At 34.5% G+C, this 63999-nt stretch overlaps 1 pseudogene; it reads left to right on the top strand.

Moving 5' to 3' along the window:
- The first annotated feature begins 15203 nt into the window (after window positions 1-15203).
- LOC103658777 lies at window positions 15204-42000 on the top strand (annotated as a pseudogene).
- The last annotated feature ends 21999 nt before the right edge of the window (window positions 42001-63999 follow it).

The raw sequence follows: 63999 nt of genomic DNA, 5'->3' as shown, positions 1-63999 counted from the left end.
AAGAAAACTATGGAACTTCAATTTAACAGAACTTTTCCCTTAGGATGACACATATCAAGGGTCACAAAAATAAAATCACAAGTGCAGAGCACTAAGAAATGCAGTGTATTATCATGGATTTGTAAGGGAAGCTTCTTTTAGTGCCACTAGATGGCATATGTGAGCTCTGAAACTCACTTGAACAAAATTTAAGGAAATTTATAATGACTTGTTTTCCTACAGTATCCAATACACTCCCAAGTATCTTCTCTTTCATCTTTAGCGATTTTGTGTTGTTATTTAAACTAAGATACTTTTACATACTTTTTTCAAAAATGTTAGAGTCAGGTGCAATCATTTAATAATTGAAACATGGCATGATTATTTCTATATCAAGTTACAATAAAGAGGGATTTTTATATAGATATTTTAAAAATATAAATTACGTAAGGAAAAGAGTTTTCTTTTTGGTCCTTTCTTAGAAAAAAAATCATCAAGTGTTTTCAATATGAAGCTTTAGCCGCATAAGCTAATTTGGATGAAGTCTTGAAAAATAAGACAGAAATCTTATCAGATACTACTAGAAATGAAGGAAGGGCTTTACTTTTTTGAGATAATAAGGTTAAAATATTATCATCTGGGTAATAATTGGCAAGGAGTCTTTTTGGTGATTATTACTTTGAATGAAGTAATTGTCTTTAAGAGATAAAAGCTATAAAAATAATCTGGAAGGGGCTTCCCTTGATAATCAATATTAACACATATGCAAGCATCAATTGAGATCATTCTCACCCTATTCTGAGAGAAGAAGACAAAGGGAAGGAAATATTACACCCAGAGCATGGTAGTACATTAGAGAAGAGGGGGCACCAGTTGAGGCCTCTCTCATCTGTCATCTTCAACAGCCAGAAGTCAGAAAAAGCCAGACTCAAGCCTGGGATTTATTTATCAGGATAGTGGAGCTCCGATAAAAATTTAATTCTCAACCTGGGCAGGTCTGATCTACAGGTAAGGACTTTAATTGGAAAAAAAAAAAAAAAGGAAAATTTGGAATCAAGACATCTGGGATGATACAGCTGATGAACTTGCAACTAGGTCCCCTCTGAATCTCTGGGCCATTCCTCCCATTTAAAGATGAATGTTCCCCATTAGTTTGAAGACAACATCTTACAATTTAACTTGCAGATCATTTAGGATCAATCTTCACCTCCTCTCCTGGCCACCAGACCAGTAATGAGAGTCAAGTCAAAACAACTCAACTGGAGAAATGCTGATACTGCCAGAGAAGGAAAATGACTATGCACCAGAGAAGCTGCAGAACCTAGTACCTTAGTACAGTCAGGATGCTATAACAAAATGTCGATGAATTTTAGGGGGACATGAACATTCAGAACACAGCACCTAGGTAGCATGTCCAGAGAAGCTGCAAGAGTATATATGACACTAAATCCAGAGGGTGCAGGGGTTGATGGATCAGAATACTGTAACATAAAATTGATAAGAGAGAATTTATCAATATGACAGTGATGGTTAATGTCCTGGCAAGGACCACTAGAAACACTGTTAACATGCTCCTGGAGGCTTGGAAAAATAAAGAACGACATTAAATTAAGTAAAAATGGCAGAATTTTCACAGCAGATGGTTCAGGGAGGGATCAAATTACATTCTAGGGAAGATATGCTATGTAAGAGCAAGAAACACAACTCCCAGCTATTCTCCACAGGAGGTCCTGGAGAACACCACATTTATTAAATCAGTAAGGAATCTGCTGGTGAGAGTGGCATTCCATCGAGAACCTCAATGGTAGTTGTTTTCCGTAGTCCAGAGTTGATAGTAGGAGTTTTTGTTACAGAATTGAGCATCCTGATTGCAATGGGGATGAAAAGGAACTGAAATGAGGGAATCTAATATAATTAAGAGTCAGAAACAAGAAACTTCATAATGAGCAACATGGTCAGAGTAGAAGCTTGAAGTTCCTGGCCCAGAGAAAGTTATAGAGATGATTACTAGGACACATTATTCCATGTACAAGATAGATGGGCAGTTGATTAGGGTATTCCACAATTTATACAATTGAAATAATTCAAAGATTTGTTTATGATCTAGAGATTTAGGGTAGCCATCTCAATAAGAAGTCATGATCGCATGCTCAGTACCCAGAACTGAGATATCTTGAAGACTCGGAACACATTAACTGAAAGGATAGGTTAGTCCTCATAAGGAAGACAAAAATTAATACTATAGGATATGTATATGGCAGTGATTCCCCTCGTAGCCCTTTCTCTAAGGGAAACTTAGGCCATTTTCCTTCTGTAACTGATTAGTGTAAAATAGAGAATACCAGACATTTTGACAAAGTTAGGATACAGGGTTCAAGTTGAAATTGATTCCTAGAATCTAAAGCATCACCATAGCCTCAGATTTAGGGCTCATGGAGACTGGATAAAATAAATGGGGTTCCAGTCCAAGTTCCCCTCACTACTCAGTTCTACTTAGATCTTAGTCTACTCAGCTTTTGCCCCATCTGGTGAATATTTCCATGGTTCCCAGATATATAATGTGAATGGACATACTTGAGAGTATATGGCTGGCATTAACCACACCATTAGTTCCTTGGGCTGTTGCAAAGACAAAATGCTAGTCTCTGAATCTGCCCCCTCCTGGCAAAGGCAGTAAATCCAAAGTGGTATCACAATCTATGAGTAGGTTGAACATGATAGGGATTAGTGCTACCCTTAAAGACATAAAGGACAGTGGTGGTCTCCATATAAGCCCCACTTAATTCACAAGTCTTTCCTCTATGAAAATTAGATGCCTTCTTGTGGTTGAGAGGAATCTATTAAAAATTTAATCAAGTAGATTCATTTTCAACTGCTGGGCTGGATATGGTAATTCTATAGTAAATCAACACAGCCTCAGGTAAATAGTCACGTTGATTTGGTGAATATATTATTTTGATCCATATGAGAAGTGAGCTTACATTCATGGAATGAACAATAGTATATATTTACAATTTACATCCTTATTCAGATTGGGTTAATTTTTATATTCTGTTGTAATATACTCCGGAGGGTCCAGGATTGTCTGGACATGGTATCACATTGTTCCATGGTATCTGTGCCATCATATTAATTGTACAGATGAGCAAAGGAAAGTTGAAAGAAAGTTGGGGGCCTTGATAAGATACATGCACATCGGAGAATGGGCGATGAATCCTACAAAGGTTCAGGTGTCTTAGGGCAATCTTGGTAATTTTTTTAGACTTCCCATAGTTTGGAATAGCTGGAACATTACCTCTAAAATAAAGGGAAATTGTTTCACTTTGTACATCCCACCCACTAAGATGGAGACCCAATACCTGTTAATAGCACACTGGTCTATTTACTAGGTTACATTAAAAACTAACACATTTGATTGGGGCCCAAAGCAAGGAAGGGCTCTGTAGCAGATCTAGGTTATAGAGTAAGCAGCCCTGCCACCTGGGCCATATAACCTACCAGAAATCTGTGGTGAGAAAGGCATCATGTGGAATTTCTGGAAAAACCCATAAAAGAATAAAAGAATGACAGTATAAACACAGAGTGTTTAATGACAAGTCCATGCCATCTGCAGGAGAGAGCCCCACACCATTCAAAAAAACAGCTACTGGTATGCTAGAAATAACCTATCTGATCAGGGAATACTAAGTGACCATGTGGCTACAGCTGCCCATCATGAACTGAGTTCTATCAGACCAACCAAGGTAAAAGCAGGGTGACACCAACAATTGAGAGTAAAAACAGAAGTACATCTAGGATTGGGCCTGCCCGGCATTAGCTGCGTGATCTGGTGGCCCAGACCTTCCTCTTGTCCACTACTTTTACACTGACACGGATCCCTCAGCTCACATCTAAGGCAACATGGTATTGAAGGAGAAAAAAGACTGAGTTTGCTTCACTGGTGAGCTAGTTCAGTATACAGATGCAGGCAGAAAAGGACTTTGCTGCATTAGCTGGTCTGAAAACCATAGCTGCTATTTCCAATCTCCCTTCCATCTGCCTATGTTAGAGTCCTTTCATTCTAGGCTAGAACCTCTAATGAGTCTTCTATTGAACTGTATCACAGTTCTACTTCTTCTCTCACTGCCTTAAAGCACTCCTACAGTAAACCTCCTGCAAGCAATCTATACCTGACAACTTTTTTTTTTTTTCCCCAGGGAACCTAACCTAAGACACTAACTGACTTAGGATGTAGGCTTAGAGAAGAGGGAAAAAAAACATAAACAAGTGAAAACTTGTTCTTTTTTTTTTTCTTTCAGTATCCCTACTCTCATAAAATAATGCTAATTTTGCAGAACTCTAAAGTTTTTAAATTAGGTCAGGATATTGGAATTAAGTAAAGATATGGGTTAGTTGCAACTTATCATATAAGTTCATCATTAAAAAGTGTGAAATTGTTTACCACTTAGATATTTGATTTTTGCCCGTTGCAAAAGAGAATCAAATTCAGTTTCTAAGTAGTCTAATAAAGAATCCAGTCTTATTTAGTGATATTTTTTTTAATTTACAAATTATTTCATATGAATGATTTCTATTTTTAAGTGTCTTAATTTAATGCTAGTTATAAAATACAATTAAAATCTGAACACAATTGGAATCCTCAAATTATTTTCTATTGATGATTAATCTATCAGTGTAATTTTAAAACTAAAAACAAACATATCTCTGCACAAAAAGACACTTTGGCATAATTGCAGCAGTAAAAATCAGACCTATGAAAATATGTGACAGGTTACACAAAAGTATCTAGCTGTGTTGAAAAAAATATACTGTTTTATTGTAAAAAGCTGTATTTTTAAAAGACCTTTTCAACTGTAGAAAGTGGCATGAATATATGGTGACCTTTATGCTAGTTAAAGTCAAACGTCTTCCATTGGAATCACTTTCTTTTCTTAATTGTTCAACATCTTGACTTCACCTGTGTGACTGTTGAGTAGATGCTGCATTCCTGTCACTGAAGAAGGAGAAAAAATACTTTGTCAAATATTTGTAAAAACTTGAATGACTGTTAAACATTGAAAGTATGAATTTGAACAATAAAATATATTATAAACATACATATTTTATAATGCTAATATTTTGAGGAAATAACTTTTATAATTAATCACTGGTTCAACAGCATCAACATGGCATCAGATTCAGCAATAATTAACAATATCGCAAAGTCCTTATTAACACATGAGCAAGGAGAGGTGGTAGCAGTATGGATTAATAAGTTCATCTCCCTTAAAAATATCATAGTAAATGTATGTTGCATATTGCTTATCACTATACCCCACTAATGATTTTTTTTACTTTCTTCTAATAAACCTAACAGAGTCACTGTATGCTCTTGAATGCTTAGCTTATCTTTTTGAGGCATTCTTCTCCTAACTGCCATCAACATCTGTTGACTCCATCTCCCAAGACCCTGAAGAAATTTCTCACTGAAATATTAAGAAAGAGGTGAAATTTTCAAGGTGGTATGTTAGTGAAGGTATTGATGTAATCACAATATAACACGGCTTGTGATTTATTAACTTTCAGAATCAAATTATCAGAATCAAATTGTGGTTACTTCTGAAGACTGAGACTGAGGAGAGTGATGGGGTGCCATGTGTTGAGGTAGAAGACAGTTGCTTTTCATTGTAGGCTTTAAACATACTTTAGTCTTAATCAAGAAGAACTTCTGTGAGTAGGACACAGGCATTAGCATTTTTCAAATAAGAATTTAATACCTCTTTTTTTTTTAATTTTAGTTAACATACAGTGCAATATCTGTTTCAAGAGTAGAATTCAGTGATTCATCACTTACATACAACACCGAGTTTTCATCACAAGTACCCTCCTTAATACTCACCACCAATCTAGCTCATCCTCTCCCCACCTCCCTCCATCAACCCTCAGTTTGTTCTCTGTCTTCAAGAGTCTCTTATGGTTTCTTACCCTCTCTCCTTTCTTTTATTTTCCCCATTGCTATATTTTATTTGCTTTCTATCTTAAATTCCGCAGATGAGTTAGATCATATGTTATTTGTCTTTCTCTGACTGACATATTTCACTTAGCTAATTTTTCTAGTTCTATTCACATTGTTGCAAATGGCAAAATTGTATTCTTTTGATGATTGAGTTATATTTCATCGTATATATATACCACAGCTTCTTTATCCATTCATCTGTCAATGGATATTTGGGTCTCTCCGTAGTTTGGCTATTGTTGATAATGCTGCTGTAAACATCGGGGTGCATGTGCCCCTTTGAATCTATATTTTTGTATCCTTTGGGTAAATACCTAGTAGTGCAATTGCTGGGTTGTAGGGTAGTTCTGTTTTAAACTTTTTGAGAAAACCCCATACCGTTTTCCAGAGTGGCTGCACCAGTTTTCATTCCCACCAACAGTGAAGAGGGTTTCACTTTCTCCACATCCTTGCCAACACCTATTGTTTCTTCTGTTGTTTATTTTAGCCATTCTGACAGGTGTGAAGTGGTATCTCATTGTGGTATTGATTTGTATTTCCCTGATGATGAGTGATGTTGAGCATCTTTTCATGTGTCTGTTAGCCATCTGGATGTCTTCTTTGGAAAAGTGTCTATTCATGTCTTCTTCTGTCCCATTTCTTAGCTGGATTATTTGTTTTGGCAGGTATAAATATTTATAAATTTTGGATACTAAACCTTTATCAGATATATCATTTGCAAATATCTTCTTCAATTCCATAGACTGCCTTTTAGTTTTGTTGATCGTTTCCTTCTTTATGGAAGCTTTTTATCTTGATGAAGTCCCAGTAGTTCATTTTTGCTTTTGTTTCCCTTGCGTACAGTGACACATCTAGTAAGAAGTTACTATGACTGAGATCATAGTGGTTGCTGCCTGTGTTCTCCTCTAGGATTTTGATGGATTCCTATCTCACATTTAGGACTTTCATCCATTGTAAATTTATTTTTGTGTTTGGTGTAAGAAAGTAGTCCAGTTTCATTCTGCATGTTGCCGTCCAGGTTTCCCGAGACCATTTGTTGAAGAAACTGTCTTTTTTTTTTTTATTGGATATTCTTTCCTGCTTTGTCGAAGATAAATTGACCATATAATCGTAGTTCCGTTTCTGGGTTGCTATTCCGTTCCATTGATCTATGTGTCTGTTTTTGTGTTAGTATCATACTGTCTTGATGACTACAGCTTTGTAATATAACTTGAAATCCAGAATCACAATGCCTCCAGTTTTGTTTTTCTTTATTCAGGATTGCTTTGGCTATTTGGGGTCTTTTAGGGTCCCATACAAATTTTAGGATTATTTGTTCTAGCTTTGTGAAAAATGCTGTTGGTATTTTAATAGGGATTGCATTAAATGTGTAGATTGCTTTGAGCAGTACAGATATTTTAACAATATTTTTTCTTCCAATCCATGGATATGGAATGCTTTTCCATTTCTTTGTGTCTTCTTCAGTTTCTTTCATAAATGTTCTATAGTTTTCAGAGTAAAGATCTTTTAGTTAAGTTTACTGTTAGGTATCTTGTTTTTTGTTGCAATTGCAAATGTGATCAATTCCTTGATTTCTTTTTTTCTGCTGCTTCGTTATTGGCATATAGAAATGCAAGAGATTTCTGCACATTGATTTTATATCTGGCAACTTTCCTGAATTCATGTATTAGTTTTAGCAATTTTTTGGGAAGTCTTTCAGGTTTTCTACATAGAGTATCATGTCATCTGCAAATAGTGAAAGTTTAACTTCTTTGCCAATTTGGATGCTTTATATTTCCTTTTGTTGTCTGATTGCTGAGGCTAAGACTTCCAGTACTATGTTATATAGTAATGGCGTGAATGGACACCCTTGTCTTGTTCATGACCATAGGGGAAAGGCTCTCAGTTTTCCCCATTGAGGATGGTATTAGCTGTGGGTCTTTCATATATGACTTTCATGATGTTGCGGTATGTTCCCTCTAGCCTTACTTTGTGGAAGGTTTTTATTAAGAATGGCCGCTGTAGGGGCACCTGGGTGGCTCAGTCAGTTAAACATCTGCCTTTGGCTTAGGTCATGATCCCAGGGTCCTGGGATCAAGCCCTGTATTGGGCTCTCTGCTCAACGGGGAGCCTCCCTCTGCCTGCTTCTCTACCTACTTGTGCTCTCTCTCTCTCTCTGTGAAATAAATAAATAAAATATTTTAAAAAGAAGAATGGATGCTGTATTTTATCAAATGCTTTTCTGCATGTCTTGACAGAATCATATGGTTCTTATCCTTTCTTTCATTAATGTGGTGTATCACATTGTTTAATTTGTGGATATTGAACCACTGCTTCAGCCCAGGAATAAATCCCACTTGATCATAGTGAATAATTCCTTTAATGTAATGTTGAATTCGATTTGCTAGTATTTTATTGAGAATTTTTGCATCCATGTTCATCAGGGATATTGGCCTGTAATTCCTCTTTAGTGGGGTCTTTGGCTGGGTTTGGAATCAAAATAATCCTGGCTTTATAGAATGAGTTTGGAAGTTTTCCTTCCATTTCTGTTTTTTGGAACAGTTTGAGAGAGTAGTTATTAACTCTTTCTTACGTGTCTGGCAGGATTCCCCTGCAAAACCCTTTGGCCCTGGACTTTTGTTTGATGGGAGAATTTTGATTACTCATTCAATTTCTTTGCTAGTTATGGGTCTGCTCAAATTTTCTATTTCTTCCTCTTTCAGTTTCAGTAGTTTGTAAGTTTCTAGGAATTTGTCCATTTTTTCCCAGATTGCCCAGTTTGTTGGCATATAATTTTTCATAGTATTCTCTTAATATTGTTTGTATTTCTGTGGTGTTGGTTGCAATCTCTCCTCTTTCACTTGTGACTTTATCTGTTTGGGTCCTTTTTCTTTTCTTTTTGACAAGTCTGGCTAGGGGTTTATCAATTTTATTAGCTCTTTCAAAGAACCAGCTCTTAGTTTTATTAATCTGTTCTACTGTTTGTTTGTTTCTGTATCATTTATCTGCTCTAATATTTATTATTTATCTTCTTCTGCTGGTCAGAGGCTTTATTTGCTGTTCCTTTTCTAGCTCCTTTTAGGTATAATTTAGATCGTGTAGTTGAGACTTTTCTTGCTTTTTGAGGTAGGCCTGTATTGAAATATATTTCCCTCTTAGGACTGTCTTTGCTGCAACCCAACGGTTTTGGACCATAGTGTTTTAATTTTCACTTGCTTCCATGTATTTTTTTTTTTTTAATTCCTAGTTAACCCATTCATTTTCTAGTAGGACGTTCTTTAACCTCCATGTATTTGACGTCTTTCCAAATTTTGTCTTGTCGTTGACTTCAAGTTTCATAATGTTATGGTCTGAAAATATGCATGGTATGATCTTGATCTTTTTGCACTTGTAGAGGGCTGCTTTGTTACCTAGTATGTGATCTATTCTGGAGGATGTTCCATGTGCACTTGAAAAGTATGTGTATTCTGCTGCTTTAGGATGAATTGTTCTGAATATATCTGTTAACTCCATCTGCTTCAGTGTGTAATGCAAAGCCATTGTTTCCTTGTTTATCTTCTGCTTAGATGATCTGTTCATTGCTATAAATGGGGTATTAAGTTCCCCTAGTATTATTGCATTATTATCAATGAGTTTTTTTATGCTTATTATTAATTGACATATATTTGGATGCTCCCAAGTTGGGTGCATAAATATTTACAATTGTTAAATCTTCTTGATGGATAGACCCCTTAATTATGACACAATGCCCTTCTTCATATCTTGTTACAGTCTTTGCTTTAAAACCTAGTTTATCTAATATAAGTATGGCTACTCCAGCTTTCTCTTGATGTCCATTAGCATGATAGATGGTTCTCCATCCCCTCACTTTCAATCGGCAGGTATCTTTAGGTCTAAAATGAGTCTCTTTTAGGCAGTATATAGATGAATCTTGTTTTTTTTGTTTTTGTTTTTTTGTTTTTTTTTTTTTTTATCCATTCTGATACCCTATGTCTTTTGATTGGAGTATTTAATACATTTACAACCAGAGTGACTATTGAAAGATACAATTTAGTTCCATTGTTTACCTGTAGATGTTCTCTGGTCCTTTCTAGTCTTTGTTGCTTTTGGTTTTTTTTTTTTCCTCCACTCAGGAGGCCCCCCTAATTTTCTTGCAGGGCTGGTGTAGTGGTCACAAACTCCTTTAGTTTTTGTTTGTCTGGGAAACTCTTTATCTGTCCTTTTATTCTCAATGACAGCCATGCTGGATAAAGAATCCTTGGCTTCATTTTTTTCCCATTCAGCATGTTGAATATATCTCGCCACTCTGTTCTGGACTGTTAAGTTTCTTTGGACAGATCTGCTGTGAACCTGATCTGTCTTCCCTTGTAGGCTAAGGACTTTTTTCCATTGCTGCTTTCAGGATTCTTCCCTGTGTATTTTGTGAACTTGACTGTGATATGCCTTGGCAATAGTTGGCTTTTGTTGATTTAATGGGAGTTCTCTGTGCTTCTTGGATTTTGATGTCTGTGTCCTTCCCCAGATTAAGGAAGTTTTCAGCTATAATTTGCTTGAATATACCTTCTGCCCTTTTTTTCTGTCTACATCTTCTAGGACTCCTGTGATACAAATGTTATTACATTTTAATAAGTTGCTTAGTTCCCTAAGTCTACTTTCATGATCCATTACTTTCTTTCCCTCTTCTTTTCAGCTTCATTATTTCCTATAATTTTTTCCTCTATATTACTGATTTTCTTCTCTGCTTTGTTTATCCTTGTTTTTATGGCATCCATTTGGGTTTACATCTTGGTTATAACATTTTTAAGTTTGGCTTGACGAGATTTTAGTTCTTTTATCTCTGCAGTAAGGGATTCCCTAGTGTCTTCTCTGCTTTTTTCAAGCCCAACTAGTATCCTTATAATCACTTTTTTTAAATTCTGGTTGGGACATCTCACTTTTATATCTGTATTGATTAAATCCCTGCCATTAGTTCTACTTCCTGTTCTTTCTTTTGGGGTGAATTTCTCCATCTCATCATTTTTTCCAAAGAAAGAAGAAAGGAAAAACACTAAAAGGGGAGAAAAAAGAAAAGAAAGAAAGAAAAGAGAAAAAGAAAAGGAAAAAACAAACAAAAAAACTAGATTCTGGGTGTATTTTGATCTGCTTGTTAAAAGAATCTAGATCCAAAAATAAATAAAATAAAATAAAATAAAATAAAATAGAAAAATAAAATAAAAATATATATAAAGTAAAAATCTTAAAAAGAATTGAAAAGAATGATGAATGAAAAAATAATAATTAAAAAGAAACAAAATAAGAATAGAACGGAAGCTAGATCCTATTTCTCTGAGAGCTGAAGCTTTGCAGCCCTGCATGATCAGTAAACTTGGTGCAAGTTAGTTATTTGTGCTCGTCTTCTGAGGGAAGTACCTGCTGCACTGATTCTCTGGTGGACTTGCCCTAGTGGAAATGTGCCTCCAGAGCAGAGGAAGGTGGGGCTTGGTGTAAGCGGTTCTGGCCTCCACTAGGTGGTGCTGTTTTTTCTCCTTCACGTCTTTCAGCACTGATAAGTGGAGTGAATACGGTGGGGAACCTAGCCCTGGAGCTGAACGTTCGCTCCTGACACCGTTCAGTGAGCCCTCACAGAAGAGCGATCACTCTTCTTGTGTTCCCAGTTTCTATCAGAACCCTGTATTCACCCTGCCTGTGTCTGAGCTTTTTTATCTCAGGCGCATGACTGAGTTTCAAAACTCCAAATTTTAGGGACTCCTGCAGAACAGACTGGCACTGTTCCTTTGGGGGAGGGTCTCACCACAGTTTTGCTGTTTACTGGCTGTCCCAGGAAAGTGGTTGCAGAACCATGCAGTGGTTCACGGTTTATGGCAAAACAGAGCAGAGAGCCAGCACCAAGACCTGCTATTCTCAGCTAGCTTCCTGCTTCTATGCCTGGGAACAGTGCAGCACATTGGCACCACCCATTCTTCTTGCAACCCAGGGGATCCTCAGACCATACTGTCACTCCTGCGATTCTGCCCCGCTTTGCCACCTGAGCACCTTTAAACCAGTCACGTCCCCCACAGTAATGGACATCTAAAAGTTCTGATTTTAGACTCCATTGCTTATAATACTTTGCAGTAGACTCGGCAAGCAGGGCTCCCTCCCTGCCACTGTACCCACAGCTATATCTCCCCCAAGACAAATCTCTCTGCCTCCTACCTTCCAAAAGGTGGTCACTTTTCTACTTGTAGACTTGTAATTTGTGTTCTCTCAGATCTCCTATTGATTTCTTGGTGCTCAGAATGACTTGATAACTATCTTCCTGTGTTTGAGAGACATCTTAACCTTCTCCATCTTAAGTTCTGCCTCAGAATAATACCTTTTTTAAAAAGATTTATTTATTTATTTATTTATTTATTTATTTATTTATTTATTCATTTAAAAGAGAGAGAATGCGAATGGGAGAGGGGCAGAAGGAGAGAGTGAATCCTCAAGCAGACTCCCCACAGAGTGAGGACCCTGAGATCATGACATAGGCCAAAGTTAAGAGTCAGTCACTTGACCAACTGAGCCACCCAGGTGCCCCAGAATGATTCCTCTTATTTACGGATGAGGAAACTAAGCTTCAAACAGGCCATATAATCTTGCTTTCCCCAAGATTATATGGAAATTAAATAAAGCTATGACTCCAGTTTATCCCTTATTTCCCCATCTAGGGTCTTCCTTCCATGTCTTTAATACATGAACCAAACATTATCTATTGTTTATTCCATGTATGATTTCAATAAAATCCCCCCTTTAGTTTTTCATTATATATACACACAACATACATATACACACATATGAGAGAAATAAAGATAATACAGAACTCTACCCATTCTAGAACAAAAATATTTTATAAATATCACTTGAAGTTATTTATTTTGTCTACTTTTCCATGCTTCTCTTTTCTTGTGCTAGAAAAATCTCTGGAAAGAACAGTTTATATTTGATTACTCATTTCCATTAAGTCATTAATCCCTTGAAACAGGATTTCTACCTTTTGAAAGGTTACCAGCCCCAAATTTCCTTTTCAGCAAACATTATTTGAGTGCTTAATATTGGTTGGCACTGGGGGTAAACATTCTATTAATATTTGCAACTGTCTTCATAATGTTTACAATAAGAAAGACAAAGAGGCCAATAATATTCTATATGCTGGTAAATGTTTTAGGAGTGGAAGGATTCATTCAAAGGACGTTATCCAGGGAATGTGGTATCTGAGTTGTCTTGCTTTATAAGTAGAAATTAGTTGTTGAAAAAGGGTGAAGAGGTTCAGAAAGGCATAAAATGGAAAAGTAATATAAACAGTATATATGCAATGAAGTCCTATTCAAAAAAAAATAAAGGCTTGACACATTGTTATAGGCTTAGTGAGCTCTAAGTGGTGCTATATTCCCAGAATTAATGGCATATCTCTGGGACTGTATATGTCTAGAGATAGAAAAGAACATGATTTTTTTTTTATTAACTAATAATGTGGAATTTTTGGAATGTGAAGTTGGCCCCCAAGTCTATTTTCTTACAGGTTTAAGTTAGAATAGTAATATTACCCTCTCCTTCATGGTTTCATGAGGATTACATATTAGGGTGCTTTTTGTCAACCAGGTCTGGCACTTAGTACACACTTACAAGATGCTGTCTATGAATATTCTCTTGTTATTACATTGTAGCAGTGGAGGCAGTGTTTGAAGTTATGAGGCCAATTAGGAGCCTACTGCCCTAGCAGGCAAAAAATGATTAGTTAAGGCTATTCAGGTAGTAACGGAAGATAAGAGGATAGCAGAAAGCATTTGAATCAACTTGAGATAGGGTTTGTGAATTTTCAGAATATAGGTTTCAAGAAAATGTATCTCAGAAGTTTATGAATCATTGTGATTAAGAAAAATTAAACAATGAATTTTTGAATAGGAGAATAGTTTATTATTATAATGTACTGGACCTTTAAGTAAAAATAAGCATTTATAATTCCCTTAACTTAAGCATAGTTTGCATAGTTGAAACTTGACAGCACATTAATTAATCATTCCATAATGCTTCTCCTCAGTACTGTGAAATTTTCCCCATGCTTTTGGAACACTTTTTGAGCATAGGAACATTGATACTATATTCTGCTTCTTACCAGAACCAATTGCACATCCATCATAAACTATCAGTGGCTAGAAGAAAATAATTTATAATTACTATTCTAGTCTAAATTTTTATCCTTTTACGTAGATGTAGACAACTGATTAAAATAATGTCTTGCTTACTCCTATTATTCATGTACTAAATCAATACTTATAACATATTGAAGGCTTCCTTAGAGTTCCATAGCAATTTACTTGAGTTTTTAAGTGTAATTATGTGTCTTGTTTATGAAATGCAACAAGATTGTGGTTCAGAGTGAGGAGAGACAGAAATTTTAGAAATTTGAGAAAGTAGGAAAGCTCTGTAATTGTCATCACTGACACTCGCAGTGTGAATTTATTAGGGACATAGACAGGTGTGGCTGTATTGAGCGACCGTTTGAAATCACGGTTATAAATCTGAAGTGAGTCCAGAATGCATAATTGTGTTATTTTCCAACAGGAATATACTATTGCTTAGGTGCTGTCAAAAGAGAAGATGATAGTTTAATTTAATCAGGATTGAGGTTTTTTTTTCCCCTAAATTTAAATTCAAAGGAGGCTGGTGGACAAGAGTTGAGTGTTTGCAAATAGAACAATAATGCTAGACAATGGATTCAAGCCAGGTAAAGGGTGACCCATGTAGATAAAGAGAAGGTAGACTGTCAGCATGAAGGATTTGAGATAGAGAAATACCTAAATATTTTGAATTAGGTTGGGTAATGACCAGAGTGGGATATTTGTTATCTAAATTTTCTGAGGTGTTGCAATTATTTATAATGACAAAGTCCTGAGGGTGACCCTGGGAGTGGGTATCTGGAATAGAGTGAAGGACAAAAGAAGGGCAGAGGAGTTAAAAAACTGATGAGCCCTTCTGTAACTGGAAGCCATGATATTGGTGGATAATTTTTGTGGAGGCTTATTTACTTATTTTTTTTTAAGATTTTTAAATCTTTTAAAAGAGAGAGAGAGCACGAGCAGGGGGAGGGGCAGAGGGAGAAGACGAATCCCCGCTGAGCAGGGGGCCTGATGGGGGACTCAATCCCAGGACCCTGGGATCATGACTGGAGCCAAAGGCCCTTAACCGACTGAGCCACCCAGGCACCCATGTGGAGGTTTAATATGCCATGAAATATGCCAAGAAAAATGGTGGAAATAAATCCCAAGAGCCAGAAATTAAAGTTGTTGATGAATTTGAGGGTAACGATTATAGTTAATGTCTGCTAAAATTTGGTTATATATACCTCAAAGGTATATTTCAATATTTGAAATATTTCAATATTTGAAGGAGGAAAGGAGTGCTTGGGTGGTGCAGTTGGTTGAGCACCTGACTCTTGGCTTCGCTCAGGGTTGGGAGATCAGGTCCTTCATCAGGGTCTGTACTCAGCGTGGAGCCTGCTTAAGACTCTCGCTCCCTCTGCCCCTCCCCACCATGTGTGTACTCTCTCTCTCAAATAAATAAATAAGTCTTTAAAAAAATTTTGAAGGAGGAAAGAGACATATTGGAAGAGGAGAAATGGGGAATAAGTCATTTATTCCATCTCCAGGCTCTGAGATATTGGGATATGTTGCAAATATTACCTCCACAGCAGTGTTCTTCAAAGTTAAAAAAAAAAAAAATCCATTAGTGCAAGTTGTGAAAGGAATAGCTTGATGGAAGACACTGACACACATGTATATTTTTATACAGTGTCATACATGCTACAGTGAAGTTATATGTAGATTTCTATAGATGCATCTAACATTGACTACATGGTGGCACTGGAGAGGGTGGCAGTGAGGATATCTGAGTCTAGTTCCATAGTATGAGAAAGGCAAATGAGAAGAGAAAGCTGGGCCATCCAGGTGGAGAGAAAGCTGTAAAAGATTTTGAGTTTGTACATCATCCTTGAACTCATCACTGTGCAAACTCTCCTACAGTTCTCTAGCTATATGTTCTAAATGTTCTGTAACAAGACATATATTCTTCATGTGAACCCAAGTGGTAATTCTTCTACAGAAGTTTCCTCTGACTGGTCTAGCAGTGTTTTCTGAATACCTATGGAGCTTATTACGTGTGCTGAGCATGTTGGCAGGAATTATAAACCACTGTGCATTATTCTCTACTATATTTTAGTTACATCTTTTCCCAGCTGGAATTTGGGTTCTTGATGAGTGAAGACCATGTTTGACACGTCTTTGAATTCTTTCAAGTAATTTGCATAGTGAACTCTACAGTTAAGTATTGCATAAAAACCTGTTGAATGAATTATATTTATTAAACTAGTTTAAGTGCTAATTACTTTGGCATTGACTGGAAAACGTCTTACCTATCTAAAGACATTGAACCAGATATAGTTTTGCATAAAAATTAGTTCTTTAATTCAGTAAAATATTGCGCTTCGGTTTCAACATTTTAACTCCAATTTGAAATAAAATATATGCTAAATAATATTGTAATCGAAGAACCATTATAAGACAATTTGTCATGTGTATACATTTGTTGAATACCTGAGTATTATAAGGATAAGTGGGCATCATAGGCATCCTTAGTCACAGCTTGACTATATTGTCTATGCAATCTAATTTCACCAATTTTGGGAGTTGGAGCAGATGTCAAAAGGGAAAAAAGGAAAGAGCAATGAAAATTTGAATGCCACCTCACCAATACACACCATCAATTTATACCTCTAGAGATATGTCAACCTTAGAATATGATTTCCCTTATAACTGATATCGCCAGTGTCAATCATTTAAAATTGAATGTTAGCTCTTTTATCCTTCAATTTCCATTTCCACTTTCAACTGATAGGCTTAAATTCTTTCGTTTCTCTTTATGAGTTACCATTCACTATAATTTACTTATAAGTGCTTTTTATTGTCTGGATGTTATGAAAAATGATCTGTTGATGTTTATGACAGTAGGGAAAGAATCTTGAGCAGGCAGGAGCGCTATGGATAAAGGAACAAAAAACAGAGAAGGAAAGTTTTAAGAAAGAAACTGAACACCTATTTTTTAATCAAAGTTGTCAAAATTATTAAAATCAGTTATCTGCTTTGATATTAAACAAATATCATTGAGTTCCCCGGTAAACAGTCCTTGAACAAAAAAATAAAACTTAATCTAAACAAAACGCTAATTAAAAAGTATTTCTTTTGTATATGAAAATGAAAAAATATCCTTAAATCATTTTCATAAAATCTCCTTAAGAAAATATTAGCTGCTAAGGGCGGCTGGGTGGCTCAGTTGGTTAAGCATCTGCCTTGGGCTCAAGCTCTCTGCTCAGCAGGGAGCCTGCTTCTCCCTCCACCTCTGTTCCTCCTTCTTCCCCTGTACCTGCTCCTTCCCTCTCTCTCTCTGTCTTGCTCACTCTCTATCAAATAAATAAATAAAATGTTTGAAAAAAAAAGTCAGAAATTCTATTACTGTTATTTAAAAAAAGAAGAAGAAAATATCAGCTGCTAAAGATATTTCAGATCACTCTGCCATTTCTGCAATGAGGAAAAGAAAAGGAAAAAAAAGAACAACACACGACTATGTTAGATAGCATTTGAATACTTGGGAAGAAGTTTCTAGTTTACCAGATGCTATGTTGCAGCAGGACAGTTGGTCATGATCCTCCTGGCAATAGCACATTCGTACAGCCCCTTCCATGATATGATTTCAGATGGAAAATGTATTAAAAGAAGAGTAGGAAATAGGTGCAACATAGATTTTTAAACACAGTTATTTCACTTTCCTAGTTTACTGTATTTTTCAGACAAATGTTTTTTAGAGTGAATTATCTGACTAATGGTTTAGAGAAAAAAGCATTAGTTTTAGAACCAGAAGATCTTGGTTAACATCCTGTATCCAAATAAAAAGCAGTGATGCTGTTACCTGACTCTCAACTTCACGGTGATAACAACAAGGATAACACATGTAAAGCATAAAAGTAATAGGTGCTCAGCACATTTTGCCCCCCAATTTCTTGTTTCCACATCCACTGTGGCCTTTTTAAGCCATTCTTGATAGACTTTATGAGCAATGAACAAATTCAAATAGAAGCAGCAATTCAATTCTTACTCTTCAAAGAGACACCACACAACAGCATAGAGACACACCACCAAAGAACTCCCATTAGAGTTAGCACTGCAGGAATCCAGTTATCAGGGTTCCAATAATATGAAATCTTTATTAAGACAGAAGTAGTAATCTGAGAAATATAAAAAATATTTAGTAAGAACTGGTAGCAGTAGAGTTGAAAAAATGAAGAACAACATATGCTGAGTAGAGTGCTTTTTGCATGTTTCACTCTTTCTTCTTTTTATATTATTAAAATAAGATCATCACCTGAGACTCATTTGAAAAATACAACACATAAACAGCAAATTACAAAGCATAATAAACCAACATCTCTTTGTGCCACCAAAAACAAATGTCTTTGTTTGGAAACAAAAGTATTTGTTCATAAAATTGACTCTGGCTAGAATCCTCTCTCCTGTCATGGTGAACTTTTGGTAAATGCTTGTTCACTTACCAGGGTTATCCTCCATCATTGCTTTTTCAGGCCTGACTTCCGGGCACCACATCTCCTTGTGCACATTTCTACTGTAGTATTTGGAATTAATTTGCCATATTTATATTTTTTAATTGTGCCTCTTCTTTTGGGAAATAAACTCCCATTTAAAAGGGGTCATTACTTAATCATCTTAGAGCTACGGATTCTGTAGAATTCTTGGCACAGAGAAGATAGCAATGAAATTTGGTGAGATTGAATGAATCAGAGAGTTGCTTACAGGGCAAAGTATTATTTAAAAAAAAAGTTGCTGCCTTTCTCATTCTCTATCTTAAAAACACACAAAAAAGTGTTTTTCAGATGAATCCTCATCTAAAGTGTTACTGTTTAAAAAACAGCTAATAATACAAAATTTAATATAGACTTTAATTTCCATGACTAAGCAACATGATATTCCCAGTAGATGGCAGCATAGGATAGGATAAATTTGTGAACACAGTCATTAGGCATGCTGTTTCCTAAGAAATTTAAATCCTGGGTCTGGTTTCACAGAAATGAGAAAGGGAGAAAACATACTTTTGCAAACAAGAATCCATCAGCAACAGTAGTAGCAAAAATAGCACTACTTATATAAGTCAGTGAGAAGAATCCTGATTACTTTGTTGAATTTTGGTAGTTGTTGAGATTAGGTATTATATGACTAAACATTCTATTTTATACTACAACAATCAGGGCATGTCTGGACAAAGCAAGATTGAGTAATCAGACCAGGTTCCAGCAGTGTCAGTTGAAATACTGTGACCTTGTTTTCCTAAATAATATACTGTATTTCCAATGATAAATAAACTAAACGGATGACAATTTGATTATGTCTTAATCACCTAGCTATTTTCAGCTTGTTAAGATAAAATATTCCTACCAAACATATTTGGGAAGAATGCCACTACTATAAAAAATATTTTAAAAAAGACACCCCAGACCTAAGCCTGTGAAGTTTGTGTCCTTCCTTCCTTCCTTCCTTCTTTTCCTTCCTTCCTTCCATCCTTCCTACTTTCCTTCCTTCCTTCCTTCCTTCCTTCCTTCCTTCCTTCCTTCTTCCAACAAATATTTATTGAACACTTACTATAGCCCAAGAAATATGCATCAGAATCACCATATAAAGGAAAAATAAAACCTTAAAAAAAAAACCTTAAACTGAAACGGATAAGAGTAGCGTTTATTTTATGGCCACCATGTGCCATGATTGATGCTAAGCCTTTTAGCTGTATTGTTTCAGTTTCCCCTAATTCTAATCCTAAAAGAAAGGTGTTCACTGCTTCCAATTTATAATTGCAGCCTGATGCCCAGGGAGGTTCTGTATATTATCTAAAGTTGTACAGTTACTAAATGGTAGAACTTGTGTTTACATACAGCTTAGTGTGTCCCTAAAGATCACATTCTTTCTACTAGACAATACCTACCTCCCAAGAAAATGAGGATATTGTGAGAGTTTTGAGAAAAATGAATTTCTATATCATATAAAGATATATGTAGTGTTTTTTGTTGTTGTTTTGGTTTTTGGTTTCTGTTTTTGGTTTTGGTTTTTGGTGGTTTTTTTTTTGTTTTTTTTTTTTTTTTTTTGGTTGTTGTTGTTGTTGCTGTTGTTTTGGTCATGGTAATTGAATTGTATAGATCCAATTAAAGGTATTTGAAAATTGCTTAAAGGTTAGATGAAAGAATCATCCTTACTCCTTGTACTTGGTTTACTTGACAGATATGGGTAGATTTCCCAGTTTCTTTATTCTGTTTTTTCATCTCTCTCTTTCAGGTATACGCACTAAAAATATCTAATTCCTTTATTTAAAAAAAGCCACACCATTTAAAAAAATATGTTAAAGTCTAAGACAGATCAGGTTATTACTTTTTTTTTCTGGGAATTGTATAAAAAAGCAAAATGTTTCTGTGGGAACTAAATATTATATTAATGACTCGTATGTTCATAATATATTTATTACAAACCTTTATGTCTCTCTTTGTTTTATTTGATCTTTGTACAATACATATACCTATTCTAATCCCTTAGGTAATCCATGTACATAGTAAATATTTAAATATGTATTATATGCAGGCTTGGCTCTCTCAATTAAATGCTCTTTCAACTGATGATTAAAAACAATTTTTAAAAACTGAATTTGAGGGTTAGCATTTGACGCTCTGAGTGCTTCCATAGTTTTTTATACTATCACCTTATGTTTTAACTGATTTTTAACTTTTTGGAGTCCCCCAGTCATGAGGACAAGGACATTTACTCTTGCCTTACTTCTTGCAATAGTGACCTAACTGGCCTTGTTGCCCTGTCTTCCCCTCTAACGCTTCTAGTCTCTACTCTGCTAATATAGTTTTAATCCTGCAACTATTCATTTACACTTCCCAGCAATCTAAATTGGCTTTGTATTGTCTACAAAACAAAGTCTAAAATCCATATCATTGACTCTAGACCTGTATCAATCTACCTTCCTGGGCTTACCTCTCCTGGCCAACCCTCCTCACATGCTTAATTTTTCTCCTTTCAAGAAAAGATCATGTATTCTTACACCTTTATTCCTTAATTTACACCATTTCTAAATATCTTTGCTTCTTATTCTACCCATCAAAGGCCTACATAAATTTCAAAAATCTCTTTCCAGAGCTTCCCATATTCAGAATTTATGATGTTGTCTGTATAACAACAATTGTTTATTCTTTCTTTACAGTACTTGTCATAATGACTTATAACTTCATTTACTGGAAATATATCTACATGTCTGCTTATAAGTATTTGCATGATATGAGTCCTGCCAATCTCTTCACTTTATTTCACAATTTTCTCTAACTCATCACACCAGAAGATTGTTCAGACCTCTACCATTTCACTATCTTTTTGCCAGTCTTCTTGGTTCTACCACTTATTAAGTCTGACTTTGGGCAAGTTATTTAAACTCCTGGAATATCAGGAGTATATGTGTATGTATGTAAAGTATAGTATAGTATATCTGTATATGGATAAATTCATAAACAAACATTTCATGGCTAGGTATAAAGTTTTGTTAATATATTAATGGAATTATTTTCTTGTAAGAAAAATCATTAAAATTTGACTTAATCATTTCATCTGAGAGTTTCCGGAACTTATTGTAGGTCATGTATATATTACTATGCAAAGTATCCTCTTTTTATAGTTACACTTTAAATATAGGCTGCAACTTTTTTTTTTAACCTGCTTTTGAACTTGCTTAAGCAGAAACCATGAAGATACTCTTATAGTTGATCAAGCAGTTACTCCTTTTTCTCACGAACATGAAGAGTGATGAAATAAATGGCTAAGGATTGACAGGACACTGGACTACGTATGTCATCAGACATTTATCTCACCATTAGGTAAATCACCAATGAAAACAAAAGAATTTCTCATCTGTTATTTGATCATGTACCAAGCTTCTTACATCTGTGTGCAGTTAATTTGGTTTGATTCATAACCTTAATTACTTAACTTGTTATATTTTACAGAAAAGACAATAATAATATTCTCCCTGTCATGAAATCTTTCATCAGTGGGTATTAGAGTCACAGCAGATGTGCAAGGCTGTAACCTAGCAGAGTACAATTTATGTATTTCTGCTGACTTTCAAATTATTTCATTTAACTCTCATCGAAGATAGTTTTTAAAAATCTGCCAATAAGAAACTCAAGTTTATAAAATAGTTGCTTCTCATGCAGTGTCTCAAAGATTTAAAATCAAATATAAACCAGATTTATATAGAAAATAAGTTATGTTTAGTGTTAAAACACTGATAATTTAATCAGAAATACTAATTTTTCTCATTTGCCAAATTTTTAATAAAAATTAATAAGTATTAGAAATATTTTTAAAAGATTTGTATTCTAAAGTAAACATGAAAACTTTTTTTTTCCTTAGAGGGAACTGCAAATGAGAAGTAGAGTGTAGTGAAGGAAAAATCATTTTTATTCTCCCCTCCTAGTATCTTGGCCGAGAACCCCCCGTAATAAAAGGCAGATTAACAAAAAAACAAACTGAAGTTTAATAATATGTATTCCTTCTGTATACATGAGAGATATCCAGAAAAAATGGGTAATTCTCCAAAATGGTCCTAGCCACCACCTTAAATACCATCTCCAGTTAAAGACACAAGTTGATGTGGTTAGGGTGGGGTGTAAAGAGAAGCCAGTTATGAGACATCACCAGGAAAAGCAGTAAACACAAGGGTAAGGTTGGTATGCAGATTTAAGTCAGTTGCATCCCACTGATAAAGAATTTAGAGAAATTCAGTGATCTTCCTCTTGGTATAGAGAGCAATAAATACCCTTATAAACTGAGATTCTCCTTATAAATGTCTCTTGCAAAACGTTGATTTCTACTCTGTTTTCAGAGCTTTCTCTGTGTCAGCTAATTCTTAAAAATAATCAGTCTAAAATAAAATAATTTATGCCAAAGAGGTGTGTTTTGGGGTGGTAAATTCTGTTGTCTTTCAAGAGGTTTGAGCATCATTTCAGCCATCACTTAATGCCAGATGTTTTCAAACAATCTGTTTCCATGTTTTCATCAATTAATAAGCATTTATAAAATAACTAATATAATGTATACTTATTAGTCATCTCCTGTGTACTGAGCACTGGACTAGGAGAGACTTCTGAAGTAACTTTTAAAATCCCCATTGGCAGATTAGAAATTAAGGCTCAGAGGTGGTAAATAATTCAGCCCCAGTTCATAGCTGTTAAAAAACAAAATTCAACTGATAAATTTAAAGATCAAATTGGCTTTATTCAATGATTCATGAATCTGGCAGCATCCCATCCCCATCTAGCAATAGAAAGGGGTTCCAAGGAGCTGTACAAAATGGAACTTTTATAGGCAGATAGGGTCAGGGACAAGAATATATCCAATTACCTAATCTTTCTTTGGGAGGTGGAAGGGGTCTGTCAGGCAGATTACTTCACTAGTGCTGACCAGAAAATTCCAGACTGACCAGTTATGATTACATAGCTGGGTAGGAAACTGCATTTAGGTTGGATGTTAAGTCTTGATTTGCTGACGGGGAGCTTAGCACAAATTACTCCATTTTGGGCCCATTGTTTCTTTTTTTAACACAATTATTGAGCGGAAGACCTGGAATTCAAACCAAGATCTGTCTTATTCCCAACACTACATTCTTTCTATTCCACAACTGGGGCCATAAGACTGTTTGCTATCTATATAAAAATTCTGACAGAATTTATATGAAATTATATTATTATTTATTTCATTTCAAATTTATTTCCTTTTGATTAGAAGACCTGGTCATACTAAGAATGAATGAGTGTAGTGAGAATTTAGTAATATTGTTAATGTGTTTTCTTAACATGAAGTTATTATAAAAATTAATTCCTTTTTTTTAACTATGATATTACTCTTAGAACTTCTTACTCATTCTCATATGTGAGGTGCTAACAAAATTTAGAACAAAGGCAGAAAACAAGAAAAAAACGTGAAAAGATTATTTAAAAATATAACGACAGAAGTTTAAAGTAATTAACAGCACAACTTTATTTTCCTAAAATGAGACACAGGGCCACTAGCTAAAAAACATTATTTAAGAAAGGAAAACAAAATGAAAACATTTCTTAAGTCTCTTTAATTAGTGATTTGTCTCACTTTGATTCCCTACATTATTTCTCTTGAAGGTCATGTGACTTTCTTTATATTTTGTGAAATATTACTTACTATTTTAATATTAAAATTTAAAATGTTTAAATTATTAAATTTTAATATGCTTAATAATGTATTTACAGTATTGATTCCTAGTTTGTAAATAACTTTTTAAAATAAATCAACTACACTAATAACAACTATTTTCCTTAAAAATAAACCCTTGGTCTTCTGGTAAGTAGCTCAGGGATTTAGTCATGTACTTTTAGGCAATAGAATAGTCACATAGAATCAGAATAGAAAATTTTATACCAATTGTCCAGGAAGTAATTTGCTTATGAAGTGATAGGCAAAGTTATGCCATACTGGTTTTCCATATCCCTGCCTACACCTTTTTAAATAAGCCCTTCTGTAAGTCTTCTGTTACTTTGTGTCGATTTCCTACTGGGACTTGACTGAACAAAAAGACCAAGAAATCAATGAATGTAAAATGTGATTTTCACTATTCACGGAGCTGATTTTCTTATAGGGTATATAAATGTCACACTTAAGACACATGGAAATAAATGCCCAAACACTTGCATAACTATGTCACTTGTCAGCAGAGAAGAAAAAGTGCAGTGTTTTGAGGGTCACCAAGAGACTTTACTCCCAAGCCACATCTGAAGAGAGAAGAGTGACTTAGCCACCTAGTTCCTTGTCTGCTGCTTAAAGAAGAAAAATTACAATGGTTTGTAGTTAAAGGTTGAATAGCAGGATGACTTGAGATATGAAACAAACATTTTCATTTTCCCTGTAGGTTCAAGGGAACTTACATTGTTGTTCCCCACAGAGGTATACATATATCATATCTCATAATATATCTTCCTGCATGTTCTATGAGAGCAGATAAAAATAGGCATGCTTTCCTGTTATGTGTTTCTTCACACTCTCTCCACTTCTGGCCTACAATAAAGGTATTTTATTATATTCATCATTGTCAACCCATTACCTCAATGCTTTTTTTACCGATTTATTTTTAAGAATAATTTAAAATAGGACAAATGAATTTGTTATAATTCTTTTACTACATTTAAAAAGTTATAATTTAATATATTTTTTTCTATTCTTCTTACAAAAATAATGTAAAGCAATGCTGAATATCTGAGAGTGTTTTTTTCTTTCTTTTTTCCTTGTAGGGGGTACATGGATTAATCAAGTTTAAGAAATACAGGAATACTGGGACAGTAGAACAATTGTAGCATCTGAGAGCAGATCTGAGCTGAAATTATGACTGTTAGTTAAATTGGGGAATTTAATTCCTGTTTGGAACAGTGCTGCCTAGTTAGTAAAGTTGCTACAAGGAGTAAAAATACTTCCATAAGTTTATAACATTCAGTAGGCAATCAGTTAGTGACCACTATTACCAATACTGCTGTGTCATTATTTCTGCATATTAAAAAAGTCAAAGAACAAGATAAATTTAGTTCGGGGTAGGAGATGTTGGGTGATTATAGAAATACCAATGATGGGCTGTATTTTCTAGGCATACAAGGAAGAGTGGGTGTTAAACCATAGCTCACAGCAAGTAATATATTTTCCGAGTTTCTTCTGTAATATTGAACAGATGCAAGAAGTGAAGCCTAGACTCAGGTCAGTAGAACATGCCAGTGGCTTCTGCTGATACTCTGACCTATAAAAATATGGCTAGAGTGCTTTTCAAAATGAAGGGTAAGAAAGTAAAATAAATGCTCTTTCATTTTTTGGTGGCTAAACGTTTGCTTATCATACATAAGTATTTGCTAATCTTACTTAAATCTTCTTTCTACCGACTTTAATTTTCTTCTGCCTTGGGAAATTTACTAAAGAATAAGATGGACAAATCCAGTAGTGTGGTGGTAAACTACCTCTTAAAAAGAAGAAAAAAAAATTCTGGTATATATTATTTACCAAATTCCATAGTGCTGATATTCCCATCATGACTGATTTCAAGCTACAAAAGGCTAAACAACCAGCTTATAAAACTTTTGAATACTTACTAGTACTCTTTCATTACCTTGAATGAGCAGCACCCCATTGTTCCAAATTATCAGCTGAAAACAAAGTTCTAGACATATTTGATTGATTGAAAACTATCTTGTGAGGTATAATGCTAGTAAAGGATTGGTCTTCAATGAATCAAAATCAGCCTTGGGATAATAATATGCCTCTGCAGTGAGCATGATAGTGTAGAAAACATGTAAGGTTGTAAAGACATAATCCCTCATCTCTAAGCAGCCATGTCTTTAGGATTAGTTTTCAAAATTCAGATTAAGTCTAAAGCATCTAACGCCTTTTCCAAGTTCTTCATTGGTGGGTTAAAAACCTTTTTTATTATTCTGCTACACATCATGAAACATGGATGGGTAACTAGAATGAATTGATGAAAAGATTGGACAGAGTTATTTATAGAGATTTTCTCCCTTCTGTTCTTTTACCCATGCATTGTTTATGTTGAAATCAGAGTAAAAATATAGTTATAAATTAATGTGATTTATGGATATTAATTCTGGGCTTTTTACTATGGAACTCAATTTGCTGCATGTGATAGTTTGAGGAATTTTGATTCATAATCCTTTGGGGATTATATTTGCAGGAAATGGTGTCTAGCCAGTTACCTCATTGTCTTTTTAGCCAATCCGGACTTAAATTGGACAAGTTTAATTCAGTTCATGAAACACAAGTTAGTTTGTTCTCTACCTGCCCTGAGATGGACCTCTGAGTAGGCACGTATGGGTTCAAAGATGAAGGTTAATCAGGAGATAATTTACAGTAGTTCTGTTTATTTTACTTAGTATGGAGATGGGTTTACTTCTTAGCTGCTTTGACTAAGTCTTTCTACATTTAAGATAAAAGTATTTCTTACTTTCCTTTCTAAGCTTCAAGGCATGGCGAGTGTTAACATATATAAGAAATATATTGTGTAAAGTTTTCTCTGTACTTATTTTAGTGGCTTATATTGCTTTGTTTACTTTATAATAATAGAAATATGTTTTGCCCATGGAAACTTTTTTTTTTTATTTAACAAATTCAGAAGCAGGAATAAACTCTTATTTTTAGTCTGGGTTTCTTAATCTGGGTTCTATGGATGGGTAGTACAAGCCTGTAAAGTTGAATATAAAAGTGCATGCACATATACATGTGCACATTTTGTTCTGGAGAGAGAGATGATTGCTTTCATCAGATTCTGCAACAGTTCATGAATCCTCCCTGCCCCCAATTAAGAATGATCATATTTCTTTTTATAACGGATGACATTGATCCTTTAACTTACCAACTACCTTACTTGGCATTGTAAAAGATGCAGAGGTCTTTATTGAATGCCTTCACTAGATTACAACTTATAAGATGCCCTAGTTTTTTTTTTTTTTTCAAGAGTTTTGAATAATTTTTTTGTTAAAATATCTGAATTTATAGTGAATTTCATGCTGGAGATGCCTCCTATAATATTTATAATATGATTGGATTTATTTTTAATTACTTTGCATCTTTTATCCTCAGACCTTAGTTTCTTTATAACTCATAGATGCACATTACTAGCATTCTGGCTTCAAGAATGTTCTATTTTTGTAATGGATTTTATAGTTATATAGTTATATTTTAGAAGCAGATAAAATTCTGGCAGTGTATTCTAACCACTTAGAAATGTTTTTAAGTTTTCATATATCATTCAACATTCAAAGTTGAAAGATCTGCCTTGTTAAAAAAAATGTAGTGTAATAATAATGGCTAAATCCTAAGAGAAATTCTCTTTCCCACAATATATTGTAATACACAAATTCCAATCACAATAAATGGTGAATATTATTGTTTATGTATATTTCAGATCTAGCACTTCAACTCCACATCAAGTGTCACTGCCTTTTGAAGACCTAACTCTTTTATCTGGATTAATAAAATAGGATCCTAACTGGTTTCATGGGCACTGCTGGCTTTATTTTCCAATCTTTCCCTCATGTATTCTAAATTAGTTACACTTGTTGGACATATCTGATCATCCTATCACCCTTTTCTTTCTTTTTTTTTTTTTTTCCTTAAGATTTTATTTATCTGACACAGAGAGAGAGAACAAGCACAAGCAGGGGGAGCAGCAGGCAGAGGGAGAAGCAGGGATTCAGGGACTTGATCCCAGGACCCTGAGATTATGACCTGAGCTGAAGGCAGATGCTTCAACCAACTGAGCCACCCAGGTGCCCCCCATCACCCATTTCTTGTAACACCTTTTTTGGACATTTCTGATTGGAAGATGAAGTCCATATTCTTTAGGTTGATATTAGACATCTTCAAATTTTTTGTCCTAATAGTCTTCTACTTTCTTGAACCCGACTTTTTATTGTTAAGCCACTTCAAGCTGGATATTCTATTATTTATAACAAGAAGATTTTCCCTGACTTATTTATCTTTGTACTCCAACCAGCACAAGGCTTGTCCATGCAGTTGATAAATAGATAATCTAAAGACATAGGTGATCTTTATGGGTAATTTTATAACATGGTCAAATACAAATAATAGCTAGTCAATAATATAATAAATAAGCCTGTAGAAATATTATCTTTTTAAAAAACCTGTCTTAAAATATGCAGGTGTTTTTGTCTGCTCACTCTCAAGAACATGGAAGTTATGACTTGTTTGGATATCATTTCTCCTTCCTGCACAATGGGTGGACTGAACTATAGAATTTCTAAGGTTACTTCGGTTTTGGTAATACTTTTTGCAAAGAGAATCATATATATCTCCCTGTAGAGATGCGTGTATTATGTAAGTACACATGGAAGCATAAAAGCTGATATGGCTTATGGAAAATAGCTTAGACCATTTGCCACAATCTTTGGGAGTAAATTCTTAAGTGACACGTTTGTAATCATTTCTAGGCAGCATTAATTGATTTGCCTCTTTTAGCAAGTCTAATGTAGTTTGTCAAGAGTTATATGGATTATATAGTACCACTCAACTACAAGTCTGAAACTCCTTTCGCAACTTGCTACAGAATTTGTTTATTCTGTTATGCTTTATTTCAAGCATTCTGCTTTGCTAGATTTTGCTTTATTAATCAGAAATCTGGACGATAAAAATCAATGAGTTGGTATAAATTAGATTTTTTCTTTCCACCATGGTACTGGCTAAAATGATGTGTCCCAAAGAAGCAAGATCCAGTAGAGAAATTGACTCAGAATATGTAGATGATGTCCATGTTGAGTCAGAAATGAAAAGCAATACATTCTACTGGTTAGAATGCTGCTATAACATCTTATGATATTACTATGTTATAGATCAGTCTTGGGTAATATTTACTTTACTTACAAAATAATTTGAAAGTATATTTGTGGAATGTGAAAGAGAGTTCCATGGTCACATACTCTGGGGTAGTGGTAGGGGCTAATAATTAATTTACTGAATGACCAGCAGAATATTTATGCTTAAAATAATTGCCAGGTTTGACTATATAAAATACGATTAAAAGCTCCGAAGCAGATAGTTTTAATGAAGCTCCAAAAAAAGTGAGAAAATTTAAGTTGTGAAGGGCATTTGGAGAAAAATTTGCAGCATTAAATAAGAATAGCTTAAAAAAGTGCATAGGAATCTCAGATTAATTCCCTTTCAATTATCTTACTACTACTATTTTGTGATACTTAACATATATACAGAAGTTTAAAAAAGTAGTACAATAACTCACCAGATACCCATAACACAATCTCAGTAATTGTCAACCTATTCCCAGTATTTTTAAACTTACACATGGTCTTCTCCACTAACTTATTTCAGAGCAAAAGTCACATTGTAAAATATCCTACCAATAACAAGTACTTAATTCTGAAGTACTCAATTTCCAAAAAATTTCCTTATGTCTAGTTTTTTTTTGGTCTTACTTAAGAAATCTTTCCATACCCCAAAATTATTAAGATAGTGTCTTATATTCTTTCTACAGTTTAGTAATTTTGTTTATTTTTATTTTTTTTAAAGATTTTATTAAGTAATCTCTACATCCAACATGGGGCTGGAATTTACAACCCCAAGATCAAGAGTAGCATGCTCTTCCGGGGTGCCTGGGTGGCTTAGTCCTTAAGCGTCTGCCTTTGGCTCAGGGCGTGATCCTGGAGTTCTTGGATCGAGCCCCATGTCGGGCTCTTCCACCAGGAGCCTGCTTCTTCCTCTCCCACTCCCCCTGCTTGTGTTCCCTCTCTCGTTGGCTGTCTCTCTCTCTCTCTCTCAAATAAATAAACTAAAAAAAAAAAAAAAAAAAAGGAGTAACATGCTCTACCGACTGACCCAGAAAGGTGCCCCTTATTTTTTTTTTATTTTTGCCATTAAAGTCTACAAATTCTCCTGGGCTTATTTGAATTGGGGATCATTCTTATTTTGTCTATATGCATGACTTTTGCCCAGTATTGTTTATTGAACCTATCATCCTTTTACCACTGCTCTGTAGTGTCATTTTTGATATAGATGGTGTCTATTTGTTGTAGATTATTAGCTAGACTTTTTATTCTATTCTCTTGTCTAGTTGTTTCCCATGCACCCATACCACACTATCTTAATTATTGCATTTTATATTAAGCCTTTATTTGAGGTAAGCAAAGCCTTCCCACCTTGATTTTTCTTCATCAAACATAATGACAAGGTTGTTTATGATACTCTCTTAGGATCTTTTTTTTTTTTTTAAGAGTTGCCGTATTCAGTGGTATTCCCTTTTCCTTCTGACATTAGTAAAATGTGACTTCACTCTTCACCTTCAGCCTCTTCAAAGTAATATATAGATTTTATTATTATTTTCAAATAACCAACTTTTTGCTTTATTTTGTATGTTTGCTTTCTATTTAATTAATTTCATTTGTTATTTAAAAAGTCTCTGAGTTTATTTTTTCATTTAAAAAAGTCTATTTGTGTTTATTTTTTACTCTTTTTCTAACTTCAGATGAAATGTAGTTTTAAATAACATGCAGGGAAAATAAGTTTTAAGGAAGTAGATAATATTTTTAAATGAATGTTAACAAAAATACTACATATTAAAGTTAGTTAAAATGGTACTCAGAGGAAAATATATCTTTCAATTCTGTTTTAACTTCATCCATCTCACAGTTTTATTATGTAGTATTTTCATTCATTCATTTATTTAAAAATAGTCTTTATTCTTTTAACTTCTAAATGCCAGTTTGTTTTGATCTCCAGTATAATTTCTTAAAGTCACATATAATACTTAGCATGATTTCAATCCCCTGAAATCTGTTCAGATCTGCTTTATAGACTAATGTATGATCAGTTTTTTAATGCATACATGTGTGCTAAAAAAATGTATATTCAGGGGTGACTGGGTGGCTCAGTCGGTTAAGCGTCTGCCTTCGGCTAAGGTGATAATCCCAGGGTCCTGCGATGGAGCCCCACGTCAGGCTCTCTGCGCAGCAGGAGCCTGCTTCTCCCTCTCCCTGCCACTCCCCCTGCTTGTACTCTCTCTCTCTGTCAAATAAATAAATAAAATCTGTAAAAAATGTATATTCAGTAATTGTTCATTGTAGTGTTTATATATGCTATATATCAATATGGTCAGGATTTAATTTCAGCTATTGTATTTTAAATTTCTAGATGTATTTGATATGTTTTCAGATATTCTGTGTTACTTATATAGTCTCTAATACCCTGAACAAATTTCAAACTTGGACTTTATATCTCTTGAACTTAATAAGAATAATTATTTTGTTTCTGTTTATGCTTTTTGTGGTTTTGTTGCTTCTTGGTTATGACATCTTATTTTCTCATGTGCCTAGCTATATTTAATCATGTGGTGTTCCCTAGATTGAAAAAATTGTTAGAAATAATTGGAGGCTTAGTATACTGTTATCTTCTCACAGAGAGAATTTAAATTTCTTTCTGCTGGGCTCTGGGGAGCATTACCAGTCCCACACCACTTTAATCCCATGTTTTGTTTTCTTTGGATCAGGAGAATCTAAATTGTATTATAATGATTTTGTACAGCTAATGCAAAACTTCTTGACTGTGATATCAAGCAAGGGAGATATTTTCTATAACTTTTCCAACAAATGGCTATTTTAATTCAATCATATCTTATTGTGTTAGCTCAGTTATATGGGGAGCATCATAATAATGTGAGTGAAGGCATGGATATGAATTCCTACTTGGATGTTCAAAGTCCACCTGTTTGAAATCAAACAGCATATTCCAAAGCCATCCTACACATCATTGATTTTCTCTTTATTTCCACATTAACAAAGTGTATGAGGCATTGTGAGTCGGTCTTCTGCTGTGAAAGTTAATAACTTTCTGTTTTCAGTAATTATCTAGACTTCTAATCTCTGCATTCTGGATGTCCCATGCTCAAATATTTTACATTATCTACCATGAGCTTCATTTTCTTGACATAAATCTAGCTTCCAGCTTCACTACCTTCCCAGCATTTCCCAGAATAGATTACACTCTTCCTAGGTAATTCTATACCTTCTCCCTGCAAAGCTTTTCTTCTTCTCTTTACATAAAAAATTTTTTTAATTAATTAATTAATTAATTAATTTAAAAAAATAAATCTGGGTGCAATTGTAAATGGGATTGACTCCTTAATTTCTCTTTCTTCTGTCTTGTTATTGGTGTATAGAAATGCAACTGATTTCTGTGCATTAGTTTTATATCCTGCCACTTTATAGAATTCCTGTATTAGTTCTAGCAGTTTTGGGGTGGAATCTTTTGGGTTTTCCACATAAAGTGTCATATCACCTGCGAAGAGTGAGCGTTTGACTTCTTCTTTGCTGATTAGGATGCCTTTTATTTCTTTTCATTGTCTGATTGCTGAGGCTAGGACTTCTAAGACTGTGTTGAATAGCAGTGTCACGTGATAGTGGACATCCCTGCCATGTTCCTGATCTTAGGCAAAAAACTCTCAGTTTTTCCCCATTGAGAATGATATTCGCTGTGTGTTTTTCATAGATGGCTTTTATGATATTGAGGTATGTACCGTCTATCCCTACACCGTGAAGAGTTTTAATCAAGAAAGTGTACTGTACTTTGTCAGATGTTTTTTCTGCATCTATTTAGAGTATCATATGGTTCTTGTTCTTTCTTTTATTAATGTAATGTATCACATTGATTGATTTGCATATGTTGAACCAACCTTGAAGCCCAGGAGTACATCCCACTTGGTCTTGCTGAATAATCCTTTTAGTGTACTGTTGGATCCTATTGGCTAGTATTTTGGTGAGAAGTTTTGCATCCATGTTCATCAGGAATATTGGTCTGTAATTCTCCTTTTTGATGGGCTCTTTGTCTACTTTTGGGATCAAGGTAATGCTGTCCTCATAAAATGAGTTTGGAAGTTTTCCTTCCATTTCTATTTTTTGGAACGGTTTCAGAAGAATAGGTATTAATTCTTTTTAAATGTTTGGTAGAATTCCCCTGGGAAGCCATCTGGCCCTGGGCTCTTGTTTGTTGGGAGAATTTTGATGACTGCTTCAATTTCCTTGCTGAATATGGATCTGTTCAGGTTTTCTACTTCTTTCTGGTTCAGTTTTGGTAGTTTATATATCTCTAGGAATGCATCCATTTCTTCCAGATTGTCTAATTTTTTGGCATATAGTTGCTCATAATATGTTCTTATAATTGTTTGTATTTCTTTGGCGTTGGTTGTGATCTCTCCTCTTTCATTCATGATTTTATTTATTTGGGTGCTTTCTCTTTTCTTTTTGATAAGTCTGGCGAGGGGTTTATCAATCTTATTAATTCTTTCAAAGAACCAGCTCCTAGTTTTGTTGATCTGTTCTACTATTCTTTTGGTTTCTATTTCATTGATTTCTGCTCTAATCTTTATTATTTCTCTTCTCCTGCTGGGTTTAGGCTTTATTTGCTGTTCTTTCTCCAGCTCTTTTAGGTGTAGGGTTATGCTGTGTATTTGAGACTTTTCATGTTTCTTGAGAAAAGCTTATATTGCTATATATTTTCCTCTTAGGACCACCTTTGGTGCATCCCAAAGATCTGAACAGTTGTGTTTTCATTTTTATTTGTTTCCATGAATTTAATTCTTCTTTAATTTCCCATTTACAATTGGACCCAAACCATGAGATACCTAGGAATAAATCTAACCAAAGGGGCAAAGAATCCATACTCAGAAAACCATAGAGTACTCATGAAAGAAATTGAGGAAGACACAAAGAAATGGAAACAAGTTCCATGCTCATGGGTTGAAAGAAAAAATATTGTGAAAATGTCTATGCTACTTAGAGCAATCTACACATTTAATGCAATCCCTATCAAAATACCATCAACTTTTTTCACAGAAATGGAACAAATAATCCTAAAATTTATACGGAACCAGAAAAGACCCTAAATAGCCAGAGGAATGTTGAAAAAGTAAACCAAAGCTAGTGGCATCACAATTCTGGACTTCAAGCTCTATTACAAAGTTGTAATTATCAAGACAGTATGGTGCTGGCACAAAAACAGACACATAGATCAGTGGAACAGAATAGAGTGCCCAGAAATGGACCCTCAACTCTATGGTCAACTAATCTTTGACAAAGCAGGAAAGAATGTCCAATGGAAAAAAGACAGTCTCGTCAACAAATAGTATTGGGAAAATTGGACAACCACATGCAGAGGAATGAAACTGGACCATTTCCTTATACCACACACAAAAATAGACTCAAAAGAAATGAAAGACCTAAATGTGAGACAGAAATCCATCAAAATCCTTGCAGAGAACGCAGGCAGCAACTCTTTGACCTCAGTCACAGCAACTTCTTCTAGACACATCGCTAAAGTCAAGGGAAGCAAGGGCAAAAATGAACTATTGGGACTTCATCAAGATAAAAAGCTTTTGCAAAGCAAAGGAAACAATCAACAAAACCAAAGACAACCAACAGAATTGGAGAAGATATTTGCAAATGACATATCAGATAAAGGGCTAATATCCAAAATCTACCAAGAACTTATCAAACTCAACACCCAAAGAACAAGTACTCCAATCAAGAAATGGGCAGAAGACATGAACAGACATTTCTGCAAAGAAGACATCCAAATGGCCAACAGACACATGAAAAAGTACTCCACATCACTCGGCATCAGGGAAATACAAATCAAAACCACAATGTGATACCACCTCACACCAGTCAAAATGGCTAAAATTAACAAGTCAGGAGATGACAGATGTTGGTGAGGATGCGGAGGAAGGGCAACCCTCCTACGCTGTTGGTGGGAATGTAAGCTGGTGCAGCCACACTGGAAAACAGTATGGAGTTTCCTCAAAAAGTTGAAAATAGAGCTACCCTATGACCTGGCAACTGCACTACTGGGTATTTACCCCCAAAGATATAAATGTAGTGATCCAAAGGGGCACGTGCACCCCAATGTTTATAGCAGCAACGTTCACGATAACCTAACTATGGGAAGAGCTCAGATGTCCATCAACAGTTGAATGGATAAAGAAGATGTGGTATATATATACAATGAAATATTCTCCAGCCATCAAAAAAATGAAATCTTGCCATTTGCAATGACCTGGGTGGAACTAGAAGGTATTATGCTAAGCAAAATAAGTCAATCAGAGAAAGACAATTTTCACATGATCTCACTGATACATGAACTTTGAGAAACAAGGCAGAGGATCATAGAGGAAGAGAGGAAAAAATGAAACAAAAGAGATGGAGACAAACCATAAGAGACTTTTAATCTCAGGAAACAAACTGAGGGTTGTTGGAGTGGAGGGGTGTGGGAGGGATGGTGTGGCTGGGTGATGGACATTGGGGAGGGTATGTGCTATGGTGAGTGCTGTGAATTGTATAAGACAGATGAATCACAGACCTGTACCCCTGAAACAACTAATACATTTAATGTTAATAATTAAAACAAATTCTTATTTTGATATTGAAAATTCTTTTTTTTTACTGTGAATTCTGTGATTTTTATTTACATTTGATTTTCAATTAAATACTGTTCTAAATTTTTAAAAAAATCTATTCTTAAAGAACTATATTATTGTTTTTCTTCTCTATTCATAGAGAACTTACCGTGTATCTCAGCCCAAATAAATTTACCTTATTTTCAAACTCAAAGTTAAATAATAATTGTGCTATCATTTGACATTATCTAGTATTTATTTAAATTGTTCTAAGTGTATATCTTGTCTTCCGGTGAGACTGTGCTTTTCAAGGACACAAACTTTTATTTTTGTAAATCTTATAGAGTGCTATGTACATAAGAAAACCTCATAAGTATTCATTTAAATGGAGAAAAAGCATGCTATCATAAGAACAGAATTACTAAAAAAATCCAAACTAAAGAATTTCAAAAAGGCCTATAAAAATGAATATTTACTTTTACTCAAAATTACTGCCTAACAGCTCTAACAAATTTTCCTTACTCTGATGATGGAAATTCTAATGTATTAAAGTAACTATTTCATTAATGTCTTTTATTACCAAAATATAAGAATAACTCCTGTAAGAGTTCCCAAATACTTTCTGTGTTTATGATTAATTCAGACTACTTTAGAATTATATTTCATCACTAAGTACTTACTGTAGTTGTAGTTGTTTTTGTGGAAAAAGTTGGCTCCACTGTGGTCCAAGGAAACACATGAATTATGACTGTTGTAGTGGCTGACAGCTGACTAGCTTTCTTCCCACCTAATTCATCAGTAACTTCAATAAGTAGCTGGAAAGTCATAGGTTCCCGAATCTCTTGAAATGCATCATACTGGAAATTCTGAGTTGTGGCCAGAGAAGGAGGATCAACACCTAGTCTCCAAAGTATGAATTGATTATTTGTATTCTCTGAGAGTGATGAGGTAATAAAACAGAAATAAAGTACACTATGTATTATGTTATTTCTATTGTCTTGTTCAAGTTCTTACTTTAAAATATGTTGGATGATAATGTGTTTCTAGCAGTTACAAAATATCTTATGTGGGTATCTTGTAAAATAGCATAGAAGTGACTTAAAATCCTATGTCTTACCTCCTGTAATTAAATATCTCAGCTGTTCCTGTAGAGAATCTGGACAGTTGAGCTGAATAAAAGGTGTCCTAATAGTGGAATAAATCTGCATTTCCAAATGTAGTGGATTTCATACGAGAGGTTCGTCACGTATATTCTACAATATAAGAATATTACCTGTTTTAGCTTATGTTTAAAAAAATTACCATATCTAGTCAATTACTTGTTTCTTTTTATTACTCATTATTTTCACCTTTATAATATTATTCAAGCATGTTTTAGAGTTCATCTTAATTATTTTACATTTGAAGATTATATTTTAGTTTTTCATCACAGAAACGTTGTTTGGGGCTTTCCGGAAGTGTATTCCATGTTCCATTTTTAATTTTATGAATGAGGAATTAATTTTTTTTCAAGTAGGCTCTACTCCCAACATATGGCTTGAACTCATGACTTTCAGATCAAGAATCACATGCTCTGTGATTGAGCCAACCAGATGCCTCATGAATGAGGAATTAATTTTTAATAGTGTCTATTTCCTACGTAATTCTGCTAGGACAGGTACTCATGATATTCATGAGATTGTTGAATTTTAAAATTATGTCAGAAACTAAATGTTATGTATTCTAAGTATTTCCCTTTATCCAGAAGATATATGTCATCAAGTCTCCTCTTAAACAATTACTCAAAAAGGGTACTCATTACTTAAAAGAAAGCATATGTCACTATTGGAGTGAAATACTTGTTAGAAATACTCATTTTTATTGACTGAATTAATTTTTGCCTAAAAATTCAACCTGTCCTTCCTAGTTTTTGTTCCGAAGAAACTCAAAATCTAATAAGGCATGTGACTTACATTTCAAACATGTGAGATTCCAGCAATTATATTGAAAGGGGAACTATATTATCTCTGAGAATGTTTGAATTCTAAGGTTCTTTGACTGTATAATCTAGCCCCTGGATAAACTACTTGCCACTAACACACCTCTTCTCACCTGTAACAGACATTGTTATAGACTATCCCCTCTCCTTTTTTTTTTTTTTTAAGATTTTATTTATTTATTTGACAGAGAGAGACACAGCGAGAGAGGGAACACAGGCGGGGGAGTGGGAGAGGAAGAAGCAGGCTCTCAGCAGAGGAGCCTGATGTGGGGTTCGATCCCAGAATGCCAGGATCACACCCTGAGCCGAAGGCAGACGCTTAATGACTGAGCCACCCAGGCACCCCCGACTATCCCCTCTCCTGAAGAATATAACCATAGTCTCAGAGACATCTTCAAAGTAGCAATCAATGAAGACACTAGCAATTTGTGGGAATGGGATGTGAAATGAAACCAATATATGTCCTCAGTTTAAGAAAATGAAGTGCCTAATTCCATTTATGCTTTTTTGCCGTTCCTTAGTAGTATTTCTTAAACATTCTTGGGTTCCTTTAGTTTGAACAGTTTCCTTAGAAGTCACATGTTTTGTTTTTTGGTTTTTTTTTTTCTCTCCAACACAGTGCAGATTGCTTTGTTGGATTGCCTAGTAGAGACCATAAAGGGGTACTTGCTAATATTTAAGCACTATTTCACTAAGTACTGATTTCTTTAAAATTAAAGCCTTGATAACTATATTTCCCTGAAAATGAATCATCCTTAGTTTCCCTTTCTCCTTCCAAATACAATCCAAAATAGGGAAAGATAGTACCTGTTCTTTCACAATTTCTCATAGTTGCTTTAGTAATAGTAAATATTTATTGAATACATAATATATGCTAGACTCTAACATACCTACATAAATATGTATTTAACAACCCCATGAAAAACATAGTATTATTATCCAAAAACAGAAAGTGAAAAGAGATAAAATAGCTCAGATAGCTATAAAGTGTATAGGAACCAGAATTCAAAAATCTCTCCAGAGCCCAAGCTTTTAACCTGAGAATACTACTTTCTACGTAATCATAATCAGTGTTTACACTATTACAACACTAGTCTATTGTGTTATGTGTTCTCATAAAAAGTCCCTTCCACTCTCTAAAAGATATTCTGAATGATAGTAACTCAGTGAAAGAGGATTTTTCTTCATCTTCTAAATTATGGTTCAATTACAATTTATATGCACTCTTAAAGCATTTCCAGTTCTTTTTTTTTTTTTTAAAGATTTTATTTATTTATTTGACAGAGATAGAGACAGCCAGCGAGAGAGGGAACACAAGCAGGGGGAGTGGGAGAGGGAGAAGCAGGCTTATAGCAGAGGAGCCTGACGTGGGGCTCGATCCCACAACGCCGGGATCACGCCCTGACCTGAAGGCAGGCGCTTAACCGCTGTGCCACCCAGGCGCCCCAAAGCATTTCCAGTTCTAAGAAACTATGGTTTGTGTGTTTTATAACTTCTTCATATTTGAGCTGAAATTTTAACAAAATCTCAAATAGGTTTCCCTTGTTAATCGGAATTTTTTAAAACTAGCCAAATGTATTTTAAGTATTATAAACTGAAATGTTGGTTATAAAAAAATGCATTTTAAATACAAATATAGGTGTCTGTGTTCCTCTATGAAGGAAAAAATCGTTGTCCAGTACTCAACCTAAATTTTCATTTTTTTCTATTTTTTTTCCATTATTGTGGACAAGAAAAATATAGAGAGATATATTTGGAGAAAATGCCTGTATAAAACTGGATATAGAAAAGATATTGAAGGCACAAACAAAAATGTGCTATATACGTAGTGTGTGTGTGTGTATGTATGTATACATATATATATGTGTATATACGTACAGTAGTAAATATACTATGGGTGACAAAATATAGAAATATATTTAGCTAAACATACCCACAAACAAGTATACATATGCACACGCACACACACACTCATACGTGCATATCCATTCCCAGTGGCTCAGATCCTGTGGTAGCAGAATAGCCAAGATGGTTTAGGTGCAAAAAACTGGATGTTGGGAGAGTTCTTCACCTCTACAACTTTGCACAATATTCTCTCTTCACAGAAAATTCATGTTCTACCACTTTTTTTCCTATTGGACTCATTCATTCAAATACCGTTTTCCTCTAATCTCAAGTTACTCATTTGTGAAATAAAACAGATATACTGGACTTCTAAAACTATTGATTTGAATATGCAGTAGCACTTTCATAAAGATTACATAGGAAAATGTATTACTTAACTTTGAAGTGTCTCACAGTAAAAGGGCATAAAATAATACTTAGGACTCTAATGGCTTTATTATGAGTGTTCTAGTATAGTGCTTTGCAGGAACATTGTGAATTAATGAAGAGACAGCTAGGGTTGTTGAAGAACTTTGAGAAAAAAAAGCTCTCTATGGTTACAAGGACAAGATCAAATGTAAGGACATGAGATAATTAACTGAGGTGAAATTACTCATGAATTTTCTTGTAAAGTTTGTTACCTTTAAAGATTAATCCATCTTACAACTTTAATGAGGAATTAACAAACCTAAAGATAGTAAAAGCATTACTGAAAGGACAGAAGGTAAGGACCAGCACATAGTCCTCAGATGGAAGCTGTCTAAAAGCTTTAAAAAAAAGAAAAGTCTTCCCATGATAATTTGTGGCTTTTATTTATTGGTGGCTTCCAAGTTCATCTCTTGACCTTACTATTTTCTAGACCTGTATTTTTCAACAAGATTTCTTTGAAATCTCTATTATGTTTTTGAACTTGAGGAACACGTTGGAAAGAAGAATTCTTCCTTCTCAAACGTTGTTATGGCCAGCCTTTAAGCTAGTTTTTAACATTGAGCACAAGGACGCTCTGCCAAGCTTGAATCATCAACTCCTATTTCTGGGGTGTTGTTTCTATGGCTTGGCATTTAATATATTATGCCAGTGTTCCTTGTCAGAATTAATTTTGGCAAAAGACCATCATTATACTGACTAACTGAATCTCCAGTTACAGAATAATGTAGCACATTCACTTTTCTAAATGCTCCCAATTAAAATATTAGAAGTATAACTATTGAATTATGGAAATTTCCTCAATACAAAGTCTACAAGAGAGAGAAAAACTAAGTTTTAGCTGTTTGTACATTTCAAAAACATAGAATTACTAAGCTTTTAGAATGTAAGAAGCTCTTTTCACTAAGAAAAAAAGGGTAGGTAATGTTTCACCTTAACTTTCAACATGAAAATATAAATGAAGCAAGGTACCATAATTCATAACTCATAACATAATTGCTCATACTCTAGAATTTTACACTGTGTATTTATTAACTAAATTTAAATAACTAAAAACAAACAACCAATTTATCTGGGAAATTCTTCCAAACCTATTCCCAATTAAAAACAAATAAGATTATCTTTAAAAAATAAGGAAAAGTTGGCTGGAAGGCTTCATGTCTGAGGAAAACTGCTTGGAAACTAAGGGCAGTGAGGGTACTGGTGACCGTGATTATCTTTGGCTGTTCAAAACCCCCTTCCCATGTGGCCCGCTCTTGGCCTTTTAAGCTTCAGATGCCAGGGTTGAGGTGCCTGGAGTGAGCTGCTCCCATCCCGGCAGCGTGGGCCTGGATGAGAACACAGTGAATGACCAAGAGCATATCACAGAGTATCTAAAAAGTGTCATCAACAAACCAGAGGCGGAGATGTCTCCACAAGAGCTACAGCTCCGTTATTTCAGAATGCTTGAATATGACGACAATAATTTGTGTGATGACCTAGAACTTTCCACAGACATCACTCACATCCATAAGGAGGAGGATAATGAACAGGCACCACCAATGAGTGAAGCTGAACTGATTAACTTGATGGTGTTTTGAGAAAGGATGACAAGAACAATGATGAACACATCGACTATGCTGAATTTGCAAAATCACTGTATTAGACATTGTTTGGCCATCTAGTTATATGGAAATGTCACCCTTTATGATGTGATTGAACACTTTTGGTAATGCAAAATAACACATTTCAAACTACTGCTACAGTATTTTGGTAAAAACCTGTAGCAGTTTGTTACACTGGAGTGAGAAAGAGAAATCAAGGGAAATAGAAGAGAAATGGGACATACTGTAGTCCTCAAGTACTGTTAAATCTCTTATTGGACAAGGGCTTGGTTAAAGAATCCTTTTAAGAATGTTGGATAATTGGAGCAGAGTAGTCAGGAACTTGACTATGGAATACCTCTGGTTTCTTGATTTTCATTCATGCTATCTGAAAAGTAAGACAAACTTTGCCAAGTGGATGCATGTTTCAGTAACAGTGAAGGAATGGCATGAATGCCAGATGTGTCCCTTTGTGTGTCCTGTCTCTTCAGATAACTGTGGTCAGTATTCTGCAAAGTTCCCTGTGGCCTGAATGATGGCAAGTAAGTTTTAGGCTATATTAAAGCGACAGCATAAGAAGAATTTTGGATACTAAGACCAGCTAGTCTTAGAGTCTAACATTCTGTGTCTTCTGGCACTTTGGAAATGATACACCACTGACCTAAGTGATTAGCATTATTTTAGTTTTTCAATATTAATAAAACTACTGCCTTATACTTTATTTCTTTTATGTCTTCAATTTGGGGGAGACCTTGAATTGAAAAATGTTCTTTATTCTATGTTTGTTTGCTTGTTTATCAGAAAGTGAGAGAAAGAGAAAGAGAGCACAAGTAGGGGGAGGGGCAGAGAGAGAGGGAGAAGCAGGCTCCCCACTGAGTAAGGAGCCCAATGAGGGACTCGATCCCAGTGTCCTGGGATCATGACCTGAGCTAAAGATAGACGCTTAACTGACTGAGCTACCCAGGCATCCCAAAAAATGTTCTTTACTCTAATCATTAGCAAATATTAGCTTCCCTAATATTTGTATTTAACTTTTATTTCTAGGGATTGTTTTTGTGGTTTAGAAACTATTAGGAATGCAAAGACTTTATCCTTCCTGCTTGGTGTAGCAGGAATAAAGCTACTAGCTGATCTTGCCTAAGTGAGGAGGAGAAGATCACCAAGCCTAGTGATTAACCTGCTGCAAACTATATTTAGAAAGAATGGCATTTAAATTACAATCTCTTCTAGTTTAAATATGTGAATTATTTCAGGTCAGGAAAGATTAGAAAAGTCCTAAAAACTCTTAACATTGTAAATCTCAGTAATGGTTGAAAATTATAATTGGAATTTGGAATTTGGTTTATTGAATGTGATAGACATGCTGTGATATAAAACTTGATGATTGAACGGGGAAAAATTGCATAGAATTTTCTCTAAGACATATAGAGACTTATTTTCTTTATTAAAGTATTCTTATAAGTAAACATATGGGTTTGTAAAAATGCTTTCCAGTGTCAAGTATTTGTGCAATCAGAGCTGAATTGTAAACTATTCTTGTAATATCTAGTTATTTTGAAAGATTTATATGATGAATCTTGGGTATATGACCAATAAAACTGATGAAATAAACAAACAAAAAAGAAATAAGAAAAAGCCATTTTCAATTTGTCTCTTGTTAGTGTAGAAACCAAAGCTATCCATATTTTCTTATTTTTTATATAGGAAATTATTATTCTCAATATAGAAGTCATAATTCTTAATGATATTTATTATTTTTATTTTACATTCTGGAGATATAATAGATTTTCTTTAAGTATAGAAAGTATATTGTTAAAATACAAATAAGGTAAACTCTCAGACCATTAGTCAGCTATGAACCATTATCTTAATATAAATTGCAGTTAAATGAAAAATCTCAAATGGAAACTTAAATAAGTTAAGCGAACTTTCTAATAGTAAAATGTTATGCTGCTATGAGTACTATGCACTGAATCTTATTATCCAAAACAGAGTAGTAATATAAAATAATGAAACCAAGAACTTACTCTGCAAAAGGAAATTAAGAGCTTGGGTATCTTTAAACAGGGCATTCTCTCACAGAAATGTTCAGGGAAGGTGTGAGTGGTAGCCAATTTCTAATTTAAAATGGTAGCCAATTATTTGTGTGGATATTCATGGAATTCACGGAGAGAAAAACAGAGTTATGTATTGTCCAAAGTGTTTTAAAAATCTTGCTTTTCATAGAATGATGAAATGAATAATGATAATATTCAAAAAATGTTGGGGCACCTGGATTGCTCAGTCGGTTAAGCATCCAACTCTTGATTTCAGCTCAAGTTGTGATCTTAGGGTCATGGGATAGAGTCCCGCTATACTGAGTCCTACATTGGGCTCATTGCCTGGGGTGGAGCCTGCTTAGGATGCTCTCTGTCCCTCTCTGTCTGCCCCTCCCCCCTTATGTTTATGTTTGCCTGTGCATGTGTGTACGCTCTCTTTCAAAAAAAAAAAGAGAGAGAGAGAGAGAGAGAGAAGAAATGTAAAGGCCTTTTAAATACACATTCTACAAATTTTATCACAAGCAAGTTTGTGACAAGTTCTTCAGGTGTTCATTTTTAGTCCCTATATATTTACACACTGAAAAAGAATGATGAATTTACCAAATGAGGCAGAGTGATTTGCAAAATTTCCATTTCATAAAATGATAAATTCTAGTGACAAATTACACCATATTTTATGTCATTTTAATTATATTTTATATAAAACCTCTCAACAACAAATCTGTCATCAAAAGTAAAGGATACTAATACCATATAAAGATTACAAACACAGTTTATCCATTTATTTTTAAAGATTTTATTTATTTATTAGAGAGAGAGAGAGCATGAGCAGGGGACTGGGAGAGGGAGAAGCAGATTTCCAGCTAAGTAGGGAGCCCCACGTGGGGCTCAATCCCAGGACCCTGAGATCATGGCCTAAGCAGAAGGCAGACACTTTACCAACTGAGCCACCCAGGCACCCCACAGTTTTACCATTTATACATTACTTATTTGACATGAATGAAATAAAACAATTTCATTGGCTTTGAAAGTTAGAAGAAATTTAGGTATTATCTATATCAAAGGTAATTAATTGCTCTACACAGAAAAGTCCATGGTGGGCTTTTAGAATGCAGGTACTCAAATCCCTTCTAACCGCTCATCTCTTCTCCCCCACTAAAATGTACGTATGATACTAAAGTCTTATCATTTCAAAAAATAATTCAAGTGAATATATATGTGTGTGTGTTAATAATATATATGCAATATATATATGTTAATAAATGCTAATAAAAAAGGCTCTAAAAATCTAATTCTGTATTTTAAAGACATGGAACAGTTGAGCAGAAGTGATGTTTTTATGTAAAGGTAAGATAAGGGCCTTCTCTTATTTCTCAAAATAAGCACAGTGCAATATTACATTTATTATACGTATAGGTGATGATGACTATAATCTCTGGAAGAGCATAACCCAGGATTTTGAAAGGAAGGAGACCCCAGAAGTCAGCTGGGATATAGTGGTGCACAATAGGTTAGACCAACTAATTTTCAAGCTCCTAAACTGGACAATAGTAGTGTGATTGTAGTCATTGTTGTTGTTTATTTGTTTAATGTAGCATGCTTCCCATAAATGAAAAATTTAAATTTAAATATAATTGCTATATTAAGTTTGTATTGTATTGTATTGTAAAAATAATCAATCATATTAGATTACTCATTAAAAGTCACATTTTTATACTTTTTAAAATGTTCCAAAAAATGGGTGAAAACATAATATATGGCATAAGCGCCTAATACCAAGGAGCTAGCATTCTAGCTGTGAAATAAAATGTTTTGATATTTACCTAAAGAAAATAAATATGCTAAATCATGAGAGTCTATTATAGACTTTCAGAAGGCAGGTAATATTTAGGAAAGAATTCTTATAGTAAGCAGGGGAGGAATATAGTAAAGAAAATAATCACAACCCAGAAAAAATAGTGATTCTTCTTTTTTTGCCATTGTGAATTATCAAATTTGTAATTCTCTTTATAATTGTGATTTGGGTTTTTATTAAAATCAATATATGTTCAGTTGTTGGCTAATGAAGGATCCAAATTATATCACAGAATTTGAACTTGAGAATTAAGTTAGAGTTCACCTACCTTGAACAATTAACTTAAACAGTTAAGTAAAAATCTTAAATTGTTTATTCTGTAATTAACTAAAGATCTTAAAAGTTTAAAATACCCGGTTTCTGTTTCCAGAGATTCTGATTGTGTAGGTCTTTGATGAGTTCCAAGAAAATCTATTTTGAACAAGCTATTCATGGGATTGTGACATGCCCTATGCATAAGACCATGGATTCAATGGACTGTTAAATAAATCCTACAAAATATGGTTGAGGATTTGATGGGAAATTCTAAATCATTGCAGTAGGGCTCTAGATTCAAAATACAGCTATGGGGGTGCCTGGGTGGCACAGCGGTTAAGCGTCTGCCTTCGGCTCAGGGCATGATCCCGGCGTTCTGGGATTGAGCCCCACGTCAGGCTTCTCCGCTGTGAGCCTGCTTCTTCCTCTCCCACTCCCCCTGCTTGTGTTCCCTCTCTCGCTGGCTGTCTCTGTCTCTGTCGAATAAATAAAATCTTAAAAAAAAAATACGGCTATGGATTCTTAAGATTTTTCACTTCCTCAATTTGATTTCAGGTGTAAGACTTTGTTCCACTTACCACTTATGTGCACTTCCTCTTTTATAAAGTGACAGAATTTTCAACATAAATTATATCTTGTGAGTGCTTTATGGGTTTATTTTTTTCTAATGCTACCGTAATTAAGGACATAATACATTATATGGATACAAGCCAAGACTGTTGCATGTTAATAATCTAAATCAAGAGTAACTATCTTGGCAACTACTATTCATATGACACTTCTCATTTAGTGTAAGTTAAGTTTTTGTGGCATTCTAAAGTGAATGATTTGTTGTCCTCATAAATGTATGCAGTTCAATTTGGCTTCTAATTCTTACTAAGTTTAATACAGTTGTCTATGTGGTAAAATATTTAGGTAGTTATTTTTTCATATGATTTTATTTATTTATTTGAGAGAGAGAGAAAGGGAAAGATAACACAAGCGGGGCATGGTGGGGAGGGGCAGAGGAAGAGGAAGAAGTAGCTCGCCACTGAGCAGGGACCCAGGCTCTATCCCAGGAACTGGATCCCAGGACACGGAGATCATGACCTGAGCTGAAAACAGGTGCTTAACTGACTGAGCCACCCAGGCACCCCTGTTTCAGTAGCCATTAAAAAGAATCATCTGGAACACATATTGAAATATTTCTTCAAGTTAAATTTCAATATATTTTACAAATTTAAGAATTTCAAAAGGAAATTCAGGGAAAAAATGGTGATGCTTACTCAATTAAAGTTAGGGACAGTTTTGAATAATTCTTTAAAATTCTTAATCAAAGTGCATAATTTTTACCCTAAAGTGTTTCTTAGTGCCTTGACTATGTGCACCAGTAATTCCTCAACCTGTGAGTTTTTGCAGAATCACCAGCGTATATTAATTGAATTTAATTAGTCAAAAAGTCTGCTTGAGAATTTTGCTTTGTGCCATAATCAAACCAGTTGCCCTGAAGGTCTGTGCTGCAGCCAATAAATTGATTTTAGATCAAATATGATGATTAATGCATTCATGGTCTCTACATAATCAATATTTTATGATCAAGAGAGAGAGAAAAAAAGAAACTGGAACTCAAATTTGTAAGTGAATGCTAAAGCTGTACAGTGACCATGTCAGCACTGTGGTCCTGAAACTCAGACTTAAAGCTAAAAGAGGTGAACCTAAGATCATTGTATGCCAGGCTGCATGAAGAAGATTATAGTCGTTTTTAATGGGCAGTTAGCCCTTCCTCAAAGCAGACAAAGTAAATCTCTTTGAAGAAAGCATACTTAATGTTCACTCCAGTGTTCCCTAGGAGTGAAATCATTCACAGATGAGTGAAAAACAAAGATCACATAGAGAAAAAGGCCTAATGAGTGAGCATTTGCTGATACAACTAACAAGAGGGCATTTCCAATGGCCACTTATTGTTGGCAGAGATCCTGATCCATCCTCAGTGGTGTCAGGCTTCCCTGATGTTGTCAGAGATACCCATTCCATCCTGTGGCAGAATGAGCCTACCTGAACTGAGAAATGAGAGCTATGGGTCACCTTCTCTTACTGAATAAGGAAATGTAAGATAAATTGCCATTTGTCCCTCAAATCCTGGGGTTCCAATCAAGTTTGTCTTCTTCTTACAATCTTTGAGAGTTCTCCTTCAGTTGCTTCTTATATTATTTCCAGGGTTTACAGTTGTGTTTAGAAGGGAGGGGTAAGAAGAAAGAGAACTATGACATTTTGACTCGAAGTTAACCTGCAATTTTTGAAAATGTGACTAATAATTAGTCTATTCTTGAAAATTTCCAGACAAGGAAGAAGGCTGGGAGAACATTCTGGAAATTAGAGAGAGTATCTTAATTTGTAATCGCTTCCAGGGTACTCTTAGTCCAATCATAAATTTCCCAGACATTCATCAAACATGATTATTATTTTTTTTGCCTCTCTCTGGAAAAAAAAAAATAGGTGAGGATAACAAATTTGTCCTGTTAATTATTTTTTTCACTATAAAATCACATTAAGATTTTTCTTCATCTTTGTCAAAAGTTTCATTTCATATTATTTCTACAAATAGTGTATCCTGGGCTTACGAGTTTCTGTGAGACAACTTTGGCCAAAAATTGTGTCGCTTTACTTTCATATAGTCCTATGAAATGTCTGCCCTAATCCAGTGAATCTGCCTCAAATGAAATAAAGGAGCTATGAATTGATTTAATCATTGCATCTTTTCAGCTATAAAAAGACGTGAATACCTTCCTACTCTGAAGTAGACATTTTGTTTGCAATCCTACAAATTGTAGACATTCCAGAACGCTTAGGAATACAAATTAAAAAAAAAAAAAAATTCCACAATCAGAGGGGAGAACAGAGTGTGAAAATATCTGAATTTTATGTAAGATTATTTTGAGTTGAAAATAAAAAGATTAGAAAATAATACACAGCTAACCATGCAGTATTTCCAGCCCTCATATTCTACTCTTACACCTGCCTTCAGGATACCATCCCCAGATATAACCCTTACTTATCCTGAAACTAGTACTCAGTATTCTCTTGCTCTGTTTTTTTTTTTAAACTTTTTAAAATGAGTATAATGGTGTTCTAAAGTTTTGGAACTAATTAAAACTTAATAGTATGTTGCTAAGATCCATTGCATATAGCTGGTGTCACAATGAATTATTCATTCTGGCTGCTGTATCGTCTTTTGCCCACTGTTCTACCTGATCATCGAGATTCGGAGTATTATTTTTGTGTGACGAGTTTTAAGGTACTATTTTATTAAAAATGACTATAAAGAGCAGGCCATGGAATAACAATAAAAGTGAGTTCTAAACCAAGGATCAAGTTTGTGCATGTGAGATCAACTTTATAAAATAAAGAAAAAGGTCCTATCAGACTTCAATTTCCAGAAAAATGACAGAAACATCTTAGACTACAAGTTGCTTAAAATGATGAATTTGAGTGTACTGAAGTGGATTTACAGGAAAGAAAAGGAAATCCATAGATGCCACTATCGGAGAAGAAACTGAAAGGCAGCACAAAAAGATGCAAACTCATTTTGCAAATCAAAAACTCTTTGGAATAAATAAAGACAACAATCTCATGTTTGTTCTGGTAGGAAGTTCAAATTAACCCTATTTTCATACTGTGAGAATCTTGAAGAAAAGACTGATATAAAATTTTATCCAAAACCCATCACATTCATAGACTGCAAAGCAAAAATAAAGGTAAATCTGTTCTGGAGGGATCATTTTACAAGCCAGTCAATGGACTTTTTGTTTAAGGAAAAAAATCCCTTCAAAACATAAGCACACAATGAAAAATTTCAAAACAAAAACAGAAATAATTCTCTAGGAAATGATAGAATTATCTGAAAGGGACAATATGTAAACATGCTTAAGTTAGCTAAAGTAAAATTTTTAAATATAAACTACAAGCAAAGCATAAGGCCCTATCAAAGATATGACTTGATAAATGCCATTTTTTTTTCTGTTTCATTTGGAAATAATAGTAAAGACCATGTAAAAAATATAATTTTATATAAGGATAGAGTCTATGCTAATTGTAGTTTATAATCTCATCATTGACATCTTCTCTGCCTTAGTAATTATAAACAAATACAATAAATAAATATTATTTCCCAAATACAGGAACTATGGTCTATTTTCTCTCTATACTGGGTAACTCCTTAGAACTTAAGATAAATTTGCTACCATCTTACAGCTTTACTTGAAAGAAAACAAACACTCACCCACAATACCACATAATACAGGAAAAGAATGAACGTAATGGTCTCTCCTACCCTCTTCTCTCTCATACTGGTTTATTTTGCAAAATAACAAGACAAGGTAGGAGTTTGTATTAAGTTTACTAAGACAGTGAGAAGTAGTACCTGAATTATTAGTTAAAACTTCCCTTTTAATTCAATCATACTTTTTTTGGAAATTAGGATAAAAGACTGGATTATAACCCTTAAATGGCATAGTGGGATTCAAAAGCCATGCCTTCATTGTGTTTTTCTTCTTAGTTTATGGGATCAATTTTCCATATGGTATTTGCAGTTCTTACAGAAAAGTTTGTATTTTGGCTTTCTCTCTTGTAAAACACATGTTCTTGAGTTCTTGGAATCTGATTGAACATCATCTGTCTCAGAGGATGCCCAGAAGGCCGTTTTTATGTTATCTCTGGGGTTTATACGCACACAGCCTCCAGCCAGAAACTGGGCTTTAATTATTTTAACTTAAGAGGGCTTTTCACTTGTGGGTGGGCACAGACATAATTTTCCCTTTGTCTTTCTTTTTTTTCCACACAGATTTTTTTTTTGAGCCAAAAAAACCAAAAAAGTAAGAGTAATACTTCCCACCCATACTTTCATCATGCTGTTAAGATTTGCTGCATTGCAAAAGTAAAGTAGTTTGGATTAAACAACAACAGCATTGAAAATAAAAGCAAATTCATATTCAGGTTCAAAGAAATAACAAAAGTAAAAACCAAACCCCCCCCCCAGGCTTTATTTCTGCATTTTCTAGTCTTAGCCAAAGAAGAAAAAGAGAAAACTCAGAAAAAAAATCTCTTGTGTGGGTATATGTGTCCAATGTTGCTGTCATGCTAATGTTCAGAATCTCTTGAGAAATCTTGGTTTCCATAGTGAGTGCAATTGTATGTCTGACACACTGCACTAATATAAGATGGTATGAATGTTGACAGACTGTATAGAAAGCAAAAAGGCACTGAAGCCAACATAAGAGTATCTGCTAAATCATAATCTGGAATTTCCTTTGTTATGGTCTGGCGAATTTCCCATTATCAAACTAGAGTAAAAATAGTAGTACTACTGGGGATTATCCAGTATTAACTTGTCCAGATTTTTTCCTTGCCCCTTAAGCCTAAATACCGTTTGTCTCTTTAAGTATATGACCCTATTAACTTGTCCAAATTTTTTCCTTGCCTCTTAAGCCTAAATACCATTTGTCTCTTTAAGTATATGACCCTGTCTACATTAATGAATAATCAAGGGCATTCAAGATTAAAACCTTTAATTTCTTTCGTTTAAGTTAAAACTTTGTATGCCCATTTGTCCACTTTTAATAAAAATATACCACATATCTATCATAATTTACTCTTTACAAAGTACAGTTTCTCAAGTATGCTTCAGAGTAGCTCTGAAAGTTAGATGGGAAAGAAAATATTCTGCCTGTTTGATGAATAAGGAAACAGAGGTGCAGAGTAATAAATGGCTTGGCTGAGTAACCAGTCTTAATAAGTGATCAAACCACAGGATTCCATCTACCAACCTATACAATCTGGAGTCAGAATCTTGAGTCAAAATCCTATCCCTGTCATAGCTTCCTGGGCAAGGAACCCGAGTTCCTTAATTGTAAAATTGGAATAAAAACTTTCTGTATTTTAGATTTTTGTGAGAGTTGAAAGATTTATTATATGCAAAGCCTTAAGACAGCACCTGTGTAAAACATCCTTAATAAATGTTAACTATTGTTATTATTTCTTGAGAAATAATTATTTTTTTCACTTATGTGAAACCTTAGTCCCTTACTTGTAGCTTATATTCCTTTCCCTATCCTAGTCTACACGTATTCCCCCCATTTAAATAGTCAATTTACTCATGCTCTGCCTTGGATCTTTTTCTTTCTGTCTACCAACATGATCAGGACCTGTCATATATGAGAAAACGATCATTATTAATCCTTCAAGTATCATCTTTTTCTCCCTCACTCATACCCTTTTTTTTTTTTTTCCAAAAAACCACACATCATTTGACTTTGCAGCTGGACATGACCTTTTAGTTCCATCACTCTTGTTTCATCAGTTAGGCGCAGGGAGCCCAGAGAATTAAGTGCTTTGTGCAAGGAGAAACAAGGCACCAACCTAGAGGAGCAGACCAAAGGCCTGAAAACTGGTCAGGCCCCATAAGGAAACCAGTGTTTTGTCATACTCCTACACTTTTCCTGCCCCCACTTACGCACCCCAATTTACTCACCAAGTTCCCGCCTTTAAGATTTTTGCTCCGTATCTCTAACAATGAAGATTTTGATTCAATCTTTTCAGCACGTAAAACTCTCGATTTTATTTTACACGTTTGCTTTCCAATATAATACACAATATTGAGTTCCTGTTTTAATTCTCCTTTAAAATGTTTTATTTTATGGCTTCAGGTCTCACATTTTGGTCTTTAATACATTTTGAGTTTATTTTTGTATATAGTGTAAGAAAGTACACAGTACACAAAAATAGTGTCATTCTTTTCTGTGTGACTGTCCAGTTTTCCCAACACCATTTGCTGAGGAGATGATCTTTTTCCCAATGCATATGCTTGCCTTCTTTGTCAAAGATTAATTGACCATATAATCATGGGTTTATTTGTGGGTTTTCTATTCTGTTCCATTAGTCTATGTGTCTATTTTTGTGCCAGTACCATACTGTTTTGATTACTACAGCTTTGTAATATAACTTGAAGTCTGGAATTTGATACCTCCAGTTTTGTTTTTCTTTTCAAGATTACTTTGGGTATCCAAGATCTCTTGTGGTTCCATACAGATTTTAGGATTGATTATTCTGGTTCTCTGAAAAATGCTGATGGTATTTTAATAGATATTGCATTAAATCTGTAGATGCTTTGGGTAGTATAGACATTTTAACAATTAGTTCTTCCAATCCATGAGCATGGAATGGCTTTCCATTTCCTTGTGTCATCTTCAATTTCTTTCATCAGTGTTTTATAGTTTTCAGAGAACAGGTCTTTCACCTTCTTTTTAAGTTTATTACTAGGTATTTTATTATTTTTGGTGCAATTATAAGTGGGATTATTTTCTTAATTTCTCTTTCTGTTACTTCATTATTACTATATGGAAGCGCCACAGATTTATGTACATTGATTTTGTATCCTGCAACTTTACTGAATTCATAATTAGTTCTAATAGTTTTTTTGGTAGAGTCTTTTTCAGAGCAGAACTTTTTTTTTTTAATTTTAATGAAGTCCACCTTATTTACATTGCTTTTATGGATCATGTCTTTTGTGTCATCGTCATACCCAAAGTCATCTAAGTTTTCTCCTATATTATCTACTTGGAGTTTTACAGTTTAGGGTTTTACATTTATATCTATGATCTATTTTGAGTTAATTTTCATGAAAGAGTTAAGGTCAATGTCTAGATTCTTTTTTTTTTTTCATTAGATATCCAGTTATTCTAGCACCATATTTTGAAGACCTACTTTTGTTCCATTTTACTGCCTCTGCTGTCTTATTAAAGATCAGTTCACTGTACTTACATAGGTTTATTTCCAAGCTCTCTATTCTGTTTCATTGATCTATTTGTCTATTTTTTCACCAGTACATACTGTTTTGTTTACTATAGCTTTACAGTAAGTCTTGAAGCTAAGTAGTGTCAATCCTCCAACTTGATTCTCCTCCTTCAATGTTGTATTGGTTATTCTGTGTCTTTAGACTCTCCATGTAAACTTTAAAATCACTTTATTATATCCATAAAATAACTTGTTGGAATTTTGATTGGGATTGCACTGAATCCATAGATCAAATTAGGAAGAACTGTCATCTGGACAATATTGAGTCTTGCAAACAAAGCATTTGTTTGTAGGTTTTAATTCAAATATTTTCAGCAGCAAAATCCCTAAAACTCTCAAATTATCATCCAGATACTGTAATAGAGATATATTTTTTAAGTGATTAGGAGTAAAAGTGTATGTATAAGAGATTAGATTTTTCACAAATATCTATAATTTAAGGCACATTGTTGTACTTAAATTTATTTTTTTAAATTTATCACAATTATCTGTTATTTGTGTACATCATTTCTTAATATGTGTTCTAAAGAATATAATTTTTCCAAGGTATACCATAAAAATTTAGTTCATGGACAGTGAGTTTGGAAATTATAGAAACTATTACTCCTAACCCCTCAAAGATTAATAATGCATAATAGCCTATGTAATACCCTGAGAATTTGAGCAGAAAATTTAAAAAAATGTTGATATCATTGATTCCATACTTTATATATATTTGTCGATCTATCTGTACTACATTTTTATTTGATATTGATCTTATTAAAGTGATTGATTGATATTGATATTACTGAACTCTGGCCAAATTTTCCAAATAACTTCCACCAAAAAGTATGTTTATTGTATTAATTAGGTAAATGTGAGTTACAGAGAATTTCGGTTTCTGTATGGAACTATTCAATGAAAGTTGAATAAAACTCAAGTAGTTGTAGTAATAGCAAAAACAGTTATAAACACTAAAATTTACTTTGTAGTTACCATGTCCCTGGCATTCTGCTAGAACTGCATTTTCATGTAATCATATCTAAAACCTTTGAAGTGAGTACTGCTGTTAGTGCATGTTACTTGTGAGGTCATTGAGGCCTACGGACTTAATTAATGTTTAAATTATACAGTTTATAAGGGCAAAACAGTGATTTCCAACTGGTTTATCTAAATCCAGAATCCATATTTCCAACTGCTATTTGAAACTTCCTTTTCAAAATAGAAATTGACCAAGAAAACGTGATTATTATGGGTTGAATTGTGAACCCCAAAAAAGACATGCTCGAGTTCTATTCCTTTATATCTGTGAATCTGACATATGTATTTTTTGAAATAGCCTTTCAGATGTAATCAAGCTAAGAGGAAGTTGTGTTGGATTAGAGTAGACCCTTAATTTAATATGGTATCCTTATAAGAAGGGAAGAGAACATATGAAGAACACCATATGACAATGAAGGCAGAGATTGTAGTGATGCATTTACAAGCTAAGGAAGGCCAAGAATTGCTGGCAACAGCAGAAGCTAAGAGAAAAGCAAGTAACAGATTATCCACCAGAGCATTCAGAGACAACACGGCTCTGGTGACATCTTGATTTTGAGCTTTGAGACTTCAGATTATGAAAGAATATATTTCTGTTGCTTTAAGCCATCCAGTTTGTGTTACTTTGCTATGGTAGTCCTAGGAAACTAAAAACAGTGAACAGTTAAATTCAGTATTTAAAACTAATGGGACAGCCATATTTCTCATATTTGCAGAAATGTTTACAGATTATTAGAACATGGTTGATATAGAATATATCTCTTCCCCAAAAATTGCAATATAATTTAAAATAATTAAAACTAAATTTTCAAGTTAATGCATCTAAGATAGTAATAATAATAATAATAATAAATGAATTTTCACTCAGGAAATAAGTATACATGTTTTCATTTAAAAGTGTGTTATATATATATGCCTATTTGTTATCAATTTTGCTGAAATTGAAATTAAACTTTAAAATTTTGCATTTATGATTAACAACATATTGCCAAGAGAATTACTTACAGAAGAATTTTAAATTGTCAGGACAGGAAATATCATTTTATGTTCATTTTTATGTCTTCTATCGTTCTTATTTAAAGTAATCATCAAATCTCCCTCCCGCTCAAAAAACTGCATTTTCCCAGAAATGCACTGGTTTCTTGTGATCATATATAACAATCTTGTATAACATTGAATCATTACCTCCAGGACAATCATATTCCAGTAAAAATAAAAGTTGAGGACAAATTAGAGACAACCTTCATCTCAAGAAGTTGATTCATAAATCACTTAATATTGGAATAAAAATGCCAATATACATAGTAATTTTAACTTTGCACAGATATCTCACCTCATTTTTTGTGATTTTCAAAGCACATTATTTATTATCTTTTATTATTGTTGAAGTTGAAATAATGTTTGCTAAAATAAGTAATTATTAAATTTTATCAAGAAACTTCCTGAGTTTCTTTTTATTTTATCATTCAGTGATACTGGAAAAATTATCAGACAATTAGAAAAGCACATAGTTGTAAAGAACATTAGGTGATAAAATTTTATATGGATGATTTTTCTAAGAAAAATTTCCTCATATAAATGTTTACGTACTCTTAGAATCTAAATAAAATCATAAGAGCATACAAAAAGAGTGTCCTGATGTTCTAAAAAAAGATTGCTGGTTACTCTTAAAGCCATGGAAAAAAATTTGTAAGAATTCCAACTGTTTGGGAAAATCCAACTATCATCAGAAAAATTCTGCATCAGGTACAATAGGCTAGACTAGTTGTACTAACAATTAAAACATGAAATCTGATTGACAACATGAAGCAAAATTAATTCTTGCCTATTATCACAATCAGACATGTTCAGTGGATCTTCTTGAGATTCAGGTAGTGACTTACATTTTTTAATGTTTCCATTTTTGAAAGATGGCCCTTGAAAATCACATTGCAAAGGGAAAAGGTGATTGCACTGGAGTTTTTTTGTTTTTTGTTTTTGTTTTTTTTTTTTTAATAATTTGTATTTTGTTTTATTAGTCACCATACAGTACATCCCCAGCTTTTGATGCAATGTTCCATGATTCATTATTTGCATGTAACACCCAGTGCACCGTACAATATGTGCCCTCCTTAATACCCATCACCGGCCTATTCCAATCCCTCCCCCCCCCCCAAGCCCTGTTTGTTTCCCAGAGTGCATAGTCTCTCATGGTTCTTTCTCCCTTCTGTTTACCCCCGTTTCATTCTTCCCTTCCTTCTCCTAGTTTTTGTAGCCAGAGTTGGGAAAAAGCTTCAGCCTACATATGGTCACATGGCCCCAATCTCGCTGAAAACTAGCCTGAGAGTGTAGTCTTCCTGTGTACCCAGAAAATAAATCTGGGGAGCACATAGCAATGTATCTGCCATGACCTCAAACTTCAAAGCTACATATTTGGGGAACCATTGACTATCACATTGCTTTTCAACTTCAATAAGGCAAAAATCTTTTGTATAAAATGAGAGAAAAAAAAGATAAGAGCTCCTCTTAGGTTTTCTCCAGGCCCCAGATTCTCATGCTTAATGACAGTAAGTACTTAGGCACTGATATATTTCTTCCTACTCATAGTTCCTATCAAATTTATAGTTGTATATGTATTCAGTAAATACTTAAGGAAATCCCAAATGTCATATATAGAAGAAATAAAAGATACTCAAGAAAGAATCCTGCTTACGATTTAACAATTTAGTATAATAAAAAATGTTTTTTATTATGTAAGCCACAAAGATTTAAGTGACAAAATATAGATATTAAAACATCAGAAACCTAAGAGAACAATCAGTTTCCAATTCAGAGATCTACTAGACTCGTGGTGAGTGAAATGGTTAATTTTAAGTGTCAACTTAACTGGATTATGGGATGCCCACTTATTTGGTTAAACATCACTTCTGGTTGTGTCTGAGAGGGAATTTTTAGATGAGATTAGCACTTTGAATAGGTAGACCAAATAAAGCAAACTGCTCTCCTCAATGTAGGTGGCATCATCCAATGCATTGAGGTCCTGAGTAAAATAGAAAGTGGGGAAAGCAAGAATTGACTCTGCCTGACTGATGAGCTGAGACATTGATTTTCTCCTTCCCTCAGACTGGGACTTACACCCTTGGCATTCCTGGTTATCAGTCTTTCAGGCTCAAACTGGAACTCACCATCAGCTTTCCTGGGTATCCAGCTTACAGACAGTGGGTCATGAGATTTTCCAGTCTCTATAATCATGTGAGTCAATTTCTTGTATTAAATCTCTTAGATGAATGGATGGATGGATGAATAGATATGGATAGATATTTCTCTGGAGAACTCTAATACAGTGTTTGTGTGGGGTTTTTTTCATTTGTTTTTGTTTTTTTGGTTTGATTTTGTTTGTTTCCTTCAGCTTGCATTATTTTCTTTTTCTCAAAATGCGACTTCTCATATTTTATAAATAAAATCTGCTGTAGGTTAGTTCTTTATGCTATATTTTAAAATTCTTTAGGCTGTGCCATATCTAGTATATGAAAGTAATTGGATTACAGTTTCAGTTTCATAATAATATAAACAATTCAAAAAACATTATTCTTTTTTAAAAATATGCAAGCTTAGTGACTTTTATGCTAGTTTTATTTATTCCACAATCTGTAAAAAATAACATTTTGAAGTGTTTATCTGTTATATTTCATAGGTTTCTGGCCTTTGTTTTGATGAGTAAATAATAAAAATCCAATCTTAATCATGTATGTTCACTCAACAGAACAACAAGCACCATCATTTTTTTTCTCCAGCTATAGAAATGGTTCTAGTTTACCAAACACTTGTATGGTACTTACTATAACCAAGTCAGTGCTTTACAAATATTCATTTTGTAAAACCTGCATCTACCTTCTGGGGTAGACACTATTATTAATGTCATTCTATAATGAGAATACAAGGCAGGAAAGGTTAAATAACTTGCCCAGGTCACAAAAACAGCTAGTGGTAAAGCTAATAGACTAGATAGATAGATAGATAGATAGAGGCACAGAGAAATATCCAGTATCCATTTCTTTGGCATAAAAAGCTTTTCAAGAGAAAAGTAGCCACAGGGAGACATTCAACTTTTGATAATACCTTGTCATTTCAGATGGTTATTTCTGTGCTTTCCAACTCCTGTTAGAAAGCCAAGCTAGTAAAATTAACTTACCAAAATAAGCAGTTTATTTCTGAAAGTGGATAGTATTAGTGTAGCCATTGCTGTGCTTGTGGATACTAGTTCCTTTGGAATAGGAATGAGTTCTAAGAGTTTGGCTACTCTTAAAGCCATATTTAAGGAAGGACAAACATTAATTTATAAGTTGTTGACTCTATTAATAATGTAGAGGTTAAGAAAATGGCTCATATTTTTACATATTCTAGAAATGAAGTAAGCATCTGGCCATGAGAGAGCCACTGTGCTCTGGTTTGGAAACAAAGGGAATGTGTTTGGTAATAATTTCTTCAAAAGAATCACTGAAGAGACAATGATGATTTAGAAACTATCCTCTGAGGAAATTCATCATGCGCCTTGCAGGAGACAAACAGCCTTCAATTTTGTATGCAAATTCTTGTCAGCAAATACACAATGGTGTAATAGACAATGTATGATCATGCTAGGAAATTGGTTTTATTATTGTTATTCTTATTATTTGTTTTACATCAGTAAAGAAATTCCTGGTTTGTTTTCTTCAAATCTAGGCAAGAACACTATTAGGGAATATTGACTCACTTACCTTGAGTGTTCCAGGTGCAAAACTTATGTTTCTAACTAGATAGAAGCATATTTCTTTTTAGTTATTTGCTTGGTTATGGCCCAGGCTTATTTCTGTGTTCCCTTGATAAAAGGCACATTGCTAACAGCTGACTGAAGCCACTGAGGCCATATCTACATAAAAGGACAAGTTTGTCTCTCTTTTTAAAAATGTGTTTCAGGTATCATGATACAACTTGTAAATTATCATTTTTTTTCATAATAATATTTTTATTATATTGTTATTCACCATACAGTACATCCCTGGTTTTTGATGTAAAGTTCCATGATTCATTATTTGCGTGTAAAACCCAGTGCACCATGCAATACGTGCCCTCCTTACTACCCATCACCAGTCTATCCCATTCCCCCACCCCCTGCCCTCTGAAGCCCTCAGTTTGTTTTTCAGAGTCCATAGTTTCTCATGCTTCATTCCCCCTTCTGATTACCCCCCTTTCTTTATCCCTTTCTTCTCCTACCGATCTTCCTAGTTCTTATGTTCCACAGATGAGAAAACCTGTTGAAACTTATTTGGTGTATCTGGTCTCTGCACCATTTTTCAATTTTCCAATGAATATATTTCTCTAGCTTTTTAGGTACTACATGAGGCTCCTTGTCACATAAAAATGCAACTTCATCGGATGCTTATAATAACTTTGCAACCAACACATTACTGAATGACCTCCAGCTTCTTTCATTACAATAAAATAGTGTCCTTCAGGACACTAGGTCCATCAAGACCGCATCTAGTTTTCACCAGTGTGGATGTTGTGAAAATGTGCAGAATGCTTTGATGTTTTGAGATCAGGTGTCATGTAAACATGTAAACATTATACTCATAAATTCTAACCATTCCCATGTACACATGGGAATAGAATTATTTTTCTCTATATATTCCTTCTCCAAAAGGCATCTGCAGGGGCGCCTGGGTAGCGCAGTCGTTAAAGCGTCTGCCTTCGGCTCAGGATGTGATTCCGGCATACCGGGATCGAATCCCACATCGGCCTCCTCCGCTGTGAGCCTGCTTCTTTCTCTCCCACTCCCCCTGCTGTGTTCCCTCTCTCGCTGGCTGTCTCTCTGTCACATAAATAAATAAAATCTTAAAAAAAAAAAAAAAAGCATCTGCAAATATGCCAAAATTATGCACATTTAATATGAAATAAACATACAATATGTTAATGTTTAGCAGCTACATGATTTAACGATTATCAGCTAACTAATATAAAACAAAACTCTAGCATTATCACATCATCCTCTGTACAAGAGTCAGAAATGGGCTCCATGACAGAAGGAAGCAAACCATCTCTGGTCAGGGAGTTGCCTCACAGAAATATGCTTGCCTTTGCATTACACTTAGGCCCCAAATCTCACCACAATCATTTCACCTTATGGCCAGTTAATTGGGCGTTAAATAACTGTGCACTGGAGAATTTAGTATTCTACACAGTGTGGCCTTTTATGAAGAGTTTATGATTTTGGATTCTGAGCTCATATTCAACCAAATTTTTTCTATAAGAATCTTCTACAATTTAAGTGGAGTTAGGCCTCTCCAGAGAAGTTTTGATAATATTTCTGCCAGAAACTCATCAAAACAACACACCTAGACAACTTTTTTCTGATGTCTTATCTTGGGTTTCCAAATATCTTGCAGTATGTATAATTCAAACCCAATATATTTGCTTCAAATTTCAGGGGATTTGTTTTTCCCTTTAATTCAGAGCTCAGGCCTGGATGGGCAAGCTTGCTTGTTGCCTTCCTGGGCCAGTACGTGAAGTCGTCCTTTCATTTTATCATTATGAAGCCCCCTTCTTGTTTTGTTTTTATTTAATTATTATTTTTTTAATTTAAATTCAATTTTCCAACATATAGTACATCATTGGTTTCAGATGTAGAGTTCAGTAATTCATCAGTTGCATATAACACCCAGTGCTCATCACATCACATACCCTCCTTAATTAATGCCCATCACGCAGTTACCCTAGCTCTCCACCCACCTCCCCTCCAGCAACCCTTCATTTCTTTGCTTAGTGTAATACCCTTTAGTTCCTTCCACGTTGATGTAAATGGTAAGATTTCATCCTTTTTTATGGCTAATGTTCATATATATATATATATATATATATATATATATATACACACACATATATATATTATATATATGTAATATTCCATATATATGAGTATTCCATATTGATGGAATTACATATTGATCCATAATGGATAAAGAAGATGTGGGTGTGTGTGTGTGTATTCATTCATCCATTGATGGACATCAGCTTTTTTCATAGTTTGGCTATTGTGGACATTGCTGCTATAAATATTGGGGTGCAGGTACCCCTTCTGATCACTACAGTTGTATCTTTGGGGTAAATACCTAGTAGTGTAATTGCTGGGTTGTAGGGTAGCTCTATTTTTAGTTTCTTGAGGAACCTCCATACTGTTTTCCAGAGTGGCTATCCCAGCTTGCATTCCCACCGACAGTGTAAGAGGGTCCCCTTTCTCCACATCCTTACCAACATTTTTTGTTTCCTGACTTGTTAATTTTAGCCATTCAGACTGGTGTGAGGTGGTATCTCATTGTGGTTTTGACTTGTATTTCCCTGATGCCAAGTGATGGTGAGCATTTTTTCATATGGCTGTTGGCCATTTGTATGTCTTCTTTGGAGAAATGTCTTTTTTTTTTTTTTAAGATTTTATTTATTTATTTCAGACAGAGAGAGAGAGCGCATGAGTGGGGCGGGGGGAAGAGCAAAGGGAGAAGCAGACTCCTCCCTGAGCACGGAGACTGACATGAGGCTCGATCCCAGGACCCTGGGATCATGACCTGAGCTAAAGGCAGATGCTTAACTGACTGAGCCACTGAGGTGCCCCTGGAGGAATGTCTGTTCATATCTTCTGCCCATCTCCTGACTGGATTATTTGTGTTTTGGGTGTTGAGTTTGGTAAGTTCTTTGTAGATCTTGGATACTAGCCCTTTATCTGGTATGTCATTTGCAAATATCTTCTCCCATTCTGCTGGTTGTCTTTTGGTTTTCTTGACTGCTCCCTTTGCCGTGCAAAAGCTTTTTATCTTGATGAAGTCCCAATAGTTCATTTTTGCTTTTCTTTCCCTTGCCTTTGGAGACATGTCTAGCAAAAACTTGCTGCAGCCAAGGTCAAAGAGGTTACAGCCTGTGTTCTCTTCTAGGATTTTGATGGATTCCTCTCTCACATTTAGGTCTTTCATCCATTTTGAGTTTGTATATGGTTTTCATGATATTGAGGTATATTCCCTCTATCCCTACACTATGGAGAGTTTTAATTAAGAAAGGATGCTGTATTTTGTCAAATGCTCTTTCTGCATTACTTGAGAGGATCATATGGTTCTTGTCCTTTCTTTTGTTCTGTGAAGGCCCCTTTCTTATAAGAGGTTCCAACTCTGTGCCGTCCTTGCTCCTCAGTTGTTGTGTTTTTTTTTTTTTTTCCTGTTTCCAAGTAGCTGTGAAAATGCAAACCTCTTCTTTACAGGGAAAAAAAAAAAGATGCTATCAGCACAACTGGCGGTTTTGAGTGGTCTCTTTTTTTTTTTTTTTTTTTTGGCCTTGGAAATTTCCCTTAATTTCTTTAGATATCAATTTTCTATTTTAAAGACTTATTTGTTATATTTTATCATACATTTCAAGGTATTTTGTGTCAGGACATTCTTTAGGATATTCACTTTACCTTATAAGGTGAAAATGAAAGTAAATTGTAAATTGTTTAATTGTAATTCTGCTGACTTGGGAACTCCTCAGCTGAGCAGCAACAAGAGGTAGCATTAATTTGGGTTTTTTGGTGGCTCAATTTGTGTTTTCTATAATTTATATTCCGAACAAATATGTGGGACTCATAATCCCAGAAAGAGCCCCTCTGATACTAGTACCTTAGTGAGTGATACGCAGCCTGGATACGAATAACCACACCATGCTGTAAGCATTTGGAGAACAGAAAAATTAGTTCATAGTACGAGCACAGGCCTTGCCATATAGTATCACTTAAAACTTACATTTTATTTAAAAAATATGACTTCATGTAGAAGGAATACAATGGACCTTGAAATATAAATTGAACAGTAATAGATGCAGAAGAGAGTAAAGGACACATTAAAATGAGAGAAAATCAAAAGCCTGAAAACACATGTTGTGTGCCTGGATATCAGCCAATGAGTAAATATCATTAGATAATGACAACCAGCCAAGAGAGATTTTCTAATTTTCTTGGGAATTAAGGTGGTTAGTAATCATATTTTTATAAAAGAGATAATATTTCCCTGTAGGATGAAAATAGGATGTGT

The sequence above is a fragment of the Ursus maritimus genome, unplaced genomic scaffold (assembly GCF_017311325.1).
Source record: "Ursus maritimus isolate PB19 unplaced genomic scaffold, ASM1731132v1 scaffold_3, whole genome shotgun sequence".
Classification (NCBI taxonomy): domain Eukaryota; kingdom Metazoa; phylum Chordata; class Mammalia; order Carnivora; family Ursidae; genus Ursus; species Ursus maritimus.
Note: the sequence above shows the minus strand (reverse complement) of the source record. Positions and strands in the feature narration are given on the sequence as shown.